The 72089-nt window shown below is 34.4% G+C and overlaps 1 protein-coding gene and 16 non-coding genes across 17 annotated transcripts; all 17 read left to right on the forward strand.

Annotated features, from left to right (window-relative positions):
- The first annotated feature begins 17318 nt into the window (after nt 1-17318).
- Nucleotides 17319-17390, forward strand: TRNAQ-UUG (transfer RNA glutamine (anticodon UUG)). The gene has a single exon. It is a non-coding gene; the product is annotated as a tRNA-Gln (tRNA).
- Nucleotides 17391-19609: 2219 nt separating this feature from the next.
- Nucleotides 19610-19681, forward strand: TRNAQ-UUG (transfer RNA glutamine (anticodon UUG)). The gene has a single exon. It is a non-coding gene; the product is annotated as a tRNA-Gln (tRNA).
- Nucleotides 19682-21964: 2283 nt separating this feature from the next.
- TRNAQ-UUG (transfer RNA glutamine (anticodon UUG)) lies at nt 21965-22036 on the forward strand. Its single transcript has one exon. It is a non-coding gene; the product is annotated as a tRNA-Gln (tRNA).
- A 2282-nt stretch (nt 22037-24318) lies between these two features.
- Nucleotides 24319-24390, forward strand: TRNAQ-CUG (transfer RNA glutamine (anticodon CUG)). The gene has a single exon. It is a non-coding gene; the product is annotated as a tRNA-Gln (tRNA).
- A 2260-nt stretch (nt 24391-26650) lies between these two features.
- On the forward strand, nt 26651-26722 carry TRNAQ-UUG (transfer RNA glutamine (anticodon UUG)). Its single transcript has one exon. It is a non-coding gene; the product is annotated as a tRNA-Gln (tRNA).
- Nucleotides 26723-29003: 2281 nt separating this feature from the next.
- Nucleotides 29004-29075, forward strand: TRNAQ-UUG (transfer RNA glutamine (anticodon UUG)). The gene has a single exon. It is a non-coding gene; the product is annotated as a tRNA-Gln (tRNA).
- A 7997-nt stretch (nt 29076-37072) lies between these two features.
- On the forward strand, nt 37073-46282 carry LOC143230124 (uncharacterized). The gene is made up of 6 exons (XM_076463181.1): nt 37073-37210; nt 38574-38829; nt 39170-39337; nt 40895-41160; nt 42153-42383; nt 44169-46282. Exons 4-6 carry the CDS (start codon nt 40933-40935, stop codon nt 44628-44630), a joined length of 921 nt encoding a protein of 306 aa, XP_076319296.1. The 5' UTR covers nt 37073-37210; nt 38574-38829; nt 39170-39337; nt 40895-40932; the 3' UTR covers nt 44631-46282.
- Nucleotides 46283-49876: 3594 nt separating this feature from the next.
- Nucleotides 49877-49948, forward strand: TRNAQ-UUG (transfer RNA glutamine (anticodon UUG)). Its single transcript has one exon. It is a non-coding gene; the product is annotated as a tRNA-Gln (tRNA).
- A 2262-nt stretch (nt 49949-52210) lies between these two features.
- On the forward strand, nt 52211-52282 carry TRNAQ-UUG (transfer RNA glutamine (anticodon UUG)). The gene has a single exon. It is a non-coding gene; the product is annotated as a tRNA-Gln (tRNA).
- Nucleotides 52283-54541: 2259 nt separating this feature from the next.
- On the forward strand, nt 54542-54613 carry TRNAQ-UUG (transfer RNA glutamine (anticodon UUG)). The gene has a single exon. It is a non-coding gene; the product is annotated as a tRNA-Gln (tRNA).
- Nucleotides 54614-56874: 2261 nt separating this feature from the next.
- Nucleotides 56875-56946, forward strand: TRNAQ-UUG (transfer RNA glutamine (anticodon UUG)). The gene has a single exon. It is a non-coding gene; the product is annotated as a tRNA-Gln (tRNA).
- A 2260-nt stretch (nt 56947-59206) lies between these two features.
- TRNAQ-UUG (transfer RNA glutamine (anticodon UUG)) lies at nt 59207-59278 on the forward strand. The gene has a single exon. It is a non-coding gene; the product is annotated as a tRNA-Gln (tRNA).
- Nucleotides 59279-61541: 2263 nt separating this feature from the next.
- On the forward strand, nt 61542-61613 carry TRNAQ-UUG (transfer RNA glutamine (anticodon UUG)). Its single transcript has one exon. It is a non-coding gene; the product is annotated as a tRNA-Gln (tRNA).
- A 2262-nt stretch (nt 61614-63875) lies between these two features.
- On the forward strand, nt 63876-63947 carry TRNAQ-UUG (transfer RNA glutamine (anticodon UUG)). Its single transcript has one exon. It is a non-coding gene; the product is annotated as a tRNA-Gln (tRNA).
- A 2259-nt stretch (nt 63948-66206) lies between these two features.
- On the forward strand, nt 66207-66278 carry TRNAQ-UUG (transfer RNA glutamine (anticodon UUG)). The gene has a single exon. It is a non-coding gene; the product is annotated as a tRNA-Gln (tRNA).
- A 2263-nt stretch (nt 66279-68541) lies between these two features.
- TRNAQ-UUG (transfer RNA glutamine (anticodon UUG)) lies at nt 68542-68613 on the forward strand. The gene has a single exon. It is a non-coding gene; the product is annotated as a tRNA-Gln (tRNA).
- Nucleotides 68614-70874: 2261 nt separating this feature from the next.
- On the forward strand, nt 70875-70946 carry TRNAQ-UUG (transfer RNA glutamine (anticodon UUG)). Its single transcript has one exon. It is a non-coding gene; the product is annotated as a tRNA-Gln (tRNA).
- The last annotated feature ends 1143 nt before the right edge of the window (nt 70947-72089 follow it).

Genomic DNA, 72089 nt, shown 5'->3' on the forward strand with positions numbered 1-72089 from the left:
TTGGTAAACGAATTTTACTCTTTGACGTTTCGGTCTTAGGCCTACTTCAAATGTAATTTAACGGACATTTGTGGCTTTCCATTTTTAAGCAAGCACTGTCTTCGTTAAGTAAGAGTCTGATTCCGTTATTTTCAAATTTTTATAACGTGAAACAGTTGTATGTAATTTTGTAATATAATTTTAAAAACATGGAGCCTTCAGTAACGAATCTCTAATTTGCTTGACATATTTTCTTAGTAGTCTTATAAAACGTCTTAAAACATGTATCTGTAATACCTATTATGCAGATGGAGGTCAGATCGACAGCTCAACAGAACACGCTAAGCTACCGCCGTTTCGGAAGGGAAGAGTAGACGCACGAGAGCACAAACCTAGGCATTACGAAATAGAAAGTTTAGAAATTGGACAGTTTGTGGTAAGTGTACAATATATATCTGCTAAAGTTTCTTGTAATTAAAAACAAATACTTTGCGTAGTGGTAGTGCAAAATTATGTTTTATCTGATCCAGAGCCTTTATAAGAATTCGTGATTACTAATATTGTGAAGCCTTCCGTTATTATACCGGCTGCTCTTTGATGCAATGCTTTTGAGTGTGCGCTGTGAGAGCAAACGTATTGATTCGTAAAATGTTTTTCTCTTACTTTAATGAGCAGTTTCATTCCTAGTCTTTGTTTACACGTTTAAGTGCAGAATTTTAGCCAGGGTGTAGGTTGGGATGGATTTCAAATTAAGTTTTTGAGTGTTTCAGCTATTAGTGACGAGGGCTCGGGGGAGGCACGCAGAGGTTCTCGAAAGAACCAAGGATGCGAGTTGGCTCATTAGGACTTTTTATCGATGCAAATTAGAATATATTTTTATATTTCATTTTTTTACAATAGTTTGGCAATGCTGGGGACACTAAATACAATAATTCTTTTAAATAGAAAATAATAAATACAAATAATAATAATAATAATAATAAAATTACGAAATTAAGACACAAGACTAAAATTTAAATTTTGCCACTTAACTTTTTTACAACTGGTTCATATCTTTCATTTATAATTCTGTACAATGTCATTATTTTTTAATTGGAATATTAATTAGTTTCTAAAATAATTTTTGTTTTATTATGTTAATATAATTATACAGTGCGTTTTATTCTTTTGAACTTGCATATTTTAGATTTTAAATATTATTATGAAACATTTGTTACATGAGTAGTTAATTTTGAAGATATTTTAATATTTATTTAACAGGTGGAACAATTTAGTAAAAGTTGGTTTGTTGGAAATTTTTAACATAATTCAGAACTTTCCACGTTGCTTAATATAATTACACCTGTTGTGAGGACATCCTGTGCTTGCACTCAGTTGACTCTGGCCCAAATGGACTAGCTGTTTGATCTTGGGAGGGCCTCCCCAAGACCACCTGTCTACAGAAATTCAAGGCCACAATGGTGTGTTGGAGTTGGACCCTTCAACCATGAGAATCATATCCACAATATTCTGGGCATGTATTTTTAGCATAATATTTAAATTCCTATGGAGCTAATTTAAAGTAAAAGGAAATTATGGTTTACATTAAGATACTGAGGATTAACTTCATTTGGTTTTCACTTTTCACTAATGTTTATGAATATAAAACCATAATTTACTTGTACTTTAAATTAGCTGTAAACGAATTTAAATGTGATGCTGAAAATACATCCCCCCAGAATATTGTGAATATGATTCTGCTAACAGAAAACTAAAATTATGAAATATGGCGATCAAATCCACAGAAAAAAAATGTATAAATAAGCCATAAGGCTTAAGTATTGAACTAATTCTGTTTTACAAATGCTAGTCAATAAATACATGCATTAGTGTGCAGACTTGTATTACTTATTGTAATATGGAATACTTAAATATTTACACTTAACAGCATCAACAGATTTTCGTCGGAGAATGCGTTCTCTCAAAAGTCCAAAGTTGTATCTGAATCCACCTCCTTGTCATAGTGGATTTGAATGTTTGCAAGAATGGATTAAGGTTGAGTGTGTAGTCTGCTCAGAGTGTTGATGGATCCCTCACACAACGTGACAGGAACGGTGTATGCAATCTTCATTAGTGCATATATGTTGTGGAAAGTGGTCTTCTTGCAGTGTTTGATGGCCATGCTGCATCACGAGGGTCTTTGCTGTTACTGCAAGAAGGAAACACCCGCTTCCATCTTCACCTGACCAGCTCCTGCTCAGTGAACTTTGGAGGTGGTGACCACTGATGAAATGTTAGTTATTTCATCTTCTAAAACAGAGGGGACCAGACCCAAAATACTGATACATGTGTGGGCTAATCTTTCAAAGAAATTAATAATGAAATGCATTTATGGAGTTTGTGCAACAATGATATATGAAGTTCAGTGTTATAGAATACATCATTTATTCTATCCTTACAGATCGAGAGATAACTGCAGTGAGTATTGGTGCCAAAGGATTATATTTGTATTTATAATTTATACACAAAAGTATTACAAGTTTATATAACTTAAGTCTAACAATATTACATCTTGTGATGAATAGTTAATTTAATAGGGTACTACTTGTTTAAAGGTATCAATTTGTTTGATAGACCTGAGCATCTTTCCTCAAAATTGGTAGTGATGTAGTCCTCGGATGTTAGTGCAAAATTAATGAGGTAGTGATATTTGATAGATGACAAAACAGTTCGTTTTGTGTCGTTGTCGTCCACACTAGATTCTCGGATGACTAGGCTTAACATTGACACTCCGCCATACGAATGGTAGGCTCATACACGTGGTTGAAGATCTCATCAAAGTTCTCGTGTCTTCCAGTATAAGTGGCTTTTATTTCATCAACTTGAATAGCAAAGACCTTTTAGCATGGACAAGGATATGTGATCGCGTTAAGTAACAGTATAGTTTTCATTACTTTCATTCCCTCTATTCATGTCAACATTAAAAACTATTAGCTTTATTTGTGTAAATACATTCACACACACACACACACACACACACCCTTAGTATATCTATATCAGTGTGTACATATATATATTGATATCTGAAAAACACTACTGATTTCAAGCATCGACTTTGCAGGTCTTAGGCATACATGATGCCAGTGGAAGATTCCTGCAGTCCGACAGTGATTCCTCCAATATGAGACAGATTGTACACAATAAGGGAGGTAGGTGCAAAGTCATAGATGCCATAGAAGCTGAAAGTCCATGTGCTTCCACTTTTGTTTTTAAATACAACTTCGTTTGCGTGTAGTTAGCCGTCATTGTGTAGACTGTAAACTGTAACATTTAGGTGCTACACCAATGAACTCTACACACATCAGTAACTGGCTTCTTGGTTGGCCCTCTGCAGGTGTAATACTTTCTAATAGTTCGGCTTGCTTTGATCACTTGAAGAAATGGTAAAATTGATTTTTTTTCTTTTGCATGGCAATGCATTGATAATATGGAGCTTATGGTTCGGGCAGTGAACATAAGCTACTAGTTTGTACACTGTTCTTGCCTATGTTTGAACATCGTTAATTACACTTGACGTATTCGAAGTGCTGTTATAGTTATGACCAGGGCAGTTTTTAATGTTTAATGTGTAAAATCCCATGCCTTACACACTCTTCAGTGAGTCTGAGCTGTCTCACAGAACTAACAAAATATCCTTGTCTTTCTCATCAGCAAAGTGGATGCACAGGGCTGTTAACTCTGTTTTGAATGACAAAGCTTCATCTCTGAGTATGGACAAAAAAGGTGCTTCCTTTATTTCAGTTAAAACCAACTTTTATGTTAGTTGTATACTAATGTTAACAATCAATTCATTTTGTATTGATGGTAATAAGAATGTTGCATTATTCCATTTTGGATTTTCCAGATGAGAGCAAAGAATTAGATCGAACGGGACAATAGTCTTCATCAGTATGAAGAAGATATCAATTGCTATTTGCTGTGAGCTGCTCTTTGCAACTTAAGTCGATCACAATACAGCACTGGCAATGTAATGAACTTTAAATATGACAATTCGTATTTGTTGTCTGATTTCTTGTTTAGCATCAAAGTAATATCTTGCCTTGTCATCTAATTAGTAACGTGCGTGATTGGGTTAACGATATTCCCACTGTCCCTATCTACTATTTAGCGAAACCAATGGCATTTTGATAATGCTTGTGTATAAAGTATTTCTATCCGTTACTCATCACTTAGATCCTGATCAGGAGTAATAAAACTGAAATGCGAGTTTGTTGGTACTTTAATTTCTATGAGTCTATTGGGCCAGTCTCAACTTACATTTGTATGTAAGAGTTCATGTTTTAGGGTATTATCCATAAATTAAATTGTACTCTTGCATAACTGTGCAGTGTCACTTTGACGAAAACCTGCTGATCCATCAGTGCACTGTATTTATACAGATTTCTACTCACTGGTAATTCTATGTTCTATTTTTTTGTTTCCATCTGTTTCCATCTCTAATATTCTATCCTTTACTGTGTTTCTACTCACTGGTAATTCTCACTTGTAACTCTGCTATGTTTGTAATATTCTATTGTTTCTATCTGTAATATTCTATGTTTCCATCTGTAATATTCTATCCTTTATTGTGTTTCCTCACTTACTGTGTTTCTACTCACTGGTAATTCTGTTTCCATCTGTAATATTCTATCTGTGTTTTCTACTCACTTCTGTTTCTGTGTTTCTACTCACTGGTAATTCTGTTTCTTTCTGTAATATTCTGTTTTTACTGTGTTTCTACTCACTGGTAATTCTGCTATGTTTGTTTCCATCTGTAATATTCTATCCTTTACTGTGTTTCTACTTCACTGGTAATTCTGTTTCTATCTGTAATATATCCCTTACTGTGTTTTCTCACTCTAACTACTGTGTTTCTATGATTCTGTTTCCATCTGTAATATTCTATCCTTTGTTTGTGTCTCTTCTGTAATATTGATTCTGTTTCTACTCTGTATTTTCCATCTGTAATATTCTTCTACTGTGTTTCTACTCACTGTTTGTTTCCATCATCTGTGTAATTCTGCTACGTTTGTTTCAATATTCTATCCTTTACTGTGTTTCTACTCACTGGTAATTCTGCTATGTTTGTTTCCATCTGTAATATTCTATCCTTTACTGTACTGTGTTTCTACTCACTGGTAATTCTGCTATGTTTGTATTCTATCCTTCTGTGTTGCTATGGTAATTTTGTTTCCATCTGTAATATTCTATCCTTTACTGTGTTTCTACTCACTGGTAATTCTGCTATGTTTGTTTCCATCTGTAATATTCTATCCTTTATTGTGTTTCTACTCACTGGTAATTCTGGTAATTCTGCTATGTTTGTTTCCATCTGTAATATTCTATCCTTTACTGTGTTTCTACTCACTGGTAATTCTGCTATGGTAATTCTGTTTCCATCTGTAATATTCCATCCTTTATTGTGTTTCTACTGTAATATTCTATCCTTTACTGTGTTTCTACTCACTGGTAATTCTGTTTCCATCTGTAATATTCTATCCTTTACTGTGTTTCTACTTATTGGTAATTCCTTAACGTGCTGAATGATTTTTTCTTTTTCTGGAAAACTGTTGAAAAGGAAAGGAGTACATTCTATCCATGATTATTTAACATACTCACCATCAATAAGTAGTTTTCCATCTTGAGCAGTAATCTTTGAAATCTTAAAACTAGGAACAACCAAGTTTAAACTACCTGAAACAAATTTCTTGAAAACATTTGACTCCATGTTGTTGTTGCTGACTTTTGAGAAATATACTATTTGTTTTGCTCACTCTTATGACAAAGCTTTTTATAAACAGTTTCATAATACCGCTTTACAGAGGAAGTCCTCCTACCACTGTTTCATAATATAAGATGTATAGTGTTTCATCACCCTTTTTGATCAAATGTTTCAGTCCACGATTACTGAAAAACTGCTGCTGCTGCTCCTTCCATTTAAGTCCCCCCAGTGCCACAGCGGTATGTCTGCGGACTCATACCGCTAAAATCCTGGTTTCGATACCCGAGGTCGGCAAAGCACAGAGATCCCAAACAGTAGCCTTGTGGTGAATTCAAATCAAAACGAAAAACCCTCCAGCTGAACATTTTTGTTTCTTTGCTTGTTGAGCTGGCATTCTGACAAGCTGAAAAGGGTAAATACAATTTAAAATATCTCGACAATTACTTAAATACAATAACTTAACTTACCCTAACATAACAGGTGAAAGTTATGTCATTGATATAAAAATAAATTATAACTATCTGATCAATAATATGCACATGCTACGCCAAATAACATAATTTTAACATTATTATTTATTACTGCAAAAAAATAAATTTATATTTACTCTTATTATCACTAAATATCCATTATTCATTTGCAAACAACAGAAGAAAAATATAAGCAGAGTGAAGCCAATACCAATGGTTTACTTCTATTTTCACTCAAGTACTGTTGTGTGCATTGGATCTGCGAGGAATTCAAAACGTGTTGACGTCGCATGTTTCCGCAACAGCAAAGCTTGCGCCAAGAGAGGGTGAGACGTCTTCTGTGAACATTTCTCACTGCTTTTGGGTTGGAAAACAATCATTCATTGCTGCATGTGGCAATAATGATAATCGTTATATATGTATAATTTATTTATTATGGGTTAGAGTTTGAAAAATTAAAAGGTGGCACTGCATGCTGCGTGCTAGCAAACTTTTTTCGCGTGCCACAGGTTCGCCATCATTAGTGTAATGTTTTATTAGTGTTATTACAGCAGTGTTATAATTTTATGTTTTAGTCGGGTCTGATTTAGGTGTAAGTTTTGCCAACTTGCCACAAATAAAATTTTGTTTACGCCATCTATGTGTCTGAGTGTGTTATATTTACAATGATGGGTTAGTTTCTATTGGATGACAACCTGAACCACACGTACAACGGGAATAGCATGTTTCTACAGTTTAATTCGTGATACACACACACACACAATGATTGAAGCTGGTAAGAACATTCACTGTTGAGAACTTCAATAGCTTGTCTTGTTTTACTTTCAGGTCCATAAACCGGAAGGAAAGAATTACAACAAACTAAAGGTGATTTTCAGTAAAAGGTACGTTTTGTTAATTCCAGTCTTCGAAATCCGCTAGAATAAATATAAACGGTAGAGAAATATTTTGAATCAAACCATTCCATGATAAAGTTTATATAATTGAGAATCACTCAGTTGTTTGGAGACTACCGTGTTTCTCCGAAAATAAGACAGGGCTTATATTAATTTTCACTCCAAAATATGACACTAGGGCTTATTTTCGGGGGATGACTTATTTTGATATATTAAAAAAATGAAGTTACAAAGTAAAAGTATTTTACTAACCATTTAAAATAAACTATTATTAAACTATTAAACTAACTGATTAATACTTAAACAAACTAATTAACTAACTATTAAACTAATTAATAAATTATTTTTTTATTTCTTCCCTCTTCCTTCCACTCTTAACTGAGGCTTATTTTAAGGGTAGGGCTTATATTAAAACTATCCCCAAAAATCACACTAGGTCTTATTTTATGGGTAGGTCTTATTATCGGAGAAACACGGTATTGTGGTGTTAAAATATGTTATAACATTAGCTAAAAACTAGTATTGTTGTGTTTTATGTTCTGTACGGTGAAGTTAGCTTAAGCCTTTAGTATTGACGTATCATTATTATAATGCATGCTCTACAGGACGCCATAAACCCTGTTTTCCGGACCCGTGCTTCCAGAACGTTTTCAGCCATTAGGCCATGTGACAAGCTTGGTGGCACCCTCATGACTAGGATAGGCACACATTACTGTTATGCTGTGTGTATCGAAGAAACAAAATTTAAAATTTGAAACATAATAAATTTACATTATTAAATATAAATTACTTGGTGATTGCAAACATGCTACGACACAGTTTGGGTTGGGCCCGGCATGGTCAAACGTGTTAAGGCGTGCGACTCGTAGTCTGAGGGTCGCGGGTTCGCATCCCCGTCGCACCAAACCGTGGGGGCATTATAATGTGACGGTCAATTCCACTATTCGTTTGTAAAAGAGTAGCCCAACAGTTGGCGGTGGGTGGTGATGACTAGCTGCCTTCTCTCTAGTCTTACACTGCTAAATTAGGGATGGCTAGCACAGATAGCCCTCGAGTAGCTTTGTGGGAAATTCACAACAAACAGTTTGGGGGAGACACTGTGTCTAGCAAAATGACCATTATTTTTTTTCTACATTGTTGGAAGTAACCGTACATGTTGCAGGTGATGCTATATCTGTTTATGTGGTATACGTGACGTCAATATAAATATTTTTGTACTCTTCACGGCAGTGTATGATTTTGTATTTCATAAAATTATATATAACGTTATTGTGCAGTTTACGATCGCAGACTACTATACAGTTAGTGTTGATTTTAGCCAATCATCTTCTTATTCGTGATGTTGGACTTTTAGGAAGTTCGTGTACGAGTTCGAATCACCAGGACACTTAAGAACTAAGAAAATGACGTGCATCGTCGTGCCATTTATGACAGTGACGGCCATGAGGTGTGAAGGTGATGTAGTTAAGCTCTTGGTCGATCGAGAGCCGGCCATGTTTCTTGGAGTTCGCCACCAGAGGGTCGGAATTATTGCGTCGGCTAACCTATACGATACCTCCAAACTGGTAGACGTTACAGATGGAGAAATTAAATCGTGTCCACTGCATAAGGTTGGTGAAGTTATTCTACTTATATTATTCTCTAGTTTCTACATTTTTTCTAAGTTTTTCACAATTTTCAACTTTGTGGTTTAAGAAAAACGAGATTTTGAGTGATGTATCAGTTATATGGTTAGTAATATTAACCTTTAGTGATGTGCATTTAAAAATAACTAACATTAGGATTTGATTGTCGTCAACTTGAACGAGTTATATACGTACTGAGAAATGTACAGTAACAAGCATACGATGGATTTAGAGAAAATATGCCATATAAACAGTGTATTTCGTAGAGTTAAGCAGGTTATAAAGTTGGTTGATGTTCATTTGTATGAAGTTTAACTTTATTCCAGATAACACTACGTCATTACCAAGCTGCAAAAATGAAGATGTATCTGTGGCACTTCGACACTCGATTCAAATATCTTACAGAACTGCCGCTAGAGGGACGTTCCTTCTTGGGAGAGCTCCCTCTGCCTGAACCAGATACAGAACCCATAGCAAAACGACGGTGTGCTAAAAGTGAGTGTTTTCATCTGTCTAATCAGACAGGAAAGAATGAAAAACTAAGTTATAAAAGAAAAGCAAGAAAGATAAAATTATTTGGACATTTTTAGATCCTTCTTTCACCAAGGTACTCGGTATCAGTTTTACTTTGTAGCTTGTTTCTTTGTTGTTCCTTTTATCCTCGTAGATGGCTCTGAGTTTCTGAAATTTATTAACTTTTAGCCCATAGCTCTGTCATCTCTTGACCAGTTTGAGTTTTAATTACAGTTTGGACTTGGGAGGTCAAACCCTTTTGATGTATTTGACCACATATTGCTGCTGCAATATTTCATCAGAATGTTAAAGATTCAGTGTTGGATGCAACTACATGATATTGCTGTTTCAGGCTGTGGTTTTGAATGTCAGTTTTATATTTTTCAAAATGCAGGCAATGCGCAGTTGAAGAATCTAAGTTATAAAAGTCTGTTACTGAAGTGCATTGGTGTTTGCAACAGTTGATGGTCACACCAAGCAGTGGCAACTACTGTGAATGTTCCTCTCTGACATACAGATTTCTTTCTTTGGTTATTACATTAAAATCTTTGATCTAATCTCGTGCAGAACTCTGATATCGAACTGTCAAAACTTCAACAGACTGCTTCACAGAGTCCCAAAGACTAAGTCACAAAAAGGCATTGTGACATGCTGAAGTTCATGACGTCGTTTTAGACTTTCCAAAACTGCCTGAAGATAACCTTTGTTTCTTTACTTTGAACATTTACCCACTTAGAGATGCTGATTCTTATACTTCATGCAATGTTTCCCGAGATGATTTTTATGGTATGTGGATTAGAAAAGTTAATGGTACTCTGACACTGGAACATGTAGTCAAGATATGGACCCAGCGAAGACTATTTCATATGGATAAGAATTATGCAAATTATAATCGATCCACTTCAGTATGGTACTGTTAATGCATGGTTGATGCACTCGTGGCATCTGTTGTGTTTTCTAGATTCGCATTCATGCACTTCTACACAAGATAGACATTACAGATAATGCTTCACATGACGTGGACTGAGTAAATTTACTGACATGAATAACCTTGTGAAATTTGATAATTTTGTTTTATTTCTTCCAACCAGTATTATGACAGTACTTATTGATTTAATGTTGCACTTGATGCATTGAACAAAATACATTAATCCAGTTGTAGGTATGTTATACCATCTTATACTAGTTTTATCCCTTATTACAAACTGTTTTTGAAAAATTAATGTTTTAGTGCTGTCTTTATGTTGCAGGATTGAATCCCGAGTTGTAACAATTCCTCATGCTTACTTCTTGAGCTACTTAGGGACACATTCAGCACTGGAATTTAGATAACAGTCATGTAGCAATATTTGCTGTTTTAGAGTAAATGTTACAGGAACATAGATCAGAAACGTTATTTTCTGAAGAAATTCTTGTTTTGAATATTTTTCATCGAATAGATTGTTGACTTTTTAATAAATTTATTTAAGCAGTAACTTAATGTTTTGTTTACTGTTATACTTCAAATATTTATGTAGTATTATTTATTTAGAACCTCTGGAAGACAGTAGGAACAAAACTCTATTGGAAATGCTCCAAGCTCCTCCAGATGTCAAGTCATTGTATTCTCCAACCACGTGTTCCTGTCGTATAAGTTGTCGAACGGGTCGTTGTTCCTGTGCCAAAATGATCAGAAAGTGTTCGATGCTTTCTTGCATGTGTGGAGATTGTGATAATCCACTCAATGTCCTGGAATCTATGGAGATTGATCTGGAAAAGGTCATTAGTGACCCTTGTCTTCTTTACAACGTCTACAAGGTACGCAATTATTCAAACTGCCCCCTTGTTGCATACTTTCATTTTTTATATGTTTTTTGAAAGAATATGTAGAAACCAGTAAGTAGTTCTGAAAATGTGGAAATTTTATGGTATTTGGTTAATAAAAGTTTTAAATGACCAAAAGAAATGGACTACTCACGATTTACGAGTAATAAATGTTTTTAGTGACTAGAAGTTTATGTAGTGCACCCTAATATGGCACTATCATTTGATAATGCACTTTTTATTTACTGATTAAACATCAAGCCTTCTCATGGTTGGGTGTTATGTCAACTGATTGAAATGCTAATATGATGGTAACCAACATTTAACATAACTATACATGTGTGTGTAATATGATCATAATTAGATAAAGTAACATTCATATCCTTCTAACCACTGGTCGACCAACAGGCGGCTATCGAGAAGACAGACTGACCAGAAATTAAATAAAGTTTGTAACATCCATATCATTCTAACTGCTGGTCAAGACCAACATGGGGGGGGGGGGCTATTGTGAAAACAAACTGACCACACTATCATCCACCACAGAGAGGACGAACCCTAGATTCCTGGGTTTTTTAAATAACTATAAAGTCATGAATATCAAGACAACTCTTGGTAAACACTGGGTATTTAAAAGTCAAGATTAAATTTGAATTTTCTTGTAAGACTGCATAGTTTGTATGATGATAGCATCGATTTAGATGAAGTGTGTGTGTGTGTGTGTAGAAGTTAAGAGTCAATCATTGCAATGAACCTAATGTGGTATCAACAGTTTTTTTTTTTATTGAGTGTAGAAATTGTTATATTCAAGATTTTTTTACGAGTCCTATTTATTTTGGTTTGTGACGTGAGATTTGTGTTCGCTGTTTTGTTAATTTGTTTTTTGTTTTTTTTTTTTCCCTCAGGTCACAAATTTGAGGCGTTACCTGCTAGGAACGGTTGTCCTGCCTTGCTGTGGATACATAGCCACCTTATTGGACGTTGTCCCTGGGTTAAGGGACTGCCCAAATGGGAACTGTCGGAAGAAGTTACAGTTCTCTTGGTGTCGAGGCTACGTGTGTGAAGAGTCTGTAAACCCACGTAACCACTGCAACACGTGCATGAAATGTTGTGTAATGGACGAGAAACATTGTATGGTATGTCATAATTTTGTTGTCTTTACTATCGTACAGTATGTTGGTTTCTTAAAGAAGAGAGTTTTGTGCTTGTGGATGAGACACGAAAGCTTACCTAACACCTTAGATCAACATACTTTAGGTTATCAGTTTTTCTTTATAACTTCATATATAGTTTTGTTTGAGCACAAAGCTGCAAACATGAGTGACATTCTGTGTTGTTCCCATCTGCAAGAATTGAACCCCCAAATTATAACATTGTAAGTTTTAAGTTCTGAACCACTGAGAGACAGACTTGTTACACACTCAAAACTACGAATGCTAGCATCATAAGCATATCCGTGTGTGTGCCAAGGGAAAGAGCCTTCCACTAATACTGCGGTAAGTCTACAACCCTTAAATCAGGGTTCGATTCCCCTTGGTGGGCTCAGAAGAATAGCCCGATGTGGCTTTGTTATAAGAGAAACACGCCAAGGGAGAAATTTGATTATAAAGTATGTTATTCTAAGTTTTATTTTTTTTACAAGGCTATTAAAGAAACAGTCGTATCAATAAATATTGAAACTAAAAATTCATCGTAAACCTAGAATAATTGTACTATATCGAATAATCTAGCTGTGAAATCTAAATCGAATTGTACCTTTTAAATTTATTTTACGTGAATATTAATAATTGATTATAAGTCACATCAGTAAGAGAGAGAAAGAACTAGTGACAACTGTAATAAATGAAAAAAATCAAGTGTGAAAACGGATTTTATACTGAGATGGCATTTCGCTTTTATTTTCTAAGTGACTGGTGGTAGTTTAACAAAAACTAATTGATCCAAAAAATAACCATTTGGAAATATAGTAAATTAATAGAGGTGAATGAAGAGATGTCTTTTAACACATCTAAACCAACGTACGTTATGCTTAAGAATGTTGGAGCCGTGGATGCGTTATAAGAGTGATGGTTGAATACCATTGTTTGGTTAAATAGGAGTAGCCTAAGAGTTTACGGCGGGTGTTGTTGACTAGCTGCCTTCCTCCTACTCTATCAGCTTGAAACTTTGGGAAAGTTGTGTGTAGCTAGTGTGAAAATTCTAAAAGATGCTTTGGTAAATCATAAATAATATTGTTTGTTGTTATGATCGCAAAACTACACAGTAGGCTATGTGCGCTCTGTCCACTGCAGGGAATCGAATCCGGTATTTTTAGTGTTTTACGTCCGTAAACGTGCCAGGGAGCTTTGTTATATTTAATGTTTGTAAACATTACAGAAAATTCATATGTAAGGCGTTGAGTTGCACAGACTAGTTCTAAATACATTTTGAAAAATACATAAATTACATATATATCTGGATTGCACCTAACATGCTCGCCCCTTCAGCCGTGGGGCGTTATAAGGTGAGGGTCAATCCCACTATTCGTTGGTAAGAGCAGCCCAATAGTTGGCTGTAGTTGATGATGACTCGCTGCCTTCCCCTCTTACACTACTAAAATAGGAACGGCTAGCGCAGATAGACCTCGAGTAGCTTTGTGCTATATTCAAAAACAAAGTTATAAACGTCTTGTAGTAGTAATGTAGTTCTGTTAATAGTTTCGGTGGTAGCACATTCTGTGATGTAAATTAGTTATTCTGTGGTGCGTCGAATGACGTAAGTTAACCACTTTCTTTCTCTTACTGTTTATATATCCTGAAGGTGGTTGCAGTTACGAGCTTGACGTTTATTGTATCAAACCGTTGCTTTATTATGCGATCGAATTACATCATACGTGTTACCTTTTAAAGCTGTTTTCTCTCTTAGCATTGCAACAAGTGCTACATAAAAGGTATGGACAGTGACCAGTGCCCCAATTGCGATGTCTCGAGTAGTACTGATTTTGATTTATCTTCTTCGTCTGACGTGCTACAAACGCCTGAAGACGAAAACAGGACGGAAGTGTCACGACGAGACACAGCAGTGTCTGATGAGCTCTCAACTAGTATCAGTTATTCTGCCTCGGAAGTATCTGTCAAGGTACCTCTGACATCCTCAAGTTCGAGGTCTTTGTTTGCTCTTCCATCTTCTACGTCAAAAATACCATCATCTGTTTCGTCGTCATCACAAAGACCCCAGGTCATCACTTTGTCAGCTTCCTCTAGACCAACTTCATCGTTGGCTTACTCGGGACCAGTATTGGTTACTTTGTCATCAAATTCTAAAATACCCTCGTCTCTTTCGTCAGCGTCTTCCCAAAAATCACAGTTAACCCTTTCTTCGTCTACTAAAACACCACTGTTGGCTTCAGTTTTGACAGCAAAATCACCTTCAGTTAACTTATCACCCCTAAAATCATCGGTGGGTCATCCACCATTGTCCTCGGACCAGACTTTGCCTCCTGCAAGATCATCCGCGGTCAGTTAATTATTTTCATTTCTTACACATTCATTGTTTCCTCGAGATTTTGACTGGTCTCTTCGTCAATGCCATCTCTTACGCCATTGTTTCTCTTGTTGGTCCACTTGTGATGTCGACATCACAGATGTTTATCAATCTCTGGAGTAACGGAAGTGACGTCGTGCCTTCAACGACAGTTCCGGAATGCTAGGATGATAGTAATATAACTTTCTTACAAGACAGAAGAAAGAAGTATTAATAGTTTAGTTTTCAGTTTTTACAACACAGAACTACTATCGTTAATGACTTAAGTTTTCTAGTTTTGATTTAGCGTTTCGTCGCATTTCTCCAGAAAGTAAAACAAAACTTTATTATAAGTGTTTGTGTCGTAAGTTTGTTTTAAACTTGTTGGAAGACGCAAGTAATGTTAAACCTAATATTATAATCTGGAGTTTAAGTGCAAACGTATATTTTTTTGATACACGTTATCCAATCCATATATATATATATTTGTTTGTACGTGATTTCTGTTAACTCATTAAAGTATTTTTTCAGCAGAGGGCGCGACCAGCAAGAATAAAAAAACCTGTTGGTCGAGTTATCTTTAACTTATAGATGAAAAGGCGAGCCATTGTTTATGGTATCTATTTTTAAACTTTTGAAATTTCAGGACAAATTAATACGAGCCAATCTCAAACGTTTGTTACTGCTTGGAGAACAATACGTTTGTTATCATTGTGGAAAACAAAATATGTAATTGTTGTTATATAGTATACTACACCTTTCACACAAAAAAGAGAAAAAAAAAACATTTGATGTCGATTTCGTTTTTACAGACGATAAAAGTGTACGGTGTTAAAATGTTTTGACATGTTCTGTTTATTAGGTAATTTGGAACAGGCTAATTGAGTTTCTGATTCCTTTATAAAGGTTTATTCTAGATGTATAGCATAAACTATACAGTTGAGTGTTTTTCTTAGTATTACTTGAAATTTATATTTTAAATGTTACGTCATTGATAAAGCCTATGAGAGCTCCTTGGCAAGAGAGGCGAGTTGTTGTATAATTAATTTTACGTTACGTTTCAGCGTATTGTGTTGTAAAAAAAACGTTGACATTGTACGAAGATATCAAAGCGTATCTATTCTACTATGTCATAAGAAGTTAAGCACACGATTAAAAAAAACGCACACACAAAAAACGAAAATCCAGATCGTGGTATAAGTTGTGAAATGCTAACGACACTTTGTTTTTCTTTTCCGACTTTGGTTTAACTGTAAACTTCAGGACAAAAGTGCAGTATTTATATAAATAAGTTTATTGTTAGTAATGTGTAACAGTAGATTTTTAGTTAAGTTTGTTTATTTAGTTTCATTGTGCCACGTATTGTTTTATAATTTAAGTGTGTTTTGTTTGATAATTTAAAAAACTGTTAATTTCTTCTAACAACACAGATGGAGCCACAACAGATGTTTGTCCATACTGTTAATAAAATGTTTTGTTGTTGTAACAAAAAAGAATACAATAAACAAACAACAGCAGCAGAATATGTGGTAAAACTTTTCGTAAGCTGAATATAGAAGGATAAGCTACTACGAATGATAACGCTTTTTAATTTTTGTTTTGTCGGTTTTGTTTATCTTTCGTATGATTTTGGTCAATTTTTGGTGAATAATTTTACTTAAATCACTTACAAAGAATGAAATTTAATAAGTCAAGGTGAATCGGCCATTATCGTCTTTTAAACTAACCCTAAACCAGTATTCTACAATACTTTTAACCATCGTTTTCGTAATTCGAGAAACTAAAAGCGTGTTGTTTTTTACCGACATATTGCTCTCACAGATCTGATTTGGATTAGGAATATAATTGACTATGATGTGCCATTGAATACTTTATTCAAATGCTATTTATTCAAAAATTTGATTGGTTATATTACATCACTGTGCCTTATTTTTGTAACTTCCCTTTTAATAGTGTAAATACATAAGCCTATGGTGATTTCTTATACACTTTAAAGATAAATTCAAGTTAAGTTTAATTTACCTCTAATTACTAAGCGTCGTTCTGATGTATTCTACCCTTCATCAGCAACCCTGGACATATTGCGGACTTGTGATGTTAAAAATTCCGTTTCGATACCCTTTGTGTGCAGAGCACAAACATTCCTTTGTGTTTAACTACAAACAACATTTAAGTTATGATTGTGTTAAACGGCAATAGAAGTTTTACAGTCAATTCGTAAACTGGATGAAACATTAATACAAACTATTGAAGTTGCAAACGAATCTCTTTCCAGAAGTCCTGGCATCACTAGGTAGTTTAAAACATTCGACTCGTAGTCTGAGGGATGCGAGTTCTAATCCCGGTCGCACCAAACATGCTCGCCCCACCAAACAGTGGGGGGCGTTCTAATGTTACGGTTAATCCCACTATTGGTTGGTAAAAAAGTAGGCCAAGAGCTGGGGATTGGAGGTGATAACTAGCTGACTGCTCTCTAGTCTCACACTGCTAAATTAGGGACGGTTAGCACAGATAGCCTTCGAGAAGCTTTTCGCGAAGCATGAAGAAATGCTGGATGTTTGAAGATAACATGAACTGTATTTTGCTGATTTGAATATATTAAAGGTAAATTTTCGATAAATCCAAAAGGGGTTAATTATTGCAATGATCTCTCACCAATACGTATATAATTAATAAAAATATATAGTTCACAATTATTGAATAACAATGGATAGACTGTTATGTAATCCACAAGATGCAAGATTAATTTTCTCTGCGTACAACTGTTGTCTATTAGAATGGTCAATAAATGGGTTCCATGGTGTAATGGTTAGCACTCTGGACTTTGAATCCAGCGATCCGAGTTCAAATCTCGGTGGAACCTACAGTGATTTTTCTACTTCAAGCAATAATAGGAAGAGATTTAGGAGAATAAACTCAAATCCGGTATTTAAAAGTACAACTGGTGAAAACCCATTATAGAAAAGCATGAAAGATACCTACCAGTTTTACCTTGGATTGTAATTGTTTTCGCTTTGTGTGTTTCTTACAAGCATTTTAATTTGGGGTTTTCAAACGTTTTCCAGTATATGTTTCGTAGAATCTCGTGAACACGATATTTATACAGTTCGTAAGAACGAAAAAATATTTTTTATTTTATTTTGGTGTGTCTTTCATTTCTGTAAACGCCATTAAATTGAATAGAGCCAAATTTGAGAGGAGAAATATGTTAAGCAGCAAAAGGTTTTTAACACTTAACGTAATTTTCAAGACACGTTTACACAACACAATCATTTAATTTTACTAAACTCATCTTTACCGCCAGCTGGTAAAAGATCCGAAGTGGTGAAAAGAAATACACAAGTGAAAATATACGCATATATATTTAGAACGCTCGTGTAGAAGTCCATTTTAAATTCGTATATGAACTGACAATACAATAGCAAGACCAGTGCTATAATGAACTATTCTTCTTGCCAGTAATGTAAGGGAAAATTATAGATTAAAAAGATTACTTACGTGAGTCTGTGCTGTTACTGTGGAACTGACACAGAGAAATAAATCATCGTCCATTTGATGCCGATATCATTAATAAAAGTGTCGTTTAATGGTTTTTACACATTTACTTCTCTTCAAGTTTATAGATGGCTAATCCGAACGTGTTAAATGACGTAAAATTACGTGGATTGTCGTGAATGCAGGACAGTTGATGTTTGTTTGTGTGTAATTTTTCATTAAATTCAAGTTACATTTACAGAAACGTATTTTATTATTGGTTTCATTTCGCTAATAACAGATCAATATCCCCGTTTGTTTACGAAAACAAATGATTGAATCTAAATGTATTGAGAAAATCACGTAAACGTTGAAGAGTTATTTTTGTGATACCTAAAAACAAAGAATTCGTAAATGCTAAACTAGACATAAAATAATCTGCTTTAGTCGGCTGACCGTTCTTCTAAGGAGATAAACGGGAATAAAAGGAAGTGTGAAATGTCAGAGTTAGAGACTTGGGTTTCGTTAACTCGTCAAATACGAGAGGAAAGTGTTTAACAAAGGATATCATATACTCTTTAGAATACGTAGAATATAATGTTATCTGCAATGTAGAATCTGGGAGACACTTGGAAAAACTTATCATTGAATATTTGCAGGATATAGACAAAGCAGACGTGCAATAAATGACAACGAGAATTGTGATATACGAAAGACGGATTGCCCAGTTACGTGTAAAGTACTCAGTAGAGGCATCAGTTTCTTAGATCGTAAAATGAAAGAATCAGTTGTATATAGAAATATAAACCAACAAAACTGATATAATGGACGTTCTCTCTTTTGTCTTTATATAATTTATGTTAGATAATAACATAAGTGGTATTTACTCTTGTTTCTCTAATTTTATTGAACCTTCCAGCAGTGGCGTAGGCTTAAGAAATAATTGCAAATTATGACAGTGAATTCAGAAATAAACCTATGTGTTTCGAGATGGAATGTTGCACGTATGCAGATATTGTTCATTTGTTTGTTCGCTACGAAGCACAAAGCAACAAAATTGTCTTTGTTCTGCCCACGACGGGTATGTAAAACGGAATCTAGAGTTTTAAGATTTCGGAGATTTGCAATCAGGAGGCAGATGTGGTTAATGCAAAAGAAATATTCGTTTTTCATATGTTTCATTTTATATTGTTAAAAAAAAAATCAGCTTTAACGTTCTGTAGAGCATGACATGGCCAGGTGGGTTAAAACATTCGACTCGTAGTCTGAGGGTCGCGGGTTCGCATCCGCGTCGCGCCAAATATGCTCCACCCTCCTAGCCTTGGGGCGTAATAGTGAATTCCACTATTCGTTCGTAAAAGAGTAGCTCAAGAGTTGGCGGTGGGTGGTGATGACTAGCTGCCTTCCTTCTAGTCTTTTACTGCAAAATTAGGGACGGCTAGCACAGATAGCCCTCGAGTAGCTTTGTGCGAAATTCCAAAAGAAACAATATATTGTTCATAATTATTGAATAACAATAGATTGACTGTTTCGTAATCCACAAGATGCAAGATTAATTTTCTCTGCGTTATATAGTACAATTGTTTTGTATTAGAATAGATAATTAATGGTTTCATGGTGTAATGGTTAGCACTCTGGACTTTGAATCCAGCGATCCGAGTTCAAATCTCGGTGGAACCTACAGTGATTTTACGTATGTCTTCATTATCCGAATTTTGGTGTGTTTTATTTTTCTTCTCCAAGCAATAATACTTTAGGAAGAGATTTAGGAGAATAAACTCAAATCCGGTATTTAAAATTACAACTGGTGAAAACCCATTATAGAAAAGCATGAAAGATACCTACCAGTCTTACCTAGGATTGTAATTGCTTTCGCTTTGTATGTTTCTCGTGTTTCCTACAAGCATTTTAAGTAGGGTTTTTCAAACGTTTTACAGTATATGTTACGAAGAATCTCGTGAACACGATATTTATACAGTTCATAAGTACGAAAAGATATTTTTCATTTTATTTTGGTGTGTTTTTCATTTCTGTAAACGCCATTAAATTGAATAGAGCCAAATTTGAGAGGAGAAATATGTTAAGCAGCAAAAGGTTTTTTAACACTTAACGTAATTTTCGAGACACGTTTACACAACACAATCATTTAATTCTACCAAAATCATCTTTACCGCCAGCTGGTAAAAGATCCGAAGTGGTGAAAAGAAATACACAAGTGAAAATATACGAATATACTTAGACAGCTCCTGAAGAAGTCCATTTAAAATTCGTATATCAACTGATAATACATATAGCAAGACCAGTGCTATAATGAACTATTCTTCTTGCCAGTAATGTAATGGAAGATTATAGATTAAAAAAGATTACTTACGTGAGTCTCTACTGTTACTGTAGAACTGACACAGAGAAATAAATCATCGTCCATTTAATGCCGATATCATAAATAAAAGTGTCGTTTAATGGTTTTTACACATTTACTTCTCTTCAAGTTTATAGATGGCTAATCCGAACGTGTTAAATGACGTAAAAATTACGTGGATTGTCGTGAATGCAGCACAGTTGATATTTGTTTGTGTGTAATTTTTCATTAAATTCAAGTTACATTTACAGAAACGTATTTTATTATTGGTTTCATTTCGCTAATAACAGATCAATATCCCCGTTTGTTTACGAAACACAAATGATTGAATCTAAATGTATTGAGAAAATCACGTAAACGCTGAAGAGTTATTCTTTGTAATACCGAAAAACAAAGTATTCGTAAATGCTAAACTGGACATAAAATAATCTGCTTTAGTCGGCTGACCGTTCTTCTAAGGAGATAAACGGGAATATAAATGAAGTGTGAAATGTCAGAGTTAGAGACTTGGGTTTCGTTAACTCGTCAAATACGAGAGGAAAGTGTTTAACAAATGATATCATATACTCTTTAGAATACGTAGAATATAATGTTATCTGCAATGTAGAATCTGGGAGACCCTTGGAAAAACTTATCATTGAATATTTGCAGGATATAGACAAAGCAGACGTGCAATAAATGACAACGAGAATTGTGATATACGAAAAACGGATTGTCCAGTTACGTGTAAAGTACTCAGTAGAGGCATCAGTTTCTTAGATCGTAAAATGAAAGAATCTGTTGTATATAGAAATATAAACCAACAAAAACTGATATAATGGACGTTCTCTCTTTTGTCTTTATATAATTTATGTTAGATAATAACATAAGTGGTATTTACTCTTGTTTCTCTAATTTTATTGAACCTTCCAGCAGTGGCGTAGGCTTAAGAAATAATTGCAAATTATGACAGTGAATTCAGATAACAACCTATGTGTTTCGAGATGGAATGTTGCACGTATGCAGATGTTGTTCATTTGATTGTTCGCTATGAAGCACAAAGCAACAAAATTTATTGTCTTTGTTCTGCCCACGACGGGTATGTAAAACGGAATCTAGAGTTTTAAGATTTCGGAGATTTGCAATCAGGAGGCAGATGTGGTTAATGCGAAAGAAATATTCGTTTTTCATATGTTTCATTTTATATTGTTAAAGAAAATCAGCTTTAACGTTCTGTAGAGCATGACATGGCCAGGTGGGTTAAAACATTCGACTCGTAGTCTGAGGGTCGCGGGTTCGCATCCGCGTCGCGCCAAATATGCTCCACCCTCCTAGCCTTGAGATCGTAATAGTGAATTCCACTATTCGTTCGTAAAAGAGTAGCCCAAGAGTTGGCGGTGGGTGGTGATGACTAGCTGCCTTCCCTCTAGTCTTTTACTGCAAAATTAGGGACAGCTAGCGCAGATAGCCCTCGAGTAGCTTTGTGCGAAATTCCAAAAGAAACAATATATTGTTCATAATTAATGAATAACAATGGATTGAGTGTTTCGTAATCCACAAGATGTAGATTAATTTTCTCTGCTTTATATAGTACAATTGTTGTGCATTAGAACATACAATTAATGGGTTCCATGGTGTAATGGTTAGCACTCTGGTCTTTGAATCCAGCGATCCGAGTTCAAATCTCGGTGGAACCTACAGTTATTTAACGTATGTCTTCAATATCCAAATTTTGGTATGTTTTATTTTTCTTCTCCAAGCAATAATACTTTAGGAAGAGATTCAGGAGAATTAACTCAAATCCGGTATTTAAAATTACAAATGGTGAAAACCCATTATAGAAAAGCATGAAAGATACCGACCAGTCTTACCTAGGATTGTAATTGCTTTCGCTTTGTATGTTTCTCGTGTTTCCTACAAGCATTTTAAGTAGGGTTTTTCAAATGTTTTACAGTATATGTTACGAAGAATCTCGTGAACACGATATTTATACAGTTCATAAGTACGAAAAGATATTTTTCATTTTATTTTGGTGTGTTTTTCATTTCTGTAAACGCCATTAAAGTGAATAGAGCCAAATTTGAGAGGAGAAATATGTTAAGCAGCAAAAGGTTTTTAACACTTAACGTAATTTTCGAGACACGTTTACACAACACAATCATTTAATTCTACTAAACTCATCTTTACCGCCAGCTGGTAAAAGATCCGAAGTGGTAAAAAAGAAATACACAAGTGAAAATATACGAATATACTTAGAAATCTCGTGAAGAAGTCCATTTTAAATTCGTATATGAACTGATAATACAATAGCAAGACCAGTGCTATAATGAACTATTCTTCTTGTCAGTAATGTAATGGAAGATTACAGATTAAAAATGATTACTTACGTGAGTCTCTACTGTTACTTTGGAACTGAGACAGAGAAATAAATCATCGTCCATTTAATGCCGATATCATTAATAAAAGTGTCGTTTAATGGTTTTTCCACATTTACTTCTATTCAAGTTTATAGATGGCTAATCCGGAACGTGTTAAATGACGTAAAAATTACGTGGATTGTCGTGAATGCAGGACAGTTGATGTTTGTTTGTGTGTAATTTTTCAATAAATTCAAGTTACATTTAGAGAAACGTATTTTATTATTGGTTTCATTTCGCTAATAACAGATCAATATCCCCGTTTGTTTACGAAACACAAATGATTGAATCTAAATGTATTGAGAAAATCACGTAAACGTTGAAGAGTTATTTTTTGTGATACCTAAAAACAAAGAATTCGTAAATGCTAAACTAGACATAAAATAATCTGCTTTAGTCGGCTGACCGTTCTTCTAAGGAGATAAACGGGAATAAAAAGGAAGTGTGAAATGTCAGAGTTAGAGACTTGGGTTTTGTGACTTGTCAAATACGAGAGGAAAGTGTTTAACAAAGGATATCATATACTCTTTAGAATACGTAGAATACAATGTTATCTGTAATGTAGAATCTGGGAGACCCTTTGAAAAACTTATCATTGAATATTTGCAGGATATAGACAAAGCAGACGTGCAGTAAATGACAACGAGAATTGTGATATACGAAAGACGTATTGCCCAATTACGTGTAAAGTACTCAGTAGAGACATCAGTTTCTTAGATCCTAAAAAAAAGAATCTGTTGTATATAGAAATATAAACCAACAAAAACTGATATAATGGACGTTCTCTCTTTTGTCTTTATATAATTTATGTTAGATAATAACATAAGTGGTATTTACTCTTGTTTCTCTAATTTTATTGGACCTTCCAGCAGTGGCATAGGCTTAAGAAATAATTGCAAATTATGACAGTGAAGTCAGGAAACAACCTATGTGTTTCGAGATGGAATGTTGCACGTATGCAGATGTTGTTCATTTGATTGTTCGCTAGGAAGCACAAAGCAACAAAATTGATTGTCTTTGTTCTGCCCACGACGGGTATGTAAAAGGGAATCTCGAGTTTTAAGATTTCGGAGATTTGCAATCAGGAGGCAGATGTGGTTAATGCGAAAGAAATATTCGTTTCTCATATGTTTCATTTTATATTGTTAAAGAAAATCAGCTTTAACGTTTTGTAGAGCATGACATGGCCAGGTGGGTTAAAACATTCGACTCGTAGTCTGAGGGTCGCGGGTTCGCATCCGCGTCGCGCCAAATATGCTCCACCCTCCTAGCCTTGGGGGCGTAATGGTGAATTCCACTATTCGTTCGTGAAAGAGTAGCCCAAGAGTTTGCGGTGGGCGGTGATGACTAGCTGCCTTCCCTCTAGTCTTTTTACTGGAAAATTAGGTACGGCTAGCGCAGATAGCCCTCGACTAGCTTTGTGCGAAATTCCAAAAGAAACAATATATTGTTCATAATTAATGAATAACAATAGATTGAGTGTTTCGTAATCCACAAGATGTAGATTAATTTTCTCTGCTTTATAGTGTACAATTGTTTTGCATTAGAACAGACAATTAATGGGTTCCATGGTGTAACGGTTAGCACTCTGGACTCTGAATCCAGCGATCCGAGTTCAAATCTCGGTGGAACCTACAGTCGTTTTACGTATGTCCTCAATATCCAAATTTTGGTATGTTTTATTTTTCTTCTCCAAGCAATAATACTTTAGGAAGAGATTTAGGAGAATTAACTCAAATCCGGTATTTAAAATTACAAATGGTGAAAACCCATTATAGAAAAGCATGAAAGATACCGACCAGTCTTACCTAGGATTGTAATTGCTTTCGCTTTGTATGTTTCTCGTGTTTCCTACAAGCATTTTAAGTAGGGTTTTTCAAACGTTTTACAATATATGTTACGAAGAATCTCGTGAACACGATATTTATACAGTTCATAAGTACGAAAAGATATTTTTCATTTTATTTTGGTGTGTTTTTCATTTCTGTAAACGCCATTAAAGTGAATAGAGCCAAATTTGAGAGGAGAAATATGTTAAGCAGCAAAAGGTTTTTAACACTTAACGTAATTGTCAAGACACGTTTACACAACACAATCATTTAATTCTACTAAACTCATCTTTACCGCCAGCTGGTAAAAGATCCGAAGTGGTAAAAAGAAATACACAAGTGAAAATATACGAATATACTTAGAAATCTCGTGAAGAAGTCCATTTTAAATTCGTATATGAACTGATAATACAATAGCAAGACCAGTGCTATAATGAACTATTCTTCTTGTCAGTAATGTAATGGAAGATTACAGATTAAAAATGATTACTTACGTGAGTCTCTACTGTTACTGTGGAACTGACACAGAGAAATAAATCATCGTCCATTTAATGCCGATATCATTAATAAAAGTGTCGTTTAATGGTTTTTCCACATTTACTTCTATTCAAGTTTATAGATGGCTAATCCGGAACGTGTTAAATGACGTAAAAATTACGTGGATTGTCGTGAATGCAGGACAGTTGATGTTTGTTTGTGTGTAATTTTTCAATAAATTCAAGTTACATTTACAGAAACGTATTTTATTATTGGTTTCATTTCGCTAATAACAGATCAATATCCCCGTTTGTTTACGAAACACAAATGATTGAATCTAAATGTATTGAGAAAATCACGTAAACGTTGAAGAGTTATTTTTTGTGATACCTAAAAACAAAGAATTCGTAAATGCTAAACTAGACATAAAATAATCTGCTTTAGTCGGCTGACCGTTCTTCTAAGGAGATAAACGGGAATAAAAAGAAGTGTGAAATGTCAGAGTTTGAGACTTGGGTTTTGTGACTTGTCAAATACGAGAGGAAAGTGTTTAACAAAGGATATATACTCTTTAGAATACGTAGAATACAATGTTATCTGCAATGTAGAATCTGGGAGACCCTTTGAAAAACTTATCATTGAATATTTGCAGGATATAGACAAAGCAGACGTGCAGTAAATGACAACGAGAATTGTGATATACGAAAGACGTATTGCCCAATTACGTGTAAAGTACTCAGTAGAGACATCAGTTTCTTAGATCCTAAAAAAAAGAATCTGTTGTATATAGAAATATAAACCAACAAAAACTGATATAATGGACGTTCTCTCTTTTGTCTTTATATAATTTATGTTAGATAATAACATAAGTGGTATTTACTCTTGTTTCTCTAATTTTATTGGACCTTCCAGCAGTGGCATAGGCTTAAGAAATAATTGCAAATTATGACAGTGAAGTCAGGAAACAACCTATGTGTTTCGAGATGGAATGTTGCACATATGCAGATGTTGTTCATTTGATTGTTCGCTATGAAGCACAAAGCACCAAAATTGCCCACGACGGGTATGTATAACGGAATCTAGAGTTATAAGATTTCGGAGATTTGCAATCAGGAGGCAGATGTGGTTAATGCGAAAGAAATATTCGTTTTTCATATGTTTCATTTTATATTGTTAAAGAAAATCAGCTTTAACGTTCTGTAGAGCATGACATGGCCAGGTGGGTTAAAACATTCGACTCGTAGTCTGAGGGTCGCGGGTTCGCATCCGCGTCGCGCCTAATATGCTCCACCCTCCTAGACTTGGGGGCGTAATAGTGAATTCCACTATTCGTTCGTAAAAGAGTAGCCCAAGAGATTGCGGTGGGTGGTGATGTCTAGCTCCTTCCCTCTAGTCTTTTACTGGAAAATTAGGGACGGCTAGCGCAGATAGCCCTCGAGAAGCTTTGTGCGAAATTCCAAAAGAAACAATATATTATTCATAATTATTCAATAACAATAGATTGACTGTTTCGTAATCCACAAGATGTAAATTAATTTTCTCTGCTTTGTATAGTACAATTGTTATGCATTAGAACAGACAATAAATGGGTTCCATGGTGTAATGGTTAGCACTCTGGACTTTGAATTCAGCGATCCGAGTTCAAATCCCGGTGGAACCTATAGTTGTTTTACGTATGTCCTCAATATCCAAATTTTGGTATGTTTTATTTTTCTTCTCCAAGCAATAATACTTTAGGAAGAGATTCAGGAGAATTAACTCAAATCCGGTATTTAAAATTACAAATGGTGAAAACCCATTATAGAAAAGCAAGAAAGATACCGACCAGTCTTACCTAGGATTGTAATTGCTTTCGCTTTGTATGTTTCTCGTGTTTCCTACAAGCATTTTAAGTAGGGTTTTTCAAACGTTTTACAATATATGTTACGAAGAATCTCGTGAACACGATATTTATACAGTTCATAAGTACGAAAAGATATTTTTCATTTTATTTTGGTGTGTTTTTCATTTCTGTAAACGCCATTAAAGTGAATAGAGCCAAATTTGAGAGGAGAAATATGTTAAGAAGCAAAAGGTTTTTTAACACTTAACTTAATTCTCAAGACACGTTTACACAACACAATCATTTAATTCTACTAAACTCATCTTTACCGCCAGCTGGTAAAAGATCCGAAGTGGTAAAAAGAAATACACAAGTGAAAATATACGAATATACTTAGAAAGCTCGTGAAGAAGTCCATTTTAAATTCGTATATCAACTGATAATACATATAGCAAGACCAGTGCTATAATGAACTATTCTTCTTGTCAGAAATGTAATGGAAGATTATAGATTACAAAATATTACTTACGTGAGTCTCTACTGTTACTGTGGAACTGAGACAGAGAAATAAATCATCGTCCATTTAATGCCGATATCATTAATAAAAGTGTCGTTTAATGGTTTTTACACATTTACTTCTCTTCAAGTTTATAGATGGCTAATCCGGAACGTGTTAAATGACGTAAAAATTACGTGGATTGTCGTGAATGCAGGACAGTTGATGTTTGTTTGTGTGTAATTTTTCAATAAATTCAAGTTACATTTACAGAAACGTATTTTATTATTGGTTTCATTTCGCTAATAACAGATCAATATCCCCGTTTGTTTACGAAACACAAATGATTGAATCTAAATGTATTGAGAAAATCACGTAAACGTTGAAGAGTTATTTCTTTGTGATACCTAAAAACAAAGAATTCGTAAATGCTAAACTAGACATCAAATAATCTGCTTTAGTCGGCTGACCGTTCTTCTAAGGAGATAAACGGGAATAAAAAGGAAGTGTGAAATGTCAGAGTTGGAGACTTGGGTTTTGTTAACTAGTCAAATACGAGAGGAAAGTGTTTAACAAAGGATATATACTCTTTAGAATACGTAGAATATAATGTTATCTGCAATGTAGAATCTGGGAGACCCTTTGAAAAACTTATCATTGAATATTTGCAGGATATAGACAAAGCAGACGTGCAGTAAATGACAACGGTAATTGTGATATACGAAAGACGGATTGCCCAATTACGTGTAAAGTGCTCAGTAGAGACATCAGTTTCTTAGATCGTAAAATGAAAGAATCTGTTGTATATAGAAATATAAACCAACAAAAACCGATATAATGGACGTTCTCTCTTTTCTCTTTATATAATTTATGTTAGATAATAACATAAGTGGTATTTACTCTTGTTTCTCTAATTTTATTGAACCTTCCAGCAGTGGCGTAGGCTTAAGAAATAATTGCAAATTATGACAGTGAAGTCAGAAAACAACCTATGTGTTTCGAGATGGAATGTGGCACGTATGCAGATGTTGTTCATTTGATTGTTCGCTACGAAGCACAAAGCAACAAAATTAATTGTCTTTGTTCTGCCCACGACGGGTATGTAAAACGGAAACTAGAGTTTTAATATTTCGGAGATTTGCAAACAGGAGGCAGATGTGATTAATGCGAAAGAAATATTCGTTTTTCATATGTTTCATTTTATATTGTTAAAGAGAATCAGCTTTAACGTTCTGTAGAGCATGACATGGCCAGGTGGGTTAAAACATTCGACTCGTAGTCTGAGGGTCGCGGGTTCGCATCCGCGTCGCGCCTAATATGCTCCACCCTCCTAGACTTGGGGGCGTAATAGTGAATTCCACTATTCGTTCGTAAAAGAGTAGCCCAAGAGATTGCGGTGGGTGGTGATGTCTAGCTCCTTCCCTCTAGTCTTTTACTGGAAAATTAGGGACGGCTAGCGCAGATAGCCCTCGAGAAGCTTTGTGCGAAATTCCAAAAGAAACAATATATTATTCATAATTATTCAATAACAATAGATTGACTGTTTCGTAATCCACAAGATGTAGATTAATTTTCTCTGCTTTGTATAGTACAATTGTTATGCATTAGAACAGACAATAAATGGGTTCCATGGTGTAATGGTTAGCACTCTGGACTTTGAATTCAGCGATCCGAGTTCAAATCCCGGTGGAACCTATAGTTGTTTTACGTATGTCCTCAATATCCAAATTTTGGTATGTTTTATTTTTCTTCTCCAAGCAATAATACTTTAGCAAGAGATTTAGGAGAATAAACTCAAATCCGGTATTTAAAATTACAAATGGTGAAAACTCATTATTGAAAAGCATGAAAGATACCGACCAGTCTTATCTAGGATTGTAATTGCTTTCGCTTTGTATGTTTCTCGTGTTTCCTATAAGCATTTTAAGTAGGATTTTTCAAACGTTTTGCAGTATATGTTACGAAGAATCTCGTGAACACGATATTTATACAGTTCATAAGTACGAAAAGATATTTTTCATTTTATTTTGGTGTGTTTTTCATTTCTGTAAACGCCATTAAAGTGAATAGAGCCAAATTTGAGAGGAGAAATATGTTAAGAAGCAAAAGGTTTTTAACACTTAACTTAATTCTCAAGACACGTTTACACAACACAATCATTTAATTCTACTAAACTCATCTTTACCGCCAGCTGGTAAAAGATCCGAAGTGGTAAAAAGAAATACACAAGTGAAAATATACGAATATACTTAGAAAGCTCGTGAAGAAGTCCATTTTAAATTCGTATATCAACTGATAATACATATAGCAAGACCAGTGCTGTAATGAACTATTCTTCTTGTCAGTAATGTAATGGAAAATTATAGATTAAAAAAGGTTTCTTACGTGAGTCTCTACTGTTACTGTGGAACTGACACAGAGAAATAAATCATCGTCCATTTAATGCCGATATCATTAATAAAAGTGTCGTTTAATGGTTTTTACACATTTACTTCTCTTCAAGTTTATAGATGGCTAATCCGGAACGTGTTAAATGACGTAAAAATTACGTGGATTGTCGTGAATGCAGAACAGTTGATGTTTGTTTGTGTGTAATTTTTCATTAATTTCAAGTTACATTTACAGAATCGTATTTTATTATTGGCTCATTTCGCTAATAACAGATCAATATCCCCGTTTGTTTACGAAACACAAATGATTGAATCTAAATGTATTGAGAAAATCACGTAAACGTTCAAGAGTTATTTTTTGTGATACATAAAAACAAAGAATTCGTAAATGCTAAACTAGACATCAAATAATCTGCTTTAGTCGGCTGACCGTTCTTCTAAGGAGATAAACGGGAATAAAAAGGAAGTGTGAAATGTCAGAGTTAGAGACTTGGGTTTCGTTAACTCGTCAAATACGAGAGGAAAGTGTTTAACAAAGGATATACACTCTTTAGAATACGTAGAATATAATGTTATCTGCAGTGTAGAATCTGGGAGACCCTTTGAAAAACTTATCATTGAATATTTGCAGGATATATACAAAGCAGACGTGCAATAAATGACAACGAGAATTGTGATATACGAAAGAGGGATTGCCCAGTTACGTGTAAAGTACTCAGTAGAATATTTCTTTCGCTTTGTATGTTTCCCGTGTTTCCTACAAGCATTTTAAGTAGTGTTTTTCAAATGTTTTACAGTATATGTTACGAAGAATCTTGTGAACACGATATTTATACAGTTCGTAAGTACGAAAAAGGTTTTTATCACTTAATGTAATTTACGAGACACGTTTACACAACACAATCATTTAATTCACAGAGGTTCTCGAAAGCTCTAGGATGCGAGTTGGCTCATTAGGACTTTTTATCGATGCAAATTAGAATATATTTTTATATTCCATTTTTTTACAATAGTTTGGCAATGCTGGGGACACTAAATACAGTAATTCTTTTAAATAGAAAATAATAAATACAAATAATAATAATAATAATAAACTTACCAAATTAAGACACAAGACTAAAATTTAAATTTTGCCACTTAACTTTTTTTACAACTGCTTCATATCTTTCATTTATAATTCTGTTCAATGTCATTATTTTTTAATTAGAATATTAATTAGTTTCTAAAATAATTTTTGTTTTTATTATGTTAATATAATTATACAGTGCGTTTTATTCTTTTGAACTTGCATATTTTAGATTTTAAATATTATTATGAAACATTTGTTACATGAGTAGTTAATTTTGAAGATATTTTAATATTTGTTTAACAGATGGACCAATTTAGTGAAAGTTGGTTTGTTGGAAATTTTTAACATAATTCAGAACTTTCCACGTTGCTTAATATAATTACACCTGTTGTGAGGCCATCCTGTGCTTGCACTCAGTTGACCCTGGCCCAAATGGACTAGCTTTTTGATCTTGGGAGGGCCTCCCCAAGACCCTCTGTCTACGGAATTTCAAGGCCACAGTGGTGTGTTGGAGTTGGACCCTTCATCCATGAGAATCATATCCACAATATTCTGGGCATGTATTTTTAGCATAATATTTAAATTCCTTTGGAGCTAATTTAAAGTAAAAGTAAATTATGGTTTACATTAAGATACTGAGGATTAACTTCATTTGGTTTTCACTTTTCACTAATGTTTATGAATATAAAACCATAATTTACTTGTACTTTAAATTAGCTGCAAACGAATTTAAATGTGATGCTGAAAATACATCCCCCAGAATATTGTGAATATGATTCTGCTAACAGAAAACTAAAATTATGAAATATGGAGATCAAATTCACAGAAAAAAAATGTATAAATAAGTCATAAGGCTTAAGTATTGAACTAATTCTGTTTTACAAATGCTAGTCAATAGATACATGCATTAGTGTGCAGACTTGTATTAGTTATTGTAATATGGAATACTTAAATATTTACACTTAACAGCATCAACAGATTTTCGTGCATAAGTCGGAGAATGCGTTCTCTCAAAAGTCCAAATTTGTATCTGAATCCACCTCCTTGTCATAGTGGATTTGAATGTTTGCAAGAATGGATTAAGGTTGAGTGTGTAGTCTGCTCAGAGTGTTAATGGATCCCTCACACAACGTGACAGGAACGGTGTATGCAATCTTCATTAGTGCATAGTGGTCTTCTTGCAGTGTTTGATGGCCATGCTGCATCACGAGGGTCTTTGCTGTTACTGCAAGAAGGAAACACCCGCTTCCATCTTCACCTGACCAGCTCCTGCTCAATGAACTTTGGAGGCGGTGACCACTGATGAAATGTTAGTTATTTCGTCTTCTAAAACAGAGGGAACCAGACCCAAAATACTGATACATGTGTGGGCTAATCCTTCAAATAAATTAATAATGAAATGCATTTATGGAGTTTGTGCAACAATGATATAGGAAGTTCAGTGTTATAGAATACATCATTTATTCTATCCTTACAGATCGAGAGACAACTGCAGTGTGAGTATTGGTGCCAAAGGATTATATTTGTATTTATAATTTATTCACAAAAGTATTACAAGTTTATATAACTTAAGTCTAACAATATTACATCTTATGATGAATAATTAATTTAATAGGATACTATTTGTTTAAAGGTATCAATTTGTTTGATAGACCTGAGCATCTTTCCTCAAAATTGGTAGTGATTTGGTCCTCGGAAGTTAGTGCAAAATTAACGCAGTAGTGATATTTGATAGATGACAAAACAGTTCGTTTTGTGTCGTTGTCGTCCACACTAGATTCTCGGATGACTAGGCTTAACATTGACACTCCGCCATACGAATGGCAGGCTCATACACGTGGTTGAAGATCTCATCAAAGTTCTCGTGTCTTCCAGTATAAGTGGCTTTTATTTCATCAACTTGAATAGTATAGACCTTTTAGCATGGACAAGGATATGTGATCGCGTTAAGTAACAGTATAGTTTTCATTACTTTCATTCCCTCTATTCATGTCAACATTAAAAACTATTAGCTTTATTTGTGTAAATACATTCACACACACACACCCTTAGTATATCTATATCAGTGTGTACATATATATATTGATATCTGAAAAACACTACTGATTTCAAGCATCGACTTTGCAGGTCTTAGGCATACATGATGCCAGTGGAAGATTCCTGCAGTCCAACAGTGATTCCTCCAATATGAGAGAGATTGTACACAGTAAGGGAGGTAGCTGCAAAGTCATAGATGCCATAGAAGCTGAAAGTCCACGTGCTTCCACTTTTGTTTTTAAATACAACTTCGTTTGCGTGTAGTTCTTGTGGTAGCCGTCATTGTGTAGACTGTAAACTGTAACATTTAGGTCCTACACCAATGAACTCTACACACATCAGTAACTGGCTTCTTGGTTGGCCCTCTGCAGGTGTAATACTTTCTAATAGTTCGGCTTGCTTTGATCACTTGAAGAAATGGTAAAATTGATTTTTTTTCTTTTGCATGGCAATGCATTGATAATATTGAGCTTATGGTTCGGGCAGTGAACATAAGCTACTAGTTTGTACACTGTTCTTGCCTATGTTTGAACATCGTTAATTACACTTGACATATTCGAAGTGCTGTTATAGTTATGACCAGGGCAGTTGTTAATGTTTAATGTGTAAAATCCCATGCTTTACACACTCTTCAGTGAGTCTGAACTGTCTCACAGAACTAACAAAATATCCTTGTCTTTCTCATCAGCAAAGTGGATGCACAGGGCTGTTAACTCTGTTTTGAATGACAAAGCTTCATCTCTGAGTATGGACCAAAAAGGTGCTTCCTTTATTTCAGTTAAAACCAACTTTTATGTTAGTTATATACTAATGATAACAATCAATTCATTTTGTATTGATAGTAATAAGTATGTTGCATTATTCCATTTTGGATTTTCCAGATGAGAGCAAAGAATTAGATCGAACGGGACTATCATCAGTATGAAGAAGATATCAATTGCTATTTGCTGTGAGCTGCTCTTTGCAACTTAAGTCGATCACAATACAGCACTGGCAATGCAATGAACTTTAAATATGACAATTCGTATTTGTTGTCTGATTTCATGTTTAGCATCAGAGTAATATCTTACCTTGTCATCTAATTAGTAACGTGCGTGATTGGGTTAATGATATTCCCACTGTCCCTATCTACTATTTAGCGAAACCAATGGCATTTTGATAATGCTTGTGTATAAAGTATTTCTATCCGTTACTCATCACTTAGATCCTGATCAGAAGTAATAAAACTGAAATGCGAGTTTGTTGGTACTTTAATTTCTATGAGTCTATTGGGCCAGTCTCAACTTACATTTGTATGTAAGAGTTCATGTTTTAGGGTATTATCCATAAATTAAATTGTACTTTTACATAACTGTGCAGTGTCACTTTGACAAAAACCTGCTGATCCATCAGTGCACTGTATTTATACAGATTTCTACTCACTGGTAATTCTATGTTTCCATCTGTAACATTCTATCCTTTACTGTGTTTCTACTTACTGGTAATTTTGCTATGTTTGTTTCCATCTGTAACATTCTATCCTTTACTGTGTTTCTACTTACTGGTAATTTTGCTATGTTTGTTTCCATCTGTAATATTCTATCCTTTACTGTGTTTCTACTTACTGGTAATTTTGCTATGTTTGTTTCCATCTGTAACATTCTATCCTTTACTGTGTTTCTACTTACTGGTAATTTTGCTATGTTTGTTTCCATCTGTAACATTCTATCCTTTACTGTGTTTCTACTTACTGGTAATTTTGCTATGTTTGTTTCCATCTGTAATATTCTATCCTTTACTGTGTTTCTACTTACTGGTAATTTTGCTATGTTTGTTTCCATCTGTAATATTCTATCCTTTACTGTGTTTCTACTTACTGGTAATTTTCTATGTTTGTTTCCATCTGTAATATTCTATCCTTTACTGTGTTTCTACTCACTGGTAATTTTGCTATGTTTGTTTCCATCTGTAACATTCTATCCTTTACTGTGTTTCTACTTACTGGTAATTTTGCTATGTTTGTTTCCATCTGTAATATTCTATCCTTTACTGTGTTTCTAATTGCTGGTAATTCTGCTATGGTTGTTTCCATCTGTAACATTCTATCCTTTACTGTGTTTCTACTCACTGTTAATTCTGCTATGTTTGTTTCCATCTGTAATATTCTATCCTTTACTGTGTTTCTACTCACTGTTAATTCTGCTATGTTTGTTTCCATCTGTAATATTCTATCCTTTACACTGTTTCTACTCACTTGTAACTCTGCTATGTTTGTTTTCATCTGTAATATTCTATCCTTTACTGTGTTTCTAGTCATTGGTAATTCTGCTATGTTTGTTTCCATCTGTAATATTCTATCCTTTACTGTGTTTCTACTCACTGGTAATTCTGCTATGTTTGTTTCCATCTGTAATATTCTATCCTTTACTGTGTTTCTACTCACTGGTAATTCTGCTATGTTTGTTTCCATCTGTAATATTCTATCCTTTACTGTGTTTCTACTCATTGGTAATTCTGCTATGTTTGTTTCCATCTGTAATATTCTATCTTTTACTGTGTTTCTACTCACTGGTAATTCTATGTTTCCATCTGTAATATTCTATCCTTTACTGTGTTTCTATTCACTGGTAATTCCATGTTTCCATCTGTAACATTCTATCCTTTACTGTGTTTCTACTTACTGGTAATTCTGCTATGTTTGTTTCCATCTGTAATATTCTATCCTTTACTGTGTTTCTACTTATTGGTAATTCCTTAACTTGCTGAATGATTTTTTCTTTTTCTGGAAAACTGTTAAAAAGGAAAGGAGTACATTCTATCCATGATTATTTAACATTTTCACCATCACTAAGTAGTTTTCCATGTTGAGCAGTAATCTTTAAAATCTTAAAACTAGCAACAACCAAGTTTAAACTACCTGAAACAAATTTCTTGAAAACATTTGACTCCATGTTGTTGTTGCTGACTTCTTGAGAAAGGTGTTGTTTTTGTTCTTGCTCACTCTTATCACAAAGCTTTTAATGAACAGTTTCATTATGCTTTACAGAAAGCTTTTAGAAACTGTTTCATAATACCGCTTTACAGAGGAAGTTTTCCTATCACTGTTTCATAATATAAGATGTTTAATGTTTCATCACCCTTTTTGATCAAACCAAATGTTTCAGTCCACGATTCCTGAAAAACTGCTGCTGCTGCTCCTTCCATTTAAGTCCCCCCAGTGCAACAGCGGTATGTCTGCGGACTCATACCGCTAAAATCCTGGTTTCGATACCCGAGGTCGGCAAAGCACAGGGAGCCCAAACAGTAGCCTTGTGCTTAATTCAAATCAAAACGAAAAACCTTCCAGCTGAACATTTTTGTTTCTTTGCTTGTTGAGCTGGCATTCTGACAAGCTGAAAAGGGTAAATACAATTTAAAATATCTCGACAATTACTTAAATACAATAAATAACTTACCGTAACATAACAGGTGAAAGTTATGTCATTGATATAAAAATAAATTATAACTATCTGATCAATAATATGCACATGCTACGCCAAATAACATAATTTTAACATTATTTTTTATTATTGCAAAAAAAAAATTTATATTTACTCTTATTATCACTAAATATCCATTATTCATTTGCAAACAACAGAAGAAAAATATAAGCAGAGTGAAGCCAATACGAACTGTTTACTTCTATTTTCACTCAAGTACTGTTGTGTACATTGGACCTGCGAGGAATTCAAAACGTGTTGACGTCGCATGTTTCCGCAACAGCAAAGCTTGCGCCAAGAGAGGGTGAGACGTCTTCTGTGAACATTTCTCACTGCTTTTGGGTTGGAAAACAATCATTCATTGCTGCATGTGGCAATAATGATAATCGTTATATATGTATAATTTATTTATTATGGGTTAGAGTTTGAAAAATTAAAAGGTGGCACTGCATGCTGCGTGCTAGCAAACTTTTTTCGCGTGCCACAGGTTCGCCATCATTAGTGTAATGTTTTATTAGTGTTATTACAGCAGTGTTATAATTTTATGTTGTAGTCGGGTCTGATTTAGGTGCAAGTTTTGCCAACTTGCCACAAATAAAAATTTTTGTTTACGCCATCTATGTGTCTGAGTGTGTTATATTTACAATGATGCGTTAGTTTCTATTGGATGACAACATGAACCACACGTACAACGGGAGTAGCATGTGTCTACAGTTTAATTCGTGATATACACACACACACACACACACAAAATGATTGAAGCTGGTAAGAACATTCACTGTTGAGAACTTCAATAGCTTGTGTCTTGTTTTACTTTCAGGTCCATAAACCGGAAGGAAAGAATTACAACAAACTAAAGGTGATTTTCAGTAAAAGGTACGTTTTGTTAATTCCAGTCTTCGAAATCCGCTAGAATAAATATAAACGGTAGAGAAATATTTTGAATCAAACCATTCCATGATAAAGTTTATATAATTGAGAATCACTCAGTTGTTTGGAGACTACCGTGTTTCTCCGAAAATAAGACAGGGTTTATATTAATTTTCACTCCAAAATATGACACTAGGGCTTATTTTCGGGGGATGTCTTATTTTGATATATTAAAAATATGAAGTTACAAAGTAAAAGTATTAAACTAACCATTTAAAATAAACTATTATTAAACTATTAAATTAACTGATTAATACTTAAACAAACTAATTAACTAACTATTAAACTAATTAATAAATTATTTTTTTATTTCTTTCCTCTTCCTGCCACTCTTAACTAGGGCTTATTTTAAGGGTAAAGCTTATATTAAAACTATCCCCAAAAATCACACTAGGTCTTATTTTATGGGTAGGTCTTATTATCGGAGAAACACGGTATTGTGGTGTTAAAATATGTTATAACATTAGCTAAAAACTAGTATTGTTGTGTTTTATGTTCTGTACGGTGAAGTTAGCTTAAGCCTTTAGTATTGACGTATCATTATTATAATGCATGCTCTACAGGACGCCATAAACCCTGTTTTCCGGACCCGTGCTTCCAGAACGTTTTCAGCCATTAGGCCATGTGACAAGCTTGGTGGCACCCTCATGACTAGGATAGGCACACATTACTGTTATGCTGTGTGTATCGAAGAAACAAAATTTAAAATTTGAAACATAATAAATTTACATTATTAAATATAAATTACTTGGTGATTGCAAGCATGCTACGACACAGTTTGGGTTGGGCCCGGCATGGTCAAACGTGTTAAGGCGTGCGACTCGTAGTCTGAGGGTCGCGGGTTCGCATCCCCGTCGCACCAAACCGTGGGGGCATTATAATGTGACGGTCAATTCCACTATTCGTTTGTAAAGAGTAGCCCAACAGTTGGCGGTGGGTGGTGATGACTAGCTGCCTTCTCTCTAGTCTTACACTGCTAAATTAGGGATGGCTAGCACAGATAGCCCTCGAGTAGCTTTGTGGGAAATTCACAACAAACAGTTTGGGGAGACACTGTGTCTAGCAAAATGACCATTATTTTTTTCTACATTGTTGGAAGTAACCGTACATGTTGCAGGTGATGCTATATCTGTTTATGTGGTATACGTGACGTCAATATAAATATTTTGTACTCTTCACGGCAGTGTATGATTTTGTATTTCATAAAAATTATATATAACGTTATTGTGCAGTTTACGATCGCAGACTACTATACAGTTAGTGTTGATTTTAGCCAATCATCTTCTTATTCGTGATGTTGGACTTTTAGGAAGTTCGTGTACGAGTTCGAATCACCAGGACACTTAAGAACTAAGAAAATGACGTGCATCGTCGTGCCATTTATGACAGTGACGGCCATGAGGTGTGAAGGTGATGTAGTTAAGCTCTTGGTCGATCGAGAGCCGGCCATGTTTCTTGGAGTTCGCCACCAGAGGGTCGGAATTATTGCGTCGGCTAACCTATACGATACCTCCAAACTGGTAGACGTTACAGATGGAGAAATTAAGTCGTGTCCACTGCATAAGGTTGGTGAAGTTATTCTACTTATATTATTCTCTAGTTTCTACATTTTTTCTAAGTTTTTCACAATTATCAACTTTGTGGTTTAAGAAAACGAGATTTTGAGTGATGTATCAGTTATATGGTTAGTAATATTAACCTTTAGTGATGTGCATTTAAAAATAACTAACATTAGGATTTGATTGTCGTCAACTTGAACGAGTTATATACGTACTGAGAAATGTACAGTAACAAGCATACGATGGATTTAGAGAAAATATGCCATATAAACAGTGTATTTCGTAGAGTTAAGCAGGTTATAAAGTTGGTTGATGTTCATTTGTATGAAGTTTAACTTTATTCCAGATAACACTACGTCATTACCAAGCTGCAAAAATGAAGATGTATCTGTGGCACTTCGACACTCGATTCAAATATCTTACAGAACTGCCGCTAGAGGGACGTTCCTTCTTGGGAGAGCTCCTCTGCCTGAACCAGATACAGAACCCATAGCAAAACGACGGTGTGCTAAAAGTGAGTGTTTTCATCTGTCTAATCAGACAGGAAAGAATGAAACAACTAAGTTATAAAAAGAAAAGCAAGAAAGATAAAATTATTTGGACATTTTTTAGATCCTTCTTTCACCAAGGTACTCGGTATCAGTTTTACTTTGTAGCTTGTTTCTTTGTTGTTCCTTTTATCCTCGTAGATGGCTCTGAGTTTCTGAAATTTATTAACTTTTAGCCCATAGCTCTGTCATCTCTTGACCAGTTTGAGTTTTAATTACAGTTTGGACTTGGGAGGTCAAACCCTTTTGATGTATTTGACCACATATTGCTGCTGCAGTATTTCATCAGAATGTTAAAGATTCAGTGTTGGATGCAACTACATGATATTGCTGTTTCAGGCTGTGGTTTTGAATGTCAGTTTTATATTTTTCAAAAATGCAGGCAATGCGCAGTTGAAGAATCTAAGTTATAAAAGTCTGTTACTGAAGTGCATTGGTGTTTGCAATAGTCGATGGTCACACCAAGCAGTGGCAACTACTGTGAATGTTCCTCACTGACATACAGATTTCTTTCTTTGGTTATTACATTAAAATCTTTGATCTAATCTCGTGCAGAACTCTGATATCGAACTGTCAAAACTTCAACAGACTGCTTCACAGAGTCCCAAAGACTAACTCACAAAAAGGCATTGTGACATGCTGAAGTTCATGACGTCGTTTTAGACTTTCCAAAACTGCCTGAAGATAACCTTTGTTTCTTTACTTTGAACATTTACCCACTTAGAGATGCTGATTCTTATACTTCTGGCAATGTTTCCCGAGATGATTTTTATGGTATGTGGATTAGAAAAGTTAATGGTACTCTGACACTGGAACATGTAGTCAAGATATGGACCCAGCGAAGACTATTTCATATGGATAAGAATTATGCAAATTATAATCGATCCACTTCAGTATGGTACTGTTAATGCATGGTTGATGCACTCGTGGCATCTGTTGTGTTTTTCTAGTTTCGCATTCATGCACTTCTACACAAGATAGACATTACAGATAATGCTTCACATGACGTGGACTGAGTAAATTTACTGACATGAATAACCTTGTGAAATTTGATAATTTTTGTTTTATTTCTTTCAACCAGTATTATGACAGTGCTTATTGATTTAATGTTGCACTTGATGCATTGAACAAAATACATTAATCCAGTTGTAGGTATGTTATACCATCTTATACTAGTTTTATCCCTTATTACAAACTGTTTTTGAAAAATTAATGTTTTAGTGCTGTCTTTATGTTGCAGGGATTGAATCCCGAGTTGTAACAATTCCTCATGCTTACTTCTTGAGCTACTTAGGGACACATTCAGCACTGGAATTTAGATAACAGTCATGTAGCAATATTTGCTGTTTTAGAGTAAATGTTACAGGAACATAGATCAGAAACGTTATTTTCTGAAGAAATTCTTGTTTTGAATATTTTTCATCGAATAGATTGTTGACTTTTTTAATAAATTTATTTAAGCAGTAACTTAATGTTTTGTTTACTGTTATACTTCAAATATTTATGTAGTATTATTTATTTAGAACCTCTGGAAGACAGTAGGAACAAAACTCTATTGGAAATGCTCCAAGCTCCTCCAGATGTCAAGTCTTTGTATTCTCCAACCACGTGTTCCTGTCGTATAAGTTGTCGAACGGGTCGTTGTTCCTGTGCCAAAATGATCAGAAAGTGTTCGATGCTTTCTTGCATGTGTGGAGATTGTGATAATCCACTCAATGTCCTGGAATCTATGGAGATTGATCTGGAAAAGGTCATTAGTGACCCTTGTCTTCTTTACAACGTCTACAAGGTACGCAATTATTCAAACTGCCCCTTGTTGCATACTTTCATTTTTTTATATGTTTTTTGAAAGAATATGTAGAAACCAGTAAGTAGTTCTGAAAATGTGGAAATTTTATGGTATTTGGTTAATAAAAGTTTTAAATGACCAAAAGAAATGGACTACTCACGATTTACAAGTGATAAATGTTTATAGTGACTAGAAGTTTATGTAGTGCACCCTAATATGGCACTATCATTTGATAATGCACTTTTATTTACTGATTAAACATCATGCCTTCTCATGGTTGGGTGTTATGTCAACTGATTGAAATGCTAATATGATGGTAACCAACATTTAACATAACTATACATGTGTGTGTAATATGATCATAATTAGATAAAGTAACATTCATATCCTTCTAACCACTGGTCGACCAACAGGCGGCTATCGAGAAGACAGACTGACCAGAAATTAAATAAAGTTTGTAATATCCATATCATTCCAACTGCTGGTCAAGACCAACAGGTGGCTATGAAGAAGACAGAATGACTAGAAATTAAATAAAGTTTGTATCATCCATATCATTCTAACTGCTGGTCAAGACCAACATGGGGGGGCTATTGAGAAAACAAACTGACCAAACTATCATCCACCACAGAGAGGACAAACCCTAGATTCGTGGGTTTTTAAATAACTCTAAAGTCATGAATATTAAGACAACTCTTGGTAAACACTGGATATTTAAAAGTCAAGATTAAATTTGAATTTTCTTGTAAGAATGCATAGTTTGTATGATGATAACATCGATTTAGATGAAGTGTGTGTGTGTGTGTGTGTGTAGAAGTTAAGAGTCAATCATTGCAATGAACCTAATGTGGTATCAACAGTTTTTTTTTTTATTGAGTGTAGAAATTGTTATATTCAAGGTTTTTTTACAAGTCCTATTTATTTTGGTTTGTGACGTGAGATTTGTGTTCGCTGTTTTGTTAATTTGTTTTTTTGTTTCTTTTTTCCCTCAGGTCACAAATTTGAGGCGTTACCTGCTAGGAACGGTTGTCCTGCCTTGCTGTGGATACATAGCCACCTTATTGGACGTTGTCCCTGGGTTAAGGGACTGCCCAAATGGGAACTGTCGGAAGAAGTTACAGTTCTCTTGGTGTCGAGGCTACGTGTGTGAAGAGTCTGTAAACCCACGTAACCACTGCAACACGTGCATGAAATGTTGTGTAATGGACGAGAAACATTGTATGGTATGTCATAATTTTGTTGTCTTTACTATCGTACAGTATGTTGGTTTCTTAAAGAAGAGAGTTTTGTGCTTGTGGATGAGACACGAAAGCTTACCTAACACCTTAGATCAACATACTTTAGGTTATCAGTTTTTCTTTATAACTTCATATATAGTTTTGTTTGAGCACAAAGCTGCAAACATGAGTGACATTCTGTGTTGTTCCCATCTGCAAGAATTGAACCCCCAAATTATAACATTGTAAGTTTTAAGTTCTGAACCACTGAGAGACAGACTTGTTACACACTCAAAACTACGAATGCTAGCATCATAAGCATATCCGTGTGTGTGCCAAGGGAAAGAGCCTTCCACTAATACTGCGGTAAGTCTACAACCCTAAATCAGGGGTTCGATTCCCCTTGGTGGGCTCAGAAGAATAGCCCGATGTGGCTTTGTTATAAGAGAAACACGCCAAGGTTGAAATTTGATTATAAAGTATGTTATTCGAAGTTTTATTTTTTTTTACAAGGCTATTAAAGAAACAGTCGTATCAATAAATATTGAAACTAAAATTCATCGTAAACCTAGAATAATCTATCGGTCTTAATTGTACTATATCGAATAATCTAGCTGTGAAATCTAAATCGAATTGTACCTTTAAATTTATTTTACGTGAATATTAATAATTGATTATAAGTCACATCAGTAAAAGAGAGAAAGAACTAGTGACAACTGTAACAAATGAAAAAAATCAGGTGTGAAAACAGATTTTATACTGAGATGGCATTTCGCTGTTATTTTCTAAGTGACTGGTGGTAGTTTAACAAAACTAATTGATCCAAAAAATAACCATCTGGAAATATAGTAAATTAATAGAGGTGAATGAAGAGATGTCTTTAACACATCTAAACCAACGTACGTTATGTTTAAGCATGTTGGAGCCGTGGATGCGTTATAAGAGTGATGGTTGAATACCATTGTTTGGTTAAATAGGAGTAGCCTAAGAGTTTACGGCGGGTGTTGTTGACTAGCTGCCTTCCTCCTACTCTATCAGCTTGAAACTTTGGGAAAGTTGTGTGTAGCTAGTGTGAAAATTCTAAAAGATGCTTTGGTAAATCATAAATAATAATATTGTTTGTTGTTATGATCGCAAAACTACACAGTAGGCTATGTGCGCTCTGTCCACTGCAGGGAATCGAATCCGGTATTTTTAGTGTTTTACGTCCGTAAACGTGCCAGGGAGCTTTGTTATATTTAATGTTTGTAAACATTACAGAAAATTCATATGTAAGGCGTTGAGTTGCACAGACTAGTTCTAAATACATTTTAAAAAATACATAAATTACATATATATCTGGATTGCACCAAACATGCTCGCCCCTTCAGCCGTGGGGGCGTTATAAGGTGAGGGTCAATCCCACTATTCGTTGGTAAGAGCAGCCCAATAGTTGGCTGTAGTTGATGATGACTCGCTGCCTTCCCTCTAGTCTTACACTACTAAAATAGGAACGGCTAGCGCAGATAGACCTCGAGTAGCTTTGTGCTATATTCAAAACAAAGTTATAAACGTCTTGTAGTAGTAATGTAGTTCTGTTAATAGTTTCGGTGGTAGCACATTCTGTGATGTAAATTAGTTATTCTGTGGTGCGTCGAATGACGTAAGTTAACCACTTTCTTTCTCTTACTGTTTATATATCCTGAAGGTGGTTGCAGTTACGAGCTTGACGTTTATTGTATCAAACCGTTGCTTTATTATGCGATCGAATTACATCATACGTGTTACCTTTAAAGCTGTTTTCTCTCTTAGCATTGCAACAAGTGCTACATAAAAGGTATGGACAGTGACCAGTGCCCCAATTGCGATGTCTCGAGTAGTACTGATTTTGATTTATCTTCTTCGTCTGACGTGCTACAAACGCCTGAAGACGAAAACAGGACGGAAGTGTCACGACGAGACACAGCAGTGTCTGATGAGCTCTCAACTAGTATCAGTTATTCTGCCTCGGAAGTATCTGTCAAGGTACCTCTGACATCCTCAAGTTCGAGGTCTTTGTTTGCTCTTCCATCTTCTACGTCAAAATACCATCATCTGTTTCGTCGTCATCACAAAGACCCCAGGTCATCACTTTGTCAGCTTCCTCTAGATCAACTTCATCGTTGGCTTACTCGGGACCAGTATTGGTTACTTTGTCATCAAATTCTAAAATACCCTCGTCTCTTTCGTCAGCGTCTTCCCAAAATCACAGTTAACCCTTTCTTCGTCTACTAAAACACCACTGTTGGCTTCAGTTTTGACAGCAAAATCACCTTCAGTTAACTTATCACCCCTAAAATCATCGGTGGGTCATCCACCATTGTCCTCGGACCAGACTTTGCCTCCTGCAAGATCATCCGCGGTCAGTTAATTATTTTCATTTCTTACACATTCATTGTTTCCTCGAGATTTTGACTGGTCTCTTCGTCAATGCCATCTCTTACGCCATTATTTCTCTTGTTGGTCCACTTGTGATGTCGACATCACAGATGTTTATCAATCTCTGGAGTAACGGAAGTGACGTCGTGCATTCAACGACAGTTCCGGAATGCTAGGATGATAGTAATATAACTTTCTTACAAGACAGAAGAAAGAAGTATTAATAGTTCAGTTTTCAGTTTTTACAACACAGAACTACTATCGTTAATGACTTAAGTTTTCTAGTTTTGATTTAGTGTTTCGTCGCATTTCTCCAGAAAGTAAAACAAAACTTTATTATAAGTGTTTGTGTCGTAAGTTTGTTTTAAACTTGTTGGAAGACGCAAGTAATGTTAAACCTGATATTATAATCTGGAGTTTAAGTGCAAACGTATTTTTTTTATACACGTTATCCAATCCATATATATATATATTTGTTTGTACGTGATTTCTGTTAACTCATTAAAGTATTTTTTCAGCAGAGGGCGCGACCAGCAAGAATAAAAAACCTGTTGGTCGAGTTATCTTTAACTTATAGATGAAAAGGCGAGCCATTGTTTATGGTATCTATTTTTAAACTTTTGAAATTTCAGGACAAATTAATACGAGCCAATCTCAAACGTTTGTTACTGCTTGGAGAACAATACGTTTGTTATCATTGTGGAAAACAAAATATGTAATTGTTGTTATATAGTATACTACACCTTTCACACATAAAAAGAGAAAAAAAAAACATTTGATGTCGATTTCGTTTTTACAGACGATAAAAGTGTACGGTGTTAAAATGTTTTGACATGTTCTGTTTATTAGGTAATTTGGAACAGGCTAATTGAGTTTCTGATTCCTTTATAAAGGTTTATTCTAGATGTATAGCATAAACTATACAGTTGAAGTGTTTTTCTTAGTATTACTTGAAATTTATATTTTAAATGTTACGTCATTGATAAAGCCTATGAGAGCTCCTTGGCAAGAGAGGCGAGTTGTTGTATAATTAATTTTACGTTACGTTTCAGCGTATTGTGTTGTAAAAAAAACGTTGACATTGTACGAAGATATCAAATCGTATCTATTCTACTATGTCATAAGAAGTTAAGCACACGATTAAAAAAAACGCACACACAAAAAACGAAAATCCAGATCGTGGTATAAGTTGTGAAATGCTAACGACACTTTGTTTTTCTTTTCCGACTTTGGTTTAACTGTAAACTTCAGGAGCAAAAGTGCAGTATTTATATAAATAAGTTTATTGTTAGTAATGTGTAACAGTAGATTTTTAGTTAAGTTTGTTTATTTAGTTTCATTGTGCCACGTATTGTTTTATAATTTAAGTGTGTTTTGTTTGATAATTTAAAAACTGTTAATTTCTTCTAACAACACAGATGGAGCCACAACAGATGTTTGTCCATACTGTTAATAAAATGTTTTGTTGTTGTAACAAAAAAGAATACAATAAACAAACAACACCAGCAGAATATGTGGTAAAACTTTTCGTAAGCTGAATATAGAAGGATAAGCTACTACGAATGATAACGCTTTTTAATTTTTGTTTTGTCGGTTTTGTTTATCTTTCGTATGATTTTGGTCAATTTTTGGTGAATAATTTTATTTAAATCACTTACAAAGAATGAAATTTAATAACTCAAGGTGAATCAGCCATTATCGTCTTTTAAACTAACCCTAAACCAGTGTTCTACAATACTTTTAAACATCGTTTTCGTAATTCGAGAAACTAAAAGCGTGTTGTTTTTTCCGACATATTGCTCTTACAGATCTGATTTGGATTAGGAATATAATTGACTATGATGTGCCATTGAATACTTAATTCAAATGCTATATATTCAACAATTTGATTGGTTATATTACAACACTGTGCCTTATTTTTGTAACTTCCCTTTTAATAGTGTAAATACATAAGCCGATGGTGATTTCTTATACACTTTAAAGATAAATTCAAGGTAAGTTTAATTTACCTCTAATTACTAAGCGTCGTTCTGATGTATTCTACACTTCATCAGCAACCCTGGACATATTGCGGACTTGAGATGTTAAAAATTCCGTTTCGATACCCTTTGTGGGCAGAGCACAAACATTCCTTTGTGTTTAAGTACAAACAACATTTAAGTTATGATTGTGTTAAACGGCAATAGAAGTTTTACAGTCAATTCGTAAACTGGATGAAACATTAATACAAACTATTGAAGTTGCAAACGAATCTCTTTCCAGAAGTCCTGGTATCACTAGGTGGTTTAAAACATTCGACTCGTAGTCTGAGGGATGCGAGTTCTAATCCCGGTCGCACCAAACATGCTCGCCCCACCAAACAGTGGGGGGCGTTCTAATGTTACGGTTAATCCCACTATTGGTTGGTAAAAAAGTAGGCCAAGAGCTGGGGATTGGAGGTGATAACTAGCGGACTGCTCTCTAGTCTCACACTGCTAAATTAGGGACGGTTAGCACAGATAGCCTTCGAGAAGCATGAAGAAATGCTGTATGTTTGAAGATAACATGAACTGTATTTTGCTGATTTGAATATATTAAAGGTAAATTTTCGATAAATCCGAAAGGGGTTAATTATTGCAATGATCTCTCACCAATACGTATATAATTAATAAAAATATATTGTTCACAATTATTGAATAACAATGGATAGACTGTTTCCTAATCCACAAGATGCAAGATTAATTTTCTCTGCGTACAATTGTTGTGTATTAGGATGGACAATAAATAGGTTCCATGATATAATGGTTAGCACTCTGGACTTTGAATCCAGCGATCCGAGTTCAAAGCTCGGTGGAACCTACAGTTATTTAACGTATGTCTTCAATATCCAAATTTCGGTATGTTTTATTTTTCTTCTCCAAGCAATAATACTTCAGGAAGAGATTTAGGAGAATTAACTCAAATCCGGTATTTAAAATTACAAATGGTGAAAACCCATTATAGAAAAGCATGAAAGATACCGACCAGTCTTACGTAGGATTGTAATTGCTTTCGCTTTGTATGTTTCTCGTGTTTCCTACAAGCATTTTAAATAGGATTTTTCAAACGTTTTCCAGTATATGTTACGAAGAATCTCGTTAACACGATATTTATACAGTTCGTAAGTACGAAAAGATATTTTTCATTTTATTTTGGTGTGTTTTTCATTTCTGTAAACGCCATTAAAGTGAATAGAGCCAAATTTGAGAGGAGAAATATGTTAAGCAGCAAAAGGTTTTTAACACTTAACGTAATTGTCAAGACACGTTTACACAACACAATCATTTAATTTTACTAAACTCATCTTTACCGCCAGCTGGTAAAAGATCCGAAGTGGTAAAAAGAAATACACAAGTGAAAATATACGAATATACTTAGAAATCTCGTGAAGAAGTCCATTTTAAATTCGTATATCAACTGATAATACATATAGCAAGACCAGTGCTATAATGAACTATTCTTCTTGTCAGTAATGTAATGGAAGATTATAGATTAAAAAAGATTACTTACGTGAGTCTCTACTGTTACTGTGGAACTGACACAGAGAAATAAATCATCGTCCATTTAATGCCGATATCATTAATAAAAGTGTCGTTTAATGGTTTTTCCACATTTACTTCTCTTCAAGTTTATAGATGGCTAATCCGGAACGTGTTAAATGACGTAAAAATTACGTGGATTGTCGTGAATGCAGGACAGTTGATGTTTGTTTGTGTGTAATTTTTCATTAAATTCAAGTTACATTTACAGAAACGTATTTTATTATTGGTTTCATTTCGCTAATAACAGATCAATATCCCCGTTTGTTTACGAAACACAAATGATTGAATCTAAATGTATTGAGAAAATCACGTAAACGTTGAAGAGTTATTTTTTGTGATACCTAAAAACAAAGAATTCGTAAATGCTAAACTAGACATAAAATAATCTGCTTTAGTCGGCTGACCGTTCTTCTAAGGAGATAAACGGGAATAAAATGGAAGTGTGAAATGTCAGAGTTGGAGACTTGGGTTTTGTTAACTAGTCAAATACGAGAGGAAAGTGTTTAACAAAGGATATATACTCTTTAGAATACGTAGATTATAATGTTATCTGCAATGTAGAATCTGGGAGACACTTTGAAAAACTTATCATTGAATATTTGCAGGATATAGACAAAGCAGACGTGCAGTAAATGACAACGAGAATTGTGGTATACGAAAGACGTATTGCCCAATTACGTGTAAAGTACTCAGTAGAGACATCAGTTTCTTAGATCGTAAAATGAAAGAATCATTTGTATATAAAAATATAAACCAACAAAAACCGATATAATGGACGTTCTCTCGTTTCTCTTTATACAATTTATGTTAGATAATAACATAAGTGGTATTTACTCTTGTTTCTCTAATTTTATTGAACCTTGCAGCAGTGGCGTAGGCTTAAGAAATAATTGCAAATTATGACAGTGAAATCAGGAAACAACCTATGTGTTTCGAGATGAAATGTTGCACGTATGCAGATGTTGTTCATTTGATTGTTCGCTATGAAGCACAAAGCAACAAAATTGCCCACGACGTGTATGTAAAACGGAATCTAGAGTTTTAAGATTTCGGAGATTTGCAATCAGGAGGCAGATGTGGTTAATGCGAAAGAAATATTCGTTTTTCATATGTTTCATTTTATATTGTTAAAGAAAATCAGCTTTAACGTTCTGTAGAGCATGACATGGCCAGGTGGGTTAAAACATTCGACTCGTAGTCTGAGGGTCGCGGGTTCGCATCCGCGTCGCGCCAAATATGCTCCACCCTCCTAGCCTTCGGGGCGTAATAGTGTATTCCACTATTCGTTCGTGAAAGAGTAGCCGAAGAGTTTGCGGTGGGCGGTGATGACTAGCTGCCTTCCCTCTAGTCTTTTACTGCAAAATTAGGGACGGCTAGCGCAGATAGCCCTCGAGAAGCTTTGTGCGAAATTCCAAAAGAAACAATATATTGTTCATAATTATTGAATAACAATAGATTGACTGTTTCGTAATCCACAAGATGTAGATTATTTTCTCTGCTTTATATAGTACAATTGTTTTGCATTAGAATAAACAATAAATGGGTTCCATGGTGTAATGGTTAGCACTCTGGACTTTGAATCCAGCGATCCGAGTTCAAATCTCGGTGGAACCTACAGTTATTTAACGTATGTCTTCAATATCCAAATTTTGGTATGTTTTATTTTTCTTCTCCAAGCAATAATACTTTAGGAAGAGATTTAGGAGAATAAACTCAAATCCGGTATTTAAAATTACAAATGGTGAAAACCCATTATAGAAAAGCATGAAAGATACCGACCAGTCTTACCTAGGATTGTAATTGCTTTCGCTTTGTATGTTTCTCGTGTTTCCTACAAGCATTTTAAATAGGATTTTTCAAACGTTTTCCAGTATATGTTACGAAGAATCTCGTTAACACGATATTTATACAGTTCGTAAGTACGAAAAGATATTTTTCATTTTATTTTGGTGTGTTTTTCATTTCTGTAAACGCCATTAAAGTGAAGAGAGCCAAATTTGAGAGGAGAAATATGTTAAGCAGCAAAAGGTTTTTAACACTTAACGTAATTGTCAAGACACGTTTACACAACACAATCATTTAATTTTACTAAACTCATCTTTACCGCCAGCTGGTAAAAGATCCGAAGTGGTAAAAAGAAATACAGAAGTGAAAATATTCGAATATACTTAGAAATCTCGTGAAGAAGTCCATTTTAAATTCGTATATCAACTGATAATACATATAGCAAGACCAGTGCTATAATGAACTATTCTTCTTGTCAGTAATGTAATGGAAGATTACAGATTAAAAAAGATTACTTACGTGAGTCTCTACTGTTACTTGGGAAGTGACACAGAGGAATAAATCATCGTACATTTAATGCCGATATCATTAATAAAAGTGTCGTTTAATGGTTTTTACACATTTACTTCTCTTCAAGTTTATAGATGGCTAATCCGGAACGTGTTAAATGACGTAAAAATTACGTGGATTGTCGTGAATGCAGGACAGTTGATGTTTGTTTGTGTGTAATTTTTCATTAAATTCAAGTTACATTTACAGAAACGTATTTTATTATTGGTTTCATTTCGCTAATAACAGATCAATATCCCCGTTTGTTTACGAAACACAAATGATTGAATCTAAATGTATTGAGAAAATCACGTAAACGTTGAAGAGTTATTTTTTGTGATACCTAAAAACAAAGAATTCGTAAATGCTAAACTAGACATAAAATAATCTGCTTTAGTCGGCTGACCGTTCTTCTAAGGAGATAAACGGGAATAAAAAGGAAGTGTGAAATGTCAGAGTTGGAGACTTGGGTTTTGTTAACTAGTCAAATACGAGAGGAAAGTGTTTAACAAAGGATATATACTCTTTAGAATACGTAGATTATAATGTTATCTGCAATGTAGAATCTGGGAGACACTTTGAAAAACTTATCATTGAATATTTGCAGGATATAGACAAAGCAGACGTGCAGTAAATGACAAAGAGAATTGTGATATACGAAAGACGTATTGCCCAGTTACGTGTAAAGTACTCAGTAGAGACATCAGTTTCTTAGATCGTAAAATGAAAGAATCATTTGTATATAAAAATATAAACCAACAAAAACCGATATAATGGACGTTCTCTCGTTTCTCTTTATACAATTTATGTTAGATAATAACATAAGTGGTATTTACTCTTGTTTCTCTAATTTTATTGAACCTTGCAGCAGTGGCGTAGGCTTAAGAAATAATTGCAAATTATGACAGTGAAGTCAGGAAACAACCTATGTGTTTCGAGATGGAATGTTGCACGTATGCAGATGTTGTTCATTTGATTGTTCGCTATGAAGCACAAAGCAACAAAATTGCCCACGACGGGTATGTAAAACGGAATCTAGAGTTTTAAGATTTCGGAGATTTGCAATCAGGAGGCAGATGTGGTTAATGCGAAAGAAATATTCGTTTTTCATATGTTTCATTTTATATTGTTAAAGAAAATCAGCTTTAACGTTCTGTAGAGCATGACATGGCCAGGTGGGTTAAAACATTCGACTCGTAGTCTGAGGGTCGCTGGTTCGCATCCGCGTCGCGCCAAATATGCTCCACCCTTTTAGCCTTGGGGCGTAATGGTGAATTCCACTATTCGTTCGTAAAAGAGTAGCCCAAGAGTTTGCGGTGGGTGGTGATGACTAGCTGCCTTCTTCTAGTCTTTACTGGGAAATTAGGGACGGCTAGCACAGATAGCCCTCGAGTAGCTTTGTGCGAAATTCCAAAAGAAACAATATATTGTTCATAATTATTGAATAAAAATAGATTGACTGTTTCGTAATCCACAAGATGTAGATTATTTTCTCTGCTTTATATAGTACAATTGTTTTGCATTAGAAAAAATCAATTAATGGGTTCCATGGTGTAATGGTTAGCACTCTGGACTTTGAATCCAGCGATCCGAGTTCAAATCTCGGTGGAACCTACAGTTGTTTTACGTATGTCTTCAATATCCAAATTTTGGTATGTTTTATTTTTCTTCCAAGCAATAATACTTTAGGAAAAGATTTAGGAGAATAAACTCAAATCCGGTATTTAAAATTACAAATGGTGAAAACCCATTATAGAAAAGCATGAAAGATACCGACCAGTCTTACCTAGGATTGTAATTGCTTTCGCTTTGTATGTTTCTCGTGTTTCCTACAAGCATTTTAAGTAGGGTTTTTCAAACGTTTTACAGTATATATTACGAAGAATCTCGTAAAAACGATATTTATACAGTTCATAAGTACGAAAAGATATTTTTCATTTTATTTTGGTGTGTTTTTCATTTCTGTAAACGCCATTAAAGTGAATAGAGCCAAATTTGAGAGGAGAAATATGTTAAGCAGCAAAAGGTTTTTAACACTTCACGTAATTTTCAAGACACGTTTACGCAACACAATCATTTAATTCTACTAAACTCATCTTTACCGCCAGCTGGTAAAAGATCCGAAGTGGTAAAAGAAATACAGAAGTGAAAATATTCGAATATACTTAGAAATCTCGTGAAGAAGTCCATTTTAAATTCGTATATCAACTGATAATACATATAGCAAGACCAGTGCTATAATGAACTATTCTTCTTGTCAGTAATGTAATGGAAGATTACAGATTAAAAAAGATTACTTACGTGAGTCTCTACTGTTACTTGGGAAGTGACACAGAGGAATAAATCATCGTACATTTAATGCCGATATCATTAATAAAAGTGTCGTTTAATGGTTTTTACACATTTACTTCTCTTCAAGTTTATAGATGGCTAATCCGGAACGTGTTAAATGACGTAAAATTACGTGGATTGTTGTGAATGCAGGACAGTTGATGTTTGTTTGTGTGTATTTTTCAATAAATTCAAGTTACATTTACAGAAACTTATTTTATTATTGGTTTCATTTCGCTAATAACAGATCAATATCCCCATTTGTTTACGAAACATAAATGATTGAATCTAAATGTATTGAGAAAATCACGTAAACGTTGAAGAGTTATTTTTTGTGATACCTAAAAACAAAGAATTCTTAAATGCTAAACTAGACATAAAATAATCTGCTTTAGTCGGCTGACCGTTCTTCTAAGGAGATAAACGGGAATAAAAAGGAAGTGTGAAATGTCAGAGTTGGAGACTTGGGTTTTGTTAACTAGTCAAATACGAGAGGAAAGTGTTTAACAAAGGATATATACTCTTTAGAATACGTAGAATATAATGTTATCTGCAATGTAGAATCTGGGAGACCCTTTGAAAAACTTATCATTGAATATTTGCAGGATATAGACAAAGCAGACGTGCAGTAAATGACAAAGAGAATTGTGATATACGAAAGACGTATTGCCCAGTTACGTGTAAAGTACTCAGTAGAGACATCAGTTTCTTAGATCGTAAAATGAAAGAATCTGTTGTATATAGAAATATAAACCAACAAAAACTGATATAATGGACGTTCTCTCTTTTCTCTTTATATAATTTATGTTACATAATAACATAAGTGGTATTTACTCTTGTTTCTCTAATTTTATTGAACTTTCCAGCAGTGGCGTAGGCTTAAGAAATAATTGCAAATTATGAAAGTGAAGTCAGGAAACAACCTACGTGTTTCGAGATGGAATGTTGCACGTATGCAGATGTTGTTCATTTGATTGTTCGCTATGAAGCACAAAGCAACAAAATTGCCCACGACGGGTATGTAAAACGGAATCTAGAGTTTTAAGATTTCGGAGATTTGCAATCAGGAGGCAGATGTGGTTAATGCGAAAGAAATATTCGTTTTTCATATGTTTCATTTTATATTGTTAAAGAAAATCAGCTTTAACGTTTTGTAAAACATGACATGGCCAGGTGGGTTAAAACATTCGGCTCGAAGTCTGAGGGTCGCGGGTTCGCATCCGCGTCGCGCCAAATATGCTCCACCCTCCTAGCCTTCGGGGCGTAATAGTGTATTCCACTATTCGTTCGTAAAAGAGTAGCCGAAGAGTTTGCGGTGTTTGGTGATGACTAGCTGCCTTCTCTCTAGTCTTTTACTGCAAAATTAGGGACGGCTAGCGCAGATAGCCCTCGAGTAGGTTTGAGCGAAATTCCAAAAGAAACAATATATTGTTCATAATTATTGAATAACAATAGATTGAGTGTTTCGTAATCCACAAGATGTAGATTATTTTCTCTGCTTTATATAGTACAATTGTTTTGCATTAGAATAAACAATAAATGGGTTCCATGGTGTAATGGTTAGCACTCTGGACTTTGAATCCAGCGATCCGAGTTCAAATCTCGGTGGAACCTACAGTTATTTAACGTATGTCTTCAATATCCAAATTTTGGTATGTTTTATTTTTCTTCTCCAAGCAATAATACTTTAGGAAGAGATTTAGGAGAATAAACTCAAATCCGGTATTTAAAATTACAAATGGTGAAAACCCATTATAGAAAAGCATGAAAGATACCGACCAGTCTTACCTAGGATTGTAATTGCTTTCGCTTTGTATGTTTCTCGTGTTTCCTACAAGCATTTTAAGTTGGGTTTTTCAAACGTTTTACAATATATCTACGAAGAATCTTGTGAATACGATATTTATACAGTTCATAAGTACGAAAAGATATTTTTCATTTTATTTTGGTGTGTTTTTCATTTCTGTAAACGCCATTAAAGTGAATAGAGCCAAATTTGAGAGGAGAAATATGTTAAGCAGCAAAAGGTTTTTAACACTTCACGTAATTTTCAAGACACGTTTACGCAACACAATCATTTAATTCTACTAAACTCATCTTTACCGCCAGCTGGTAAAAGATCCGAAGTGGTAAAAAGAAATACAGAAGTGAAAATATTCGAATATACTTAGAAATCTCGTGAAGAAGTCCATTTTAAATTCGTATATCAACTGATAATACATATAGCAAGACCAGTGCTATAATGAACTATTCTTCTTGTCAGTAATGTAATGGAAGATTACAGATTAAAAAAGATTACTTACGTGAGTCTCTACTGTTACTTGGGAAGTGACACAGAGGAATAAATCATCGTACATTTAATGCCGATATCATTAATAAAAGTGTCGTTTAATGGTTTTTACACATTTACTTCTCTTCAAGTTTATAGATGGCTAATCCGGAACGTGTTAAATGACGTAAAAATTACGTGGATTGTTGTGAATGCAGGACAGTTGATGTTTGTTTGTGTGTATTTTTTCAATAAATTCAAGTTACATTTACAGAAACTTATTTTATTATTGGTTTCATTTCGCTAATAACAGTTCAATATCCCCATTTGTTTACGAAACATAAATGATTGAATCTAAATGTATTGAGAAAATCACGTAAACGTTGAAGAGTTATTTTTTGTGATACCTAAAAACAAAGAATTCTTAAATGCTAAACTAGACATAAAATAATCTGCTTTAGTCGGCTGACCGTTCTTCTAAGGAGATAAACGGGAATAAAAAGGAAGTGTGAAATATCAGAGTTGGAGACTTGGGTTTTGTTAACTAGTCAAATACGAGAGGAAAGTGTTTAACAAAGGATATATACTCTTTAGAATACGTAGAATATAATGTTATCTGCAATGTAGAATCTGGGAGACCCTTTGAAAAACTTATCATTGAATATTTGCAGGATATAGACAAAGCAGACGTGCAGTAAATGACAAAGAGAATTGTGATATACGAAAGACGTATTGCCCAGTTACGTGTAAAGTACTCAGTAGAGACATCAGTTTCTTAGATCGTAAAATGAAAGAATCTGTTGTATATAGAAATATAAACCAACAAAAACTGATATAATGGACGTTCTCTCTTTTCTCTTTATATAATTTATGTTACATAATAACATAAGTGGTATTTACTCTTGTTTCTCTAATTTTATTGAACTTTCCAGCAGTGGCGTAGGCTTAAGAAATAATTGCAAATTATGAAAGTGAAGTCAGGAAACAACCTACGTGTTTCGAGATGGAATGTTGCACGTATGCAGATGTTGTTCATTTGATTGTTCGCTATGAAGCACAAAGCAACAAAATTGCCCACGACGGGTATGTAAAACGGAATCTAGAGTTTTAAGATTTCGGAGATTTGCAATCAGGAGGCAGATGTGGTTAATGCGAAAGAAATATTCGTTTTTCATATGTTTCATTTTATATTGTTAAAGAAAATCAGCTTTAACGTTCTGTAGAGCATTACATGGCCAGGTGGGTTAAAACATTCGACTCGTAGTCTGAGGGTCACTGGTTCGCATCCGCGTCGCGCCAAATATGCTCCACCCTTTTAGCCTTGGGGCGTAATGGTGAATTCCACTATTCTTTGGTAAAAGAGTAGCCCAAGAGTTTGCGGTGGGTGGTGATGACTAGCTGCCTTCGTTCTAGTCTTTACTGGGAAATTAGGGACGGCTAGCACAGATAGCCCTCGAGAAGCTTTGTGCGAAATTTTAAAAGAAACAATATATTGTTCATAATTATTGAATAAAAATAGATTGAGTGTTTCGTAATCCACAAGATGTAGATTATTTTCTCTGCTTTATATAGTACAATTGTTTTGCATTAGAAAAATCAATTAATGGGTTCCATGGTGTAATGGTTAGCACTCTGGACTTTGAATCCAGCGATCCGAGTTCAAATCTCGGTGGAACCTACAGTTGTTTTACATATGTCTTTAATATCCAAATTTTGGTATGTTTTATTTTTCTTCTCCAAGCAATAATACTTTAGGCAAAGATTTAGGAGAATAAACTCAAATCCGGTATTTAAAATTACAAATGGTGAAAACCCATTATAGAAAAGCATGAAAGATACCGACCACTCTTACCTAGGATTGTAATTGCTTTCGCTTTGTATGTTTCTCGTGTTTCCTACAAGCATTTTAAGTAGGGTTTTTCAAACGTTTTACAATATATCTACGAAGAATCTTGTGAATACGATATTTATACAGTTCATAAGTACGAAAAGATATTTTTCATTTTATTTTGGTGTGTTTTTCATTTCTGTAAACGCCATTAAAGTGAATAGAGCCAAATTTGAGAGGAGAAATATGTTAAGCAGCAAAAGGTTTTTAACACTTCACGTAATTTTCAAGACACGTTTACGCAACACAATCATTTAATTCTACTAAACTCATCTTTACCGCCAGCTGGTAAAAGATCCGAAGTGGTAAAAAGAAATACAGAAGTGAAAATATTCGAATATACTTAGAAATCTCGTGAAGAAGTCCATTTTAAATTCGTATATCAACTGATAATACATATAGCAAGACCAGTGCTATAATGAACTATTCTTCTTGTCAGTAATGTAATGGAAGATTACAGATTAAAAAAGATTACTTACGTGAGTCTCTACTGTTACTTGGGAAGTGACACAGAGGAATAAATCATCGTACATTTAATGCCGATATCATTAATAAAAGTGTCGTTTAATGGTTTTTACACATTTACTTCTCTTCAAGTTTATAGATGGCTAATCCGGAACGTGTTAAATGACGTAAAAATTACGTGGATTGTTGTGAATGCAGGACAGTTGATGTTTGTTTGCGTGTATTTTTTCAATAAATTCAAGTTACATTTACAGAAACTTATTTTATTATTGGTTTCATTTCGCTAATAACAGTTCAATATCCCCATTTGTTTACGAAACATAAATGATTGAATCTAAATGTATTGAGAAAATCACGTAAACGTTGAAGAGTTATTTTTTGTGATACCTAAAAACAAAGAATTCTTAAATGCTAAACTAGACATAAAATAATCTGCTTTAGTCGGCTGACCGTTCTTCTAAGGAGATAAACGGGAATAAAAAGGAAGTGTGAAATATCAGAGTTGGAGACTTGGGTTTTGTTAACTAGTCAAATACGAGAGGAAAGTGTTTAACAAAGGATATATACTCTTTAGAATACGTAGAATATAATGTTATCTGCAATGTAGAATCTGGGAGACCCTTTGAAAAACTTATCATTGAATATTTGCAGGATATAGACAAAGCAGACGTGCAGTAAATGACAAAGAGAATTGTGATATACGAAAGACGTATTGCCCAGTTACGTGTAAAGTACTCAGTAGAGACATCAGTTTCTTAGATCGTAAAATGAAAGAATCTGTTGTATATAGAAATATAAACCAACAAAAACTGATATAATGGACGTTCTCTCTTTTCTCTTTATATAATTTATGTTAGATAATAACATAAGTGGTATTTACTCTTGTTTCTCTAATTTTATTGAACTTTCCAGCAGTGGCGTAGGCTTAAGAAATAATTGCAAATTATGAAAGTGAAGTCAGGAAACAACCTACGTGTTTCGAGATGGAATGTTGCACGTATGCAGATGTTGTTCATTTGATTGTTCGCTATGAAGCACAAAGCAACAAAATTGCCCACGACGGGTATGTAAAACGGAATCTAGAGTTTTAAGATTTCGGAGATTTGCAATCAGGAGGCAGATGTGGTTAATGCGAAAGAAATATTCGTTTTCATATGTTTCATTTTATATTGTTAAAGAAAATCAGCTTTAACGTTTTGTAAAGCATAACATGGCCAGGTGGGTTAAAACATTCGACTCGTAGTCTGAGGGTCGCGGGTTCGCATCCGCGTCGCGCCAAATATGCTCCACCCTCCTAGCCTTGGGGGCGTAATAGTGAATTCCACTATTCGTTCGTAAAAGAGTAGCCCAAGAGTTGGCGGTGTTTGGTGATGACTAGCTGCCTTCTCTCTAGTCTTTACTGGAAATTAGGGACGGCTAGCACAGATAGCCCTCGAGTAGCTTTGTGCGAAATTCCAAAAGAAACAATATATTGTTCATAATTATTGAATAACAATAGACTGACTGTTTCGTAATCCACAAGATGTAGATTATTTTCTCTGCTTTATATAGTACAATTGTTTTGCATTAGAATAAACAATAAATGGGTTCCATGGTGTAATGGTTAGCACTCTGGACTTTGAATCCAGCGATCCGAGTTCAAATCTCGGTGGAACCTACAGTTGTTTTACATATGTCTTTAATATCCAAATTTTGGTATGTTTTATTTTTCTTCTCCAAGCAATAATACTTTAGGAAGAGATTTAGGAGAATTAACTCAAATCCGGTATTTAAAATTACAAATGGTGAAAACCCATTATAGAAAAGCATGAAAGATACCGACCACTCTTACCTAGGATTGTAATTGCTTTCGCTTTGTATGTTTCTCGTGTTTCCTACAAGCATTTTAAGTTGGGTTTTTCAAACGTTTTACAATATATCTACGAAGAATCTTGTGAATACGATATTTATACAGTTCATAAGTACGAAAAGATATTTTTCATTTTATTTTGGTGTGTTTTTCATTTCTGTAAACGCCATTAAAGTGAATAGAGCCAAATTTGAGAGGAGAAATATGTTAAGCAGCAAAAGGTTTTTAACACTTCACGTAATTTTCAAGACACGTTTACGCAACACAATCATTTAATTCTACTAAACTCATCTTTACCGCCAGCTGGTAAAAGATCCGAAGTGGTAAAAAGAAATACAGAAGTGAAAATATTCGAATATACTTAGAAATCTCGTGAAGAAGTCCATTTTAAATTCGTATATCAACTGATAATACATATAGCAAGACCAGTGCTATAATGAACTATTCTTCTTGTCAGTAATGTAATGGAAGATTACAGATTAAAAAAGATTACTTACGTGAGTCTCTACTGTTACTTGGGAAGTGACACAGAGGAATAAATCATCGTACATTTAATGCCGATATCATTAATAAAAGTGTCGTTTAATGGTTTTTACACATTTACTTCTCTTCAAGTTTATAGATGGCTAATCCGGAACGTGTTAAATGACGTAAAAATTACGTGGATTGTTGTGAATGCAGGACAGTTGATGTTTGTTTGTGTGTATTTTTTCAATAAATTCAAGTTACATTTACAGAAACTTATTTTATTATTGGTTTCATTTCGCTAATAACAGTTCAATATCCCCATTTGTTTACGAAACATAAATGATTGAATCTAAATGTATTGAGAAAATCACGTAAACGTTGAAGAGTTATTTTTGTGATACCTAAAAACAAAGAATTCTTAAATGCTAAACTAGACATAAAATAATCTGCTTTAGTCGGCTGACCGTTCTTCTAAGGAGATAAACGGGAATAAAAAGGAAGTGTGAAATGTCAGAGTTGGAGACTTGGGTTTTGTTAACTAGTCAAATACGAGAGGAAAGTGTTTAACAAAGGATATATACTCTTTAGAATACGTAGAATATAATGTTATCTGCAATGTAGAATCTGGGAGACCCTTTGAAAAACTTATCATTGAATATTTGCAGGATATAGACAAAGCAGACGTGCAGTAAATGACAAAGAGAATTGTGATATACGAAAGACGTATTGCCCAGTTACGTGTAAAGTACTCAGTAGAGACATCAGTTTCTTAGATCGTAAAATGAAAGAATCTGTTGTATATAGAAATATAAACCAACAAAAACTGATATAATGGACGTTCTCTCTTTTCTCTTTATATAATTTATGTTAGATAATAACATAAGTGGTATTTACTCTTGTTTCTCTAATTTTATTGAACTTTCCAGCAGTGGCGTAGGCTTAAGAAATAATTGCAAATTATGAAAGTGAAGTCAGGAAACAACCTACGTGTTTCGAGATGGAATGTTGCACGTATGCAGATGTTGTTCATTTGATTGTTCGCTATGAAGCACAAAGCAACAAAATTGCCCACGACGGGTATGTAAAACGGAATCTAGAGTTTTAAGATTTCGGAGATTTGCAATCAGGAGGCAGATGTGGTTAATGCGAAAGAAATATTCGTTTTTCATATGTTTCATTTTATATTGTTAAAGAAAATCAGCTTTAACGTTCTGTAGAGCATTACATGGCCAGGTGGGTTAAAACATTCGACTCGTAGTCTGAGGGTCGCGGGTTCGCATCCGCGTCGCGCCAAATATGCTCCACCCTTTTAGCCTTGGGGGCGTAATGGTGAATTCCACTATTCTTTGGTAAAAGAGTAGCCCAAGAGTTTGCGGTGGGTGGTGATGACTAGCTGCCTTCTTTCTAGTCTTTTACTGGGAAATTAGGGACGGCTAGCACAGATAGCCCTCGAGAAGCTTTGTGCGAAATTCTAAAAGAAACAATATATTGTTCATAATTATTGAATAAAAATAGATTGACTGTTTCGTAATCCACAAGATGTAGATTATTTTCCCCCTGCCTATATAGTACAATTGTTTTGCATTAGAAAAATCAATTAATGGGTTCCATGGTGTAATGGTTAGCACTCTGGACTTTGAATCCAGCGATCCGAGTTCAAATCTCGGTGGAACCTACAGTTGTTTTACATATGTCTTTAATATCCAAATTTTGGTATGTTTTATTTTTCTTCTCCAAGCAATAATACTTTAGGCAAAGATTTAGGAGAATAAACTCAAATCCGGTATTTAAAATTACAAATGGTGAAAACCCATTATAGAAAAGCATGAAAGATACCGACCAGTCTTACCTAGGATTGTAATTGCTTTCGCTTTGTATGTTTTCGTGTTTCCTACAAGCATTTTAAGTAGGGTTTTTCAAACGTTTTACAATATATCTACGAAGAATCTTGTAAATACGATATTTATACAGTTCATAAGTACGAAAAGATATTTTTCATTTTATTTTGGTGTGTTTTTCATTTCTGTAAACGCCATTAAAGTGAATAGAGCCAAATTTGAGAGGAGAAATATGTTAAGCAGCAAAAGGTTTTTAACACTTCACGTAATTTTCAAGACACGTTTACGCAACACAATCATTTAATTCTACTAAACTCATCTTTACCGCCAGCTGGTAAAAGATCCGAAGTGGTAAAAAGAAATACAGAAGTGAAAATATTCGAATATACTTAGAAATCTCGTGAAGAAGTCCATTTTAAATTCGTATATCAACTGATAATACATATAGCAAGACCAGTGCTATAATGAACTATTCTTCTTGTCAGTAATGTAATGGAAGATTACAGATTAAAAAAGATTACTTACGTGAGTCTCTACTGTTACTTGGGAACTGACACAGAGGAATAAATCATCGTACATTTAATGCCGATATCATTAATAAAAGTGTCGTTTAATGGTTTTTACACATTTACTTCTCTTCAAGTTTATAGATGGCTAATCCGAACGTGTTAAATGACGTAAAATTACGTGGATTGTTGTGAATGCAGGACAGTTGATGTTTGTTTGTGTGTATTTTTCAATAAATTCAAGTTACATTTACAGAAACTTATTTTATTATTGGTTTCATTTCGCTAATAACAGTTCAATATCCCCATTTGTTTACGAAACATAAATGATTGAATCTAAATGTATTGAGAAAATCACGTAAACGTTGAAGAGTTATTTTTGTGATACCTAAAACAAAGAATTCTTAAATGCTAAACTAGACATAAAATAATCTGCTTTAGTCGGCTGACCGTTCTTCTAAGGAGATAAACGGGAATAAAAAGGAAGTGTGAAATGTCAGAGTTGGAGACTTGGGTTTTGTTAACTAGTCAAATACGAGAGGAAAGTGTTTAACAAAGGATATATACTCTTTAGAATACGTAGAATATAATGTTATCTGCAATGTAGAATCTGGGAGACCCTTTGAAAAACTTATCATTGAATATTTGCAGGATATAGACAAAGCAGACGTGCAGTAAATGACAAAGAGAATTGTGATATACGAAAGACGTATTGCCCAGTTACGTGTAAAGTACTCAGTAGAGACATCAGTTTCTTAGATCGTAAAATGAAAGAATCTGTTGTATATAGAAATATAAACCAACAAAAACTGATATAATGGACGTTCTCTCTTTTCTCTTTATATAATTTATGTTACATAATAACATAAGTGGTATTTACTCTTGTTTCTCTAATTTTATTGAACTTTCCAGCAGTGGCGTAGGCTTAAGAAATAATTGCAAATTATGAAAGTGAAGTCAGGAAACAACCTACGTGTTTCGAGATGGAATGTTGCACGTATGCAGATGTTGTTCATTTGATTGTTCGCTATGAAGCACAAAGCAACAAAATTGCCCACGACGGGTATGTAAAACGGAATCTAGAGTTTTAAGATTTCGGAGATTTGCAATCAGGAAGCAGATGTGGTTAATGCGAAAGAAATATTCGTTTTTCATATGTTTCATTTTATATTGTTAAAGAAAATCAGCTTTAACGTTCTGTAGAGCATTACATGGCCAGGTGGGTTAAAACATTCGACTCGTAGTCTGAGGGTCGCGGGTTCGCATCCGCGTCGCGCCAAATATGCTCCACCCTTTTAGCCTTGGGGGCGTAATGGTGAATTCCACTATTCTTTGGTAAAAGAGTAGCCCAAGAGTTTGCGGTGGGTGGTGATGATTAGCTGCCTTCTTTCTAGTCTTTTACTGGGAAATTAGGGACGGCTAGCACAGATAGCCCTCGAGAAGCTTTGTGCGAAATTCTAAAAGAAACAATATATTGTTCATAATTATTGAATAAAAATAGATTGACTGTTTCGTAATCCACAAGATGTAGATTATTTTCCTCCTACAGGCCTATATAGTACAATTGTTTTGCATTAGAAAAATCAATTAATGGGTTCCATGGTGTAATGGTTAGCACTCTGGACTTTGAATCCAGCGATCCGAGTTCAAATCTCGGTGGAACCTACAGTTGTTTTACATCTGTCTTTAATATCCAAATTTTGGTATGTTTTATTTTTCTTCTCCAAGCAATAATACTTTAGGCAAAGATTTAGGAGAATAAACTCAAATCCGGTATTTAAAATTACAAATGGTGAAAACCCATTATAGAAAAGCATGAAAGATACCGACCACTCTTACCTAGGATTGTAATTGCTTTCGCTTTGTATGTTTCTCGTGTTTCCTACAAGCATTTTAAATAGGATTTTTCAAACGTTTTACAGTATATGTTACGAAGAATCTCGTTAAAACGATATTTATACAGTTCGTAAGTACGAAAAGATATTTTTCATTTTATTTTGGTGTGTTTTTCATTTCTGTAAACGCCATTAAAGTGAATAGAGCCAAATTTGAGAGGAGAAATATGTTAAGCAGCAAAAGGTTTTTAACACTTCACGTAATTTTCGAGACACGTTTACACAACACAATTATTTAATTCTACTAAACTCATCTTTACCGCCAGCTGGTAAAAGATCCGAAGTGGTAAAAGAAATACAGAAGTGAAAATATTCGAATATACTTAGAAATCTCGTGAAGAAGTCCATTTTAAATTCGTATATCAACTGATAATACATATAGCAAGACCAGTGCTATAATGAACTATTCTTCTTGTCAGTAATGTAATGGAAGATTACAGATTAAAAAAGATTACTTACGTGAGTCTCTACTGTTAATGTGGAACTGAGACAGAGAAATAAATCATCGTCCATTTAATGCCGATATCATTAATAAAAGTGTCGTTTAATGGTTTTTACACATTTACTTCTCTTCAAGTTTATAGATGGCTAATCCGGAACGTGTTAAATGACGTAAAAATTACGTGGATTGTTGTGAATGCAGGACAGTTGATGTTTGTTTGTGTGTATTTTTTCAATAAATTCAAGTTACATTTACAGAAACTTATTTTATTATTGGTTTCATTTCGCTAATAACAGATCAATATCCCCATTTGTTTACGAAACATAAATGATTGAATCTAAATGTATTGAGAAAATCACGTAAACGTTGAAGAGTTATTTTTTGTGATACCTAAAAACAAAGAATTCTTAAATGCTAAACTAGACATAAAATAATCTGCTTTAGTCGGCTGACCGTTCTTCTAAGGAGATAAACGGGAATAAAAAGGAAGTGTGAAATGTCAGAGTTGGAGACTTGGGTTTTGTTAACTAGTCAAATACGAGAGGAAAGTGTTTAACAAAGGATATATACTCTTTAGAATACGTAGAATATAATGTTATCTGCAATGTAGAATCTGGGAGACCCTTTGAAAAACTTATCATTGAATATTTGCAGGATATAGACAAAGCAGACGTGCAGTAAATGACAAAGAGAATTGTGATATACGAAAGACGTATTGCCCAGTTACGTGTAAAGTACTCAGTAGAGACATCAGTTTCTTAGATCGTAAAATGAAAGAATCTGTTGTATATAGAAATATAAACCAACAAAAACTGATATAATGGACGTTCTCTCTTTTCTCTTTATATAATTTATGTTAGATAATAACATAAGTGGTATTTACTCTTGTTTCTCTAATTTTATTGAACTTTCCAGCAGTGGCGTAGGCTTAAGAAATAATTGCAAATTATGAAAGTGAAGTCAGGAAACAACCTACGTGTTTCGAGATGGAATGTTGCACGTATGCAGATGTTGTTCATTTGATTGTTCGCTATGAAGCACAAAGCAACAAAATTGCCCACGACGGGTATGTAAAACGGAATCTAGAGTTTTAAGATTTCGGAGATTTGCAATCAGGAGGCAGATGTGGTTAATGCGAAAGAAATATTCGTTTTCATATGTTTCATTTTATATTGTTAAAGAAAATCAGCTTTAACGTTCTGTAGAGCATTACATGGCCAGGTGGGTTAAAACATTCGACTCGTAGTCTGAGGGTCGCGGGTTCGCATCCGCGTCGCGCCAAATATGCTCCACCCTTTAGCCTTGGGGGCGTAATGGTGAATTCCACTATTCTTTGGTAAAAGAGTAGCCCAAGAGTTTGCGGTGGGTGGTGATGACTAGCTGCCTTCTTTCTAGTCTTTACTGGGAAATTAGGGACGGCTAGCACAGATAGCCCTCGAGAAGCTTTGTGCGAAATTCTAAAAGAAACAATATATTGTTCATAATTATTGAATAAAAATAGATTGACTGTTTCGTAATCCACAAGATGTAGATTATTTTCTCTGCTTTATATAGTACAATTGTTTTGCATTAGAAAAACAATTAATGGGTTCCATGGTGTAATGGTTAGCACTCTGGACTTTGAATCCAGCGATCCGAGTTCAAATCTCGGTGGAACCTACAGTTGTTTTACATATGTCTTCAATATCCAAATTTTGGTATGTTTTATTTTTCTTCTCCAAGCAATAATACTTTAGGAAAAGATTTAGGAGAATAAAGTCAAATCCGGTTTTTAAAATTACAAATGGTGAAAACCCATTATAGAAAAGCATGAAAGATACCGACCAGTCTTACCTAGGATTGTAATTGCTTTCGCTTTGTATGTTTCTCGTGTTTCCTACAAGCATTTTAAGTAGGGTTTTTCAAACGTTTTACAATATATCTACGAAGAATCTTGTGAATACGATATTTATACAGTTCATAAGTACGAAAAGATATTTTTCATTTTATTTTGGTGTGTTTTTCATTTCTGTAAACGCCATTAAAGTGAATAGAGCCAAATTTGAGAGGAGAAATATGTTAAGCAGCAAAAGGTTTTTTAACACTTCACGTAATTTTCAAGACACGTTTACGCAACACAATCATTTAATTCTACTAAACTCATCTTTACCGCCAGCTGGTAAAAGATCCGAAGTGGTAAAAAGAAATACAGAAGTGAAAATATTCGAATATACTTAGAAATCTCGTGAAGAAGTCCATTTTAAATTCGTATATCAACTGATAATACATATAGCAAGACCAGTGCTATAATGAACTATTCTTCTTGTCAGTAATGTAATGGAAGATTACAGATTAAAAAAGATTACTTACGTGAGTCTCTACTGTTAATGTGGAACTGAGACAGAGAAATAAATCATCGTCCATTTAATGCCGATATCATTAATAAAAGTGTCGTTTAATGGTTTTTACACATTTACTTCTCTTCAAGTTTATAGATGGCTAATCCGGAACGTGTTAAATGACGTAAAATTACGTGGATTGTTGTGAATGCAGGACAGTTGATGTTTGTTTGTGTGTATTTTTCAATAAATTCAAGTTACATTTACAGAAACGTATTTTATTATTGGTTTCATTTCGCTAATAACAGATCAATATCCCCATTTGTTTACGAAACACAAATGATTGAATCTAAATGTATTGAGAAAATCACGTCAACGTTGAAGAGTTATTTTTTGTGATACCTAAAAACAAAGAATTCTTAAATGCTAAACTAGACATAAAATAATCTGCTTTAGTCGGCTGACCGTTCTTCTAAGGAGATAAACGGGAATAAAAAAGGAAGTGTGAAATGTCAGAGTTGGAGACTTGGGTTTTGTTAACTAGTCAAATACGAGAGGAAAGTGTTTAACAAAGGATATATACTCTTTAGAATACGTAGAATATAATGTTATCTGCAATGTAGAATCTGGGAGACCCTTTGAAAAACTTATCATTGAATATTTGCAGGATATAGACAAAGCAGACGTGCAGTAAATGACAAAGAGAATTGTGATATACGAAAGACGTATTGCCCAGTTACGTGTAAAGTACTCAGTAGAGACATCAGTTTCTTAGATCGTAAAATGAAAGAATCTGTTGTATATAGAAATATAAACCAACAAAAACTGATATAATGGACGTTCTCTCTTTTCTCTTTATATAATTTATGTTAGATAATAACATAAGTGGTATTTACTCTTGTTTCTCTAATTTTATTGAACTTTCCAGCAGTGGCGTAGGCTTAAGAAATAATTGCAAATTATGAAAGTGAAGTCAGGAAACAACCTACGTGTTTCGAGATGGAATGTTGCACGTATGCAGATGTTGTTCATTTGATTGTTCGCTATGAAGCACAAAGCAACAAAATTGCCCACGACGGGTATGTAAAACGGAATCTAGTTTTAAGATTTCGGAGATTTGCAATCAGGAGGCAGATGTGGTTAATGCGAAAGAAATATTCGTTTTTTCATATGTTTCATTTTATATTGTTAAAGAAAATCAGCTTTAACGTTCTGTAGAGCATTACATGGCCAGGTGGGTTAAAACATTCGACTCGTAGTCTGAGGGTCGCGGGTTCGCATCCGCGTCGCGCCAAATATGCTCCACCCTTTTAGCCTTGGGGGCGTAATGGTGAATTCCACTATTCTTTGGTAAAAGAGTAGCCCAAGAGTTTGCGGTGGGTGGTGATGACTAGCTGCCTTCTTTCTAGTCTTTTACTGGGAAATTAGGGACGGCTAGCACAGATAGCCCTCGAGAAGTTTTTGCGAAATTCCAAAAGAAACAATATATTGTTCATAATTATTGAATAACAATAGACTCACTGTTTGGTAATCCACAAGATGTATATTATTTTTTCTCTGCTTTATATAGTACAATTGTTTTGCATTAGATTAGACAATAAATGGGTTCCATGGTGTAATGGTTAGCACTCTGGACTTTGAATCCAGCGATCCGAGTTCAAATCTCGGTGGAACCTACAGTTATTTAACGTATGTCTTCAATATCCAAATTTTGGTATGTTTTATTTTTCTTCTCAAGCAATAATACTTTAGGAAGAGATTTAGGAGAATTAACTCAAATCCGGTATTTAAAATTACAAATGGTGAAAACCCATTATAGAAAAGCATGAAAGATACCGACCAGTCTTACCTAGGATTGTAATTGCTTTCGCTTTGTATGTTTCTCGTGTTTCCTACAAGCATTTTAAATAGGATTTTTCAAACGTTTTACAGTATATGTTACGAAGAATCTCGTTAAAACGATATTTATACAGTTCGTAAGTACGAAAAGATATTTTTCATTTTATTTTGGTGTGTTTTTCATTTCTGTAAACGCCATTAAAGTGAATAGAGCCAAATTTGAGAGGAGAAATATGTTAAGCAGCAAAAGGTTTTAACACTTCACGTAATTTCAAGACACGTTTACACAACACAATCATTTAATTCTACTAAACTCATCTTTACCGCCAGCTGGTAAAAGATCCGAAGTGGTAAAAAAGAAATACACAAGTGAAAATATTCGAATATACTTAGAAATCTCGTGAAGAAGTCCATTTTAAATTCGTATATCAACTGATAATACATATAGCAAGACCAGTGCTATAATGAACTATTCTTCTTGTCAGTAATGTAATGGAAGATTACAGATTAAAAAAGATTACTTACGTGAGTCTCTACTGTTACTGTGGAACTGACACAGAGAAATAAATCATCGTCCATTTAATGCCGATATCATTAATAAAAGTGTCGTTTAATGGTTTTACACATTTACTTCTCTTCAAGTTTATAGATGGCTAATCCGGAACGTGTTAAATGACGTAAAATTACGTGGATTGTCGTGAATGCAGGACAGTTGATGTTTGTTTGTGTGTATTTTTCAATAAATTCAAGTTACATTTACAGAAACGTATTTTATTATTGGTTTCATTTCGCTAATAACAGATCAATATCCCCATTTGTTTACGAAACACAAATGATTGAATCTAAATGTATTGAGAAAATCACGTAAACGTTGAAGAGTTATTTTTGTGATACCTAAAAAACAAAGAATTCTTAAATGCTAAACTAGACATAAAATAATCTGCTTTAGTCGGCTGACCGTTCTTCTAAGGAGATAAACGGGAATAAAAGGAAGTGTGAAATGTCAGAGTTGGAGACTTGGGTTTTGTTAACTAGTCAAATACGAGAGGAAAGTGTTTAACAAAGGATATATACTCTTTAGAATACGTAGAATATAATGTTATCTGCAATGTAGAATCTGGGAGACCCTTTGAAAAACTTATCATTGAATATTTGCAGGATATAGACAAAGCAGACGTGCAGTAAATGACAAAGAGAATTGTGATATACGAAAGACGTATTGCCCAGTTACGTGTAAAGTACTCAGTAGAGACATCAGTTTCTTAGATCGTAAAATGAAAGAATCTGTTGTATATAGAAATATAAACCAACAAAAACTGATATAATGGACGTTCTCTCTTTTCTCTTTATATAATTTATGTTAGATAATAACATAAGTGGTATTTACTCTTGTTTCTCTAATTTTATTGAACCTTCCAGCAGTGGCGTAGGCTTAAGAAATAATTGCAAATTATGAAAGTGAAGTCAGGAAACAACCTACGTGTTTCGAGATGGAATGTTGCACGTATGCAGATGTTGTTCATTTGATTGTTCGCTATGAAGCACAAAGCAACAAAATTGCCCACGACGGGTATGTAAAACGGAATCTAGAGTTTTAAGATTTCGGAGATTTGCAATCAGGAGGCAGATGTGGTTAATGCGAAAGAAATATTCGTTTTTCATATGTTTCATTTTATATTGTTAAAGAAAATCAGCTTTAACGTTCTGTAGAGCATTACATGGCCAGGTGGGTTAAAACATTCGACTCGTAGTCTGAGGGTCGCGGGTTCGCATCCGCGTCGCGCCAAATATGCTCCACCCTTTTTAGCCTTGGGGGCGTAATGGTGAATTCCACTATTCTTTGGTAAAAGAGTAGCCCAAGAGTTTGCGGTGGGTGGTGATGACTAGCTGCCTTCTTTCTAGTCTTTTACTGGGAAATTAGGGACGGCTAGCACAGATAGCCCTCGAGAAGCTTTGTGCGAAATTCTAAAAGAAACAATATATTGTTCATAATTATTGAATAAAAATAGATTGACTGTTTCGTAATCCACAAGATGTAGATTATTTTCCTCCCGGCCTATATAGTACAATTGTTTTGCATTAGAAAAAGCAATTAATGGGTTCCATGGTGTAATGGTTAGCACTCTGGACTTTGAATCCAGCGATCCGAGTTCAAATCTCGGTGGAACCTACAGTTATTTAACGTATGTCTTCAATATCCAAATTTTGGTATGTTTTATTTTTCTTCTCCAAGCAATAATACTTTAGGCAAAGATTTAGGAGAATAAACTCAAATCCGGTATTTAAAATTACAAATGGTGAAAACCCATTATAGAAAAGCATGAAAGATACCGACCAGTCTTACCTAGGATTGTAATTGCTTACGCTTTGTATGTTTCTCGTGTTTCCTACAAGCATTTTAAATAGGATTTTTCAAACGTTTTCCAGTATATGTTACGAAGAATCTCGTGAACACGATATTTATACAGTTCGTAAGTACGAAAAGATATTTTTCATTTTATTTTGGTGTGTTTTTCATTTCTGTAAACGCCATTAAAGTGAATAGAGCCAAATTTGAGAGGAGAAATATGTTAAGCAGCAAAGGTTTTAACACTTAACGTAATTTTCAAGACACGTTTACACAACACAATCATTTAATTCTACTAAACTCATCTTTACCGCCAGCTGGTAAAAGATCCGAAGTGGTAAAAGAAATACACAAGTGAAAATATTCGAATATACTTAGAAATCTCGTGAAGAAGTCCATTTTAAATTCGTATATCAACTGATAATACATATAGCAAGACCAGTGCTATAATGAACTATTCTTCTTGTCAGTAATGTAATGGAAGATTACAGATTAAAAAAGATTTCTTACGTGAGTCTCTACTGTTACTGTGGAACTGACACAGAGAAATAAATCATCGTCCATTTAATGCCGATATCATTAATAAAAGTGTCGTTTAATGGTTTTTACACATTTACTTCTCTTCAAGTTTATAGATGGCTAATCCGGAACGTGTTAAATGACGTAAAATTACGTGGATTGTTGTGAATGCAGGACAGTTGATGTTTGTTTGTGTGTAATTTTTCAATAAATTCAAGTTACATTTACAGAAACTTATTTTATTATTGGTTTCATTTCGCTAATAACAGATCAATATCCCCATTTGTTTACGAAACACAAATGATTGAATCTAAATGTATTGAGAAAATCACGTAAACGTTGAAGAGTTATTTTTTGTGATACCTAAAAAACAAAGAATTCTTAAATGCTAAACTAGACATAAAATAATCTGCTTTAGTCGGCTGACCGTTCTTCTAAGGAGATAAA

This window comes from Tachypleus tridentatus, chromosome 1 (assembly GCF_004210375.1).
Source record: "Tachypleus tridentatus isolate NWPU-2018 chromosome 1, ASM421037v1, whole genome shotgun sequence".
Lineage (NCBI taxonomy): Eukaryota > Metazoa > Arthropoda > Merostomata > Xiphosura > Limulidae > Tachypleus > Tachypleus tridentatus.

What these genes read in the sequence shown, in the direction of transcription:
- LOC143230124 (XM_076463181.1), top strand. Translation starts at nt 40,933, where the DNA reads ATGCTCCAAGCTCCTCCAGATGTCAAGTCTTTGTATTCTCCAACCACG. An exon ending in TTCTTTACAACGTCTACAAG is followed by an intron (nt 41,161 to 42,152) that starts GTACGCAATTAT and finishes TTTTTCCCTCAG; the next exon opens with GTCACAAATTTGAGGCGTTA. An exon ending in TGGACGAGAAACATTGTATG is followed by an intron (nt 42,384 to 44,168) that starts GTATGTCATAAT and finishes TTTCTCTCTTAG; the next exon opens with CATTGCAACAAGTGCTACAT.